The following is a 72,089-nucleotide window of genomic DNA, read 5'->3' as shown; positions in this document are numbered from 1 at the left end:
TGGGAGTCCCTGACAACACTTTTGAACAAGGAAAGCCTTCACATAGGCAAGAGGAGCTCACGAACAATGCAATGAGGGGTAATTTCCAACCATCACAAGGGCCCATGCCATCTATGCGAGTTCAACCATATTTTGACAAAAATTACTCTAACAGTGGTTCATTTTTGGGCAACCACATGGATCAGCTTCAGTTTGGATATATGGGATAGCCACCTAATCATGAAAGAGAGTTGAGAGACAAGATTATTTTCTCAAAATTCAATGGTCAATTGTTATTTCCAACTGAACTCGAAGAGTGGCTTTCCAAGCTTGAGGATTATTTTGACATCTTGCCCCGTAGTGATGACCAAAAGATCCATTTTGCAACCATCCACTTGGAAGGATTTGCACATACATGGTGGAGGTACATTAAAAAAGAAAATTAGCAAGTAGACTTGTGGGAAGCATTCAAGGCACTCATGGTGCAAGTATTTGTCTTATCGGTGGAGAAAGAAAAGCGTGCCCACCAATGGTATGGCCTTGAACAGCGTGGTCTTGCTGTTAGAGAATACACAAATTAGTTCCTCAACCTTACCATGTATGTTGAGTTGATTAGTGATGATGCCAAGTTACACAAGTATGTGTATGGGCTGGATTCCCAACTCTTGGCTGATATTTTAGCTCAAAATCCATCTGATTTTTTCAAAGCTATTGAGTTGGCTAAGAGGTACTCTTGTAAGGATCGTAGGGATGCTTCATTTCAGCATGGACAGCAAAGAGAGGCATCTCAGCTAGTGTTTGGGCAGCAAAGAGGGGAATCTCAGCTAGTGTTTGGGCAGCAACCAAAGAGGACCTATGCAACCATATTTTGGGCAGCAAAGAGGAGCTATAAGGCCGAGACAGTTTGGGGCAAGTTATGGTGGTGGTAATGTGCCATTCAGCACTCCTAAGATCCCCACATACCCCACTTTTAATGCCTCAAGACCACAAAGTAATTTAAGGATAGCAAACAGACCGAGAATGGATAATAGGCAAGGAGACAACAAGAATAAAAATGCTTGAGCCTTTGGCAATCCATTCCCATGGATTTGTATAAAAAAAGAAAGGAAAAATGGCTTTGTTTCAAGTGTGGTGAGAAGTATATAGCTGATCATGCCTCAAAATGTGCTTTTAGAAATGCTAAGGCATGGGTTCACAACATGTTGATACTTGAGGACTCAAAGGAGGACCTTGAGGATGAACATGCTTTTATGATGACTGCTGAAACGGATGATGTTGATGAAGAGTTTGGTCAAGAAGAGTTCTTTGACCCTGCTGACTCTTTTCCTTTTGACCCCGGTGGTCATGTATCATGAGATATGGGTGGAAAGAATGAACCACATGCTAAAATACAAGCTGTCACTATTTATACCATATCTATATATGCTTGGACAGGATCCATAAGCCCTAATACATTGCGTATTAAGGGAAAAATTCATGGCAAGGATGTGTTTATACTTGTAGACAGTGATAGCACTCATAGTTTCATTAATGGAGCAGTCATGGATAGGCTAAAGTGTTTTTCCACTAATTTACAGCATCCATTGAAGGTGCAAGTTGCCAATGGGGATGAAGAAATTAGCACGCAAGTATGCCATGCTGTTCATATTCAACTTGTTGAAAATTTTGGGCAGCAAATGGATTTAATTGCATTGGAAATGGAGCCTATAGATGTTGTCTTGGATTGTGATTAGCTGAAAACTTTGGGCACTATAACCATGGATTTTTCATTGCTGCACATGGAGTTTGTTAGTATGGGACAACTCATTCACTTGCACGAAATTCAAAATAATAGTGAATTTTAGCTCATTACCAGCAAAGAACTCACGAAAGAGTTCAAGAAACGGTCCCAAATCTTTGTACTGTAGTTAAATAAAGAAAATTCAGATCAGTCTACTAAAACAGTAAATAATTCAGCATTGAGAGCTCTTTTAGAAGAGTACAAGGACCTCTTCCAAGTACCTACAACACTACCCCTTAATAGGGCAGTTGATCATCCCATGATTTGGAGCCTCAATCAAAGCCTATGAACAAGCCACCTTACAGATTGTCTAGGTATGAAAGAGAAGAAGTTACCAAACAAGTCAAAGAATTACTCGACATGGGATTCATTGAGCCTAGTTGTTCACCATATGCTTCCCATGTATTATTGGTAAAAAAGAAGGATGGATCTTCACGATGCGCATAGACTACATGGATCTTAATAAGATCACCGTGAAGAACAGGTACCCCATTCTACGCATAGATGACTTGCTAGATGAGCTCAAGGGGGCTAAGTACTTTACAAAGATAGTTTTGAGGTCAAGCTATCACCAGATCCGCATGAGGGCAAGGGATGAGGTCAAAACAACATTTCGGGCTGATTAGGGGCTCTATCATTTCTTGGTTATGCCTTTTGGGTTAACTAATGCACCGGCCACCTTTCAGAGCTTAATGAACAAAATACTTCAACCTTTTCTTTTTAGATTTGTGTTGGTTTTCTTTGATGATATCCTCATCTATAGTAGATCACTAAAGGATCATCTTTGGCATATGAGGCAGGTGTTTGATGTATTGAGGCAACATAGACTCTTTGCCAAGGAGACAAAATGTTCTTTCATGCAGACAGAAGTGGAATACTTGGGGCATATTGTTAATGAAGATGGAATTAGGGCTGATCCTAAGAAAGTGCATTGTATAAAAGACTGGCCCACACCTACAAATACCACTTCACTTAGAGGATTTCTTGGTCTCTCATCATTCTATCGCAGATTCATTAGGCATTATGCCACTATTGCAGCTCCCTTGATGGATAGGTTTAAGAAAGAGGCCTTTTTCTAGGATGCCATAGAAAATAAGAGCTTTAATCAGCTCAGGGAATTGCTTACCTCAGCTCCCATCTTGGTTTGCCTAGATTTTTTGAAAGAATTCACCATTCAATGTGATGCTAGTGGTAGAGGCATAGGGGTTGTATTGTTACAGGAGCATGGAGGCATATTAACATTAGATGTTGGAATTCTTGCTATGAATATTGCTATGTATGCTAAAGGAAAAGGAGTGGTTGTAAACATTAAAATATAGCATAAATGTATTGGATATGGAAATGTATAAAGGTTGAAATTAATGCAATCCAAGGAATTGATTATAGAGTTGTCTCCTTTTAGAGTTGCAAAATTTCATAAAGTGTGTGAAGCATGTCAGTTTGGTAAGCAGACAAGACAACTTTTTTCACATGAGAGAGATGTGAGAAATATACTTGATGTTATTCATGTTGATATTTGGGGGTCTATACAAGATATATCTCTTATTGGCAATAAATATTTTGTTATGTTTGTTGACGATTCTTCAAGAAAGCTATGGGTATATTTTATGAAGGAAAAGAGTGATGTATTTGAGGACTTCAAAACTTTCAGGGCCGTTTTCGAAACAGAAAAAAGGTTGAATGTTAAGTGCTTGAGGATGAATGGAGAGGAAGAGTACCTCTCTAATGAGTTTAATGAATTTTTGAGGTCTTATGGGATAAAAAGATAGTTTTCTTCTTTGCAAATATATCCCACAACAAAAGCTGCAAACTTGCTGAAAATGAGATGACCATGAATGTATATGACCAAGAGATACTGGCCATCCTTCATCCCATTAAGAAATGGCACCACTACTTATATGGTAGCAGATTTAGGGTCAAGAGTAACCATAGGGCCCTCAAGTATTTCCTCTCTCAGTCTAATCTTACCCTCAAACAACGTAGATGGGTAGCTACATTGCAGAACTATGACTTTGATATTACATATACGCAGGGAAAAGACAATATAGTTGTTGATTCATTATCTAGAATGTGGGCTTGTAAAGTTTCGGCCATCATGGAACTTCATAATGATTGGATAGAAGAGCTTCAGGAGGCCTATTTGTTAGATGCTAATTTCAGCCACATTTTCCAGAAATTACAATAAGGGCATGTGGAAGAAAACTCTCCATATCAGCTTAAGAATGGTCTCTTATGGTTTCATGGCAGGATTGCCATCCCATACACTTCTCCATTCAAGCAAAAGATCATGCAAGAGATGCATTCCTCACCTACAACTAGTCATTTGGGCATATTTAAAATGTATGACAAGATTGCTAAAAGCTTTCATTGGAAGGACCTATGGAAGGATATAAAAGATTTTGTCTTGAGCTGCGTGCCATGTCAGAAAAACAAGGACATCACCTTAAAACCAACTGGTTTACTGCAGCCATTGCCTATGCCCGAAGGCAAATGGACACACATTACTATGGACTTCATTACCGACCTACCGATGGTCAAAAAGGGATGGAACAACATCTATGTAGTTGTAGACAGACTCACCAAGGCAACCCATTTCATTCCTACAAAGACCCAATATAATGCTTCTCAAGTAGCCAGCCAATTCATGGAACATGTTTTCAGATTACATGGCTTACCATAGGTCATTGTGCATGACTGGGATGCTAAGTTCATGAGTAACTTTTGGCAGGCAGTTTTCAGCTCTTTGGCCACTTAGTTAGCCTCTTCCACTACTTACCATCCACAGACCGATGGCCAGACAGAGAGGGTTAACAAGTGGTTGGAAACTTACTTGAGTCATTTCTGTTATGATGTGCAACATGATTGGAACTCATGGTTGCATTTGGCCAAGTTTGCCTATAATAACTCTACACACTCTAGCATTGGAGTTTCACCTTTTCAAGCATTGTATGGCTATAAGGTGCCCCTTCCCACGGTTATCTTCAATGATAAAATAAACCCACAAAACAAGGAGGAGTTGGATAGAATGCAGGCCTTACTTCAGCAGTGTAAAGTCAACTTGAAGAAAGCTCGGGATCAAATGAAGCTTTATGCTGATGACAAAAGAAGGGATGAGTTCCAAGAAGGGGATTTGGTGCTTTTGAAGGTGCCTAAGTCCAGATATGCCACCCTTAAGAATGGGTCCAGCAATAAGTTAGCTCACAAGTTCTATGGGCTATACCGAAGTGTCAATAGAGTAGGAGACTTGGCATATCGGTTGGCATTGCCCCCATCTACAAAGATCCATAATATCTTCCATGTTGATATCCCACCCCAGGGGTATGATGCCAGGAGACATATTCCACAGTGGATTCTGTGAGGTTTTTCAATGGATTTCGTAAAACTATATTTATTTTCTGGGGCTCGTACACAAGGTGGATTCCTTATACGAGAAGTTGATAGGGATGGCTGTCCTTTTTGGGCATCAAATTAATTTAATGTGCATGTGGATAATTCCACAGTGAGTGATTTCGCAAAATACATATCAAATTAATGGACGTTTATGAGTTTAGAGTGCGCACTCGAATTAAATTAAGGTTAGAATAGAGTTCCAACATATTTAATTATTTGTAGCTAAAGACTGCTAGGTATTCACTTTTGTTGGGTTTTATCTTATTATTTTCTAACAATTATGAATGCTTCAGTTGATGTGTAGAGCAGGCGATGATGGCATTGGGTAACACCGGGCGATGGCATGAAGTCAAAATGCTTGAAAGATTTACTATTTTTTATGGGCGCATGTCTTATCACTAAAGACGTGGCGCCAATATTTTTTTAGGTGTGCTTATTACTAAAGTGCCTGACAAAACATTTATTATTTTGTATGCATATAGGCATTCAATTTAATATTTCATTATTTGACATTGTATTTGGACACATCTCGACTTTTGGACGCCCAAATGCTTTACTTTATAATTGGGAAAAAGTAAACACAAAAGCTAAAAGCATGTATTTACAAAGTGGATTATTATTGAGTTTTGAGATAAATAAATCTATAAATACATGCCTTGTGAAGCGCTCACACAAGGCATGGGGGGAGATTGCATTCAATTTGTCTTTTTGTCTCATGTCATGCAAACTCACTTTTTCTTTTTATGAAGAATTGTAGAGTTCTTTGTTCTTGGGGACCTTCTGACATTCACTACGCACGCATACAGTACCCAATCTGCGCACCACCTACCCCCTTTTCCAAACCTCTCTTTTTCAATTAAAGCCCCCTTCCCTCCTCTCTCTCTCTCTCTCTCTCTCACGTGCAATCTCTTCTTTTCTCTTTCCCCTCTTTTTAATTAAAAGTCCCTTCTTCCCCCATCTCCTTCTCTCCCTCATTGTAAGACCTAGGCTCTCTCTCTCTCTCTCTCTCTCTCTCTCTCTCTCTCTCTCTCTCTCTCTCTCCTCCCTTTTTAAAATTGAAACCACCTCCCCTCTCTCTCATGTATAATCTCTCTCTTTCTCTTCCCCCTCCATTTTTTATTAGATTCCTCTCCCCTGCCCCCTCTCTCTCATGTATAGGGCCTACGTTCACACACACACACACACACACACACACACACACACACACACACATCTCTCTCTCTCTCTCTCTCTCTCTCTCTCTCTCTCTCTCTCTCTCTCTCTCTCTCAACTCCCTTTTGTAAATTAAAAACCCCTCCCCTCTCTCTCATGTATAATCTCTCCCTTTCTCTTCCCCCTCCCCTTTTAATTAAATTCCTCTCCCCTTATCCCCTCTTTCTCATGTATAGGGCCTAGGTTCTCTCTCTCTCTCTCTCTAACAATTAGATTAAAATTTTTAATTGAAACTTTCCTTTTAATTGAACATCTTTATAGTTTTTTTAAATTTAAAGTTGTTTGGACATGTTTTTTCACACCCTTTGAGAGGGAGATAGAAGTAGGAGAGAGAGAGAGAGAGAGAGAGAGAGAGAGAGAGAGAGAGGGAAAAAGAAGAAAAAATGATAAAAAAATAAGGAAAAAATATGGAGAGAGGGGGGAAAGAGGAAAGAGAATAGTCTTTTTTAAATTAAACTTTTTAAATAATTTTTAGCTTAGAGAGAGGTAGAGAGAAAATATATAATTTGAAAGAGAGAGAAAATAGGGGGAGAGAAAGGGGAAGAGAGAATAGAGAAAATTAGAGAGAGAATAAAAAATATATAGAGAGAAAAGAGAGTAAGGAAAAAAACTTGAAAGAGGAAGAGGAAAATAAAAATAAGGAGAGAGAGAGAGAGAGAGAGAGAGAGAGAGAGAGAGAGAGAAGAAGAAGAAGAAGAGACGAGAGGGAGGGAGGAATAGATAAAAATAAAATTAGAGAGAAAGAGGAAAAGAAAAAAGGAAAAGAGAGAAGAGAGGGGGGAGAAGAAAAGGGGGAGAGAGAGACAGAGACCCAAAAAACCAAGAGAGAGAAAAGAAAAAGAAGAAGGGAGAGAGAATTTGAGCACACAAATAGAAAATTATAGAGAGAGGAAATATAAAATTTAAAAGAAATAAAAAAATGTAAACATAATGAAGCGAGGGAGAAGAAGAAAATAAAGGAAAAAAGAGGAGATGGATAGAGAAGGAAAAGATAGGAGAGAGGAAAGAAGAATCTTACTACTATATTGTTTCGGTTGTAGATTTCGAAAGCTCGAACCTCCAAAGGGCTTCTTGAGCCTACCCCCTTTTCCAAACCTCTCTTTTTTAATTAAAACCCCCTTCCCTCCTCTCTCTCTCTCTCTCTCGCATGTAATCTCTCCTTTTCTCTTCCCCCTCTTTTTAATTAAAATCCCCTTCCTCCCTCTCTCTCTCTCTCTCTCTCTCTCTCTCTCTCTAAAATTATAACCCCCTCCCCTCTCTCTCATGTATAATCTCTCTCTTTCTCTTCCCCCTCCCTTTTTAATTAAATTCCTCTCCCCTCCTCCCTCTCTCTCATGTATAGGGCCTAGTTTCTCTCTCTCAATTAAGTCAAACTTCTTATTAAATCAAAACATTCTCTCTCTCTCTCTCTCTCTCTCTCTATATATATATATATATATGTGTGTGTGTGTGTGTGTGTGTGTGTGTGTGTGTGTGTTAGACTAAACTTTTTAAATTAGACTTTTCTTTTAATTAAATATTTTTAAAAGCTATTTTTAAATTTAAAGCTTTCTAGACATAGTTTTTCACACACTTTGAGAGGGATATAGAAGAAAAAGAAGAGAGAGAGAGAGAGAGAGAGAGAGAGAGAGAGAGAGAGAGAGAGAGAGAAGAAAAATAATGATAAAAAAGGAAGAAGGAAGAGAGACAGAGAGGAAATATACAATTAAATATCTTTATAAATTTTTTTTACTTAGGGAGAGAGAAACAGAGAGGAAATATATAATTTGAAAGAGAGAAAATAGGGGGAGAGAAAGGGGAAGAGAGAATAAAAAATATAGAGAGAGGAAAGAGAGCGAGAGAAAAAAACTTAAAAGAGAAAGAGAGAGGGAAAGAAAAATAAGGGGAGAGAGAGAGAGAGAGAGAGAGAGAGAGAGAGAGAGAGAGAGAGAGAGAGAGGAAAAATGAAAAAATGAAAAGAGTGGAGAGAGGTAGGAGGAGGGGAGAAGAAAACGGGGGAGAGAGATAGAGAGAAGAAAAGAAGAGAGAAAAATAGAAAAAAATAGGATTTGAATACACACACAGAGAAAACTATAGAGAGAGGAAATATAAAATTAAAAAAAAGGAGAGAATGAAAAGAGAGAGAAGAAGGAAAAAAATGAAAAAAAGAGGAGAGAGAGAGAGAGAGAGAGAGAGAGAGAGAGAGAGAGAGAGAGAGAAGAATAAGAATAAGAATAAGAAAGAGGAAGAGATTGAGGAAAAGAAAAAAGACAAAACATTTAATTTGAATATTTTTTTAGAGAGATGGAAGGGAGAAAGAGAGAGAAAGGAGAGAGGGGGGAAGAGAGAAAGAGAGAGAGGATAAAATTTAAAAGAGAGGGAGAGAAGAAAAAAAAGAAAATCGGGAGAAAGGGGAGGAGAGAGAGAGAGAAGAAAAGAAGAGAGAGTGAGAGAGAGGAGAAGAAGAGAGAGAATATGAACATAAAGAGAGAGAATTATATATAGGGAAAAGTTAAAATTTACATACTTTAAGAGAGACTTGGGAGGAAGGGGGGGGGAAGGAAAGTTGAAGCAGAAGAAGAGGAGGAGGAGGAGGAGGGGAGAGAGAGAGAGAGAGAGAGAGAGAGAGAGAGAGAGAGAGAGAGAGAGAGAGAGAGAGAGAGAGAGAGAGAAGAAGAAGAAGAAGAAGAAGAAGAAGAAGAAGAAAAAAAAAGGAAAAAAGAGGAGAGGGAGAGAGGAGAAGAGAGAGAAAATTTGACATAGGGAATTGGGGGGGGGGGGGGGGGGAAGAGAGAAGGTGAAGAAAAAAATTAGAAACAGAGGGAAAAGAGGAGAAGCTGCCGCGAAGCGATCTAACGTTCCATGTGCGTGCACGGAACGCTAGTCCATACAGATGAAGGTGAGAACCTTAATGCTAATGTGTATTGCATGTGTGAGAGTACAACCTAGTTGTTATCCCTTTCACCATATCCAAGCGTATACCTTTGTTCATGTCATGAGGTGGCTATCGTTTAATATGATCCCAACCATTGGTATCCTTCCTTTTTTGTGATATGAGTAGGACTTTGCAAAGGATGCTAGCCATTGAAACTCAGAGGGTATTGTAGTATGCAGAATTCCAAGAAAGAGATGAGGGTTTTAGAATTGGACTAGTTATGAGGAATAAGTATTTTGAGAGGGTCAAGTATAAACAAGTTAGTAGAGGCCATTGGCAAGCTAGAAATGCTTGGCTAGTATGCCCGTGAGCGTCATAATGCCATGTATGCTCCAAGTTGGGCATATGCTCCCATCATCAACTAGTTTTGCGTTTGCGTTGAAAAAATGAAGTCGAGTGTTATGACAGCTGCAGCCAGTCACTCCAACATCTACGCTCGATAAGTGAAGCTGAGAGCTGCACACGGACTGGCCGGGGTATTCAAGAGCATTGAGCTTTGGCTGGAGTGTGCGCCTTCCTGTGTGGGTTGCTGTTGCCATAGCAATAGGAGCTCCAGCTATCCAGTTTTAGCAGATGGTTTGCAAGATTCTTCTAGCAAATCAAAACACCTCGGGGTAGCCGGTGTATCAAGTTGTCACGCCCATCGCGCAATGCATGGATCTGGCCCGCAATTCTCTCGATACAGCAGCACACTCGACCTTCCAGCTTCGACATGCAACTCCTCACGGAATAGAATCAGGCAACAGCATTGATCATGAGAAGGCAATAACGGCAGCAATGCATAGCTGCATTATAGCTCTAAGTTCCAGTCTTGTGAAGTATGCAAGGGCTCATATTGGCGGGAACCAAAAAGTTTGCGGACTGAGCATAGATGATCTGGAGATCTTCCAGCTTAGGCTGATCAATACGCTAATTATGGTATTGAGATTCATCATGAAGTTGGGTTTTCAGTAGTTTACAGCCTATAAAGTACTGCTGAATTATTGAGAACCTAGAATTTCATTATTAAGGTCCACTATACAATAGCTTTAAGGTCCAAAAGTTACTCCTAGCCATTGATAGGAGACTTGGATAATGATATGACTAGTGATAAGCATAGGTTCATGGTTAGAATCCCAAGGAGTTATAGTAAAGCACATATGTTCCCATGTCATGGCATGTAGTGTGCGCAGAAAAAGTTAACCCACCATATGTCTCGTACCATCTTGAGCTTGAAATCTATGTTTGTGGGAGGTGGAACCAAAGGGGATTATCTGCCAACACAAAGGTAGTCCCATGGTACACAAAGGATCACAGGGAAGCAAAGTTTGGTCGTCACATCTAATTTTGCATACTAATTGTCCAATTCAACCAATCCTAATGATTGAGTAGTAGCCAACCAAAGATATACCCCATGTACAATTAGTAAAGCTACCATATGTTCAAGAGTTTAGATTGAGCAACCTCTATTATTCCCATTCTCCTATGAATGCCATGATCCTAGTAGAGTGAGGCTTATGTAGACTTGTATAGCTTTGTCTTAAGTAGTCCTGAATGAAAAGAGCTTAATAGGGATTTGCATCTTTTTGCAAGGATCGAATTTGGTTTTAGATGCGCCAAAAGCTTCTAAATGAAGTCTCCCATCAATGTGTGTGCGTGCGTGCGCATGTGCACATGTATATGTGTTAGGACTTTCAAATTGAGGAGTATTAGGACTCAATAGAGAATAGAGAGATATAACAACAATCAATCTCTCACTCTTTTATCTCTCACATTTCTTTTATTTTCATGAGAAAAAAAGAGAGATAAAAGAGTAAGAGGTAATGACACTCAACATTCACCTCATCTCTACATGAGTCATCTTCTACTTCTTCTTCCTCTCCTATCTCTTCTTCCACATTTACACACACACACACACACACACACACACACACACACACACACACACACACACACACACACACACACACACACACACACACACACACACACACACACACACACACACACACACACACACACACACACACACACACAAATAGATAAAGTGTTAGTAATTTAGATGAGAAAGAGTGAGAGATAATGACACTCAACATTCACCCCCTCTCTAGATGAGTCATCTTCTCCTTTTTCCTCTTACACACACACACACACACACACACAGAGAAAGAGATAAGGTGTTGGTAATTTCCTTAACTCTCCATTGATACATACATATCTTAAAAGTATTGTATGCACTAACTAACTATTTTTCCATCAAAGTTAAAAGTTATACAAAAAGAGCTCTTATAACATTTAAGATTGCGAAATTTAGGCCGGAAAAGAACTAGTATGTATAATACTACAATTCCAAGGTGTTGGAAAGTTTTTATTCTATAATCCTACAACTTGAAGGTATTGACTCCCCACCTTCCCTTGGTGGCCCCCACAATGGAGATTATAAATGTGATTAAAAACTACATAGCGAGAGAGAGAGAGAGAGAGAGAGAGAGAGAGAGAGAGAGAGAGAGAGAGAGAGAGAGAGAGAGAGAGAGAGAGAGAGAGAGAGAGAGAGAGAGAGAGAGAGAGAGAGAGAGAGAGAGAGAGAGAAAAGAGAGTTCTTATAAAATGTTTAGAAAATAGATAGAAGATAGAGAGGCAACACTACTTTTATATGAGAGCCAAAAGTTAAAGGTGTCTCCACATATTCTTTTGATGCGAAATGGGGGGGTGCCAACACCACCCTTTTTTCCCTGAAATTTTTATGGAGAGAGAGAGAGAGTAGTCTTGTCAGAATTTGTAAAAGAACTTTTCAAAAGAGAGAGACCCTTTGAAGACCTAAAAAGGAGGGGTACTAGCACCCCTTTTGCCTAAAATTTTTTCTAGTAACACCTTCATTTTGTAATCCTCATCTTTTGGCCCTCTCCCCCCCCGTTTTGGCCTTAAAAAGTTTATGGTAACACCTTCGTTTTGTAGTCCTCATCTTTTTATTTTGAAGATTGCTTTAAAAATTCATTGCAAGGCCTTCAAACACACACACGCACACACACACACACACACACACTCACACACACACACACACACACACACACACACACACACACACACACACACACACACACACACACACACACACACACACACACACACACACACACACACACACACACACACACACACACACACACACACACACACACACACACACACACACACACACACACACACACACACACACACACACACACACACACACACACACACACACACACACACACACACACACACACACACACACACACACACACACACACACACACACACACACACTCATTATTGTCATAACTTGCTTTGCTTCTCTAGAGTCATTCCTTCTCTATGAGACTTATGCTAGTAATTTTACATAGGATCAAATTCATTCCAAAGGGTAGGTATGTGATATTTAAAAGTAGAAAAACTTAATGATGCATTAAAAAGTAGAAAAAATTTAAGTTTAGAATAATGTTTTGTCTATAATCTTTCAAGAAATTCAAAGATTGTTCTAACCATAAGTTCTTCTAAATACATAGTCTAATGGGCAAATAGAGCATGCGAACTATGAGAGAGAGAGAGAGAGAGAGAGAGAGAGAGAGAGAGAGAGAGAGAGAGAGAGAGAGAGAGAGAGAGAGAGAGAGAGAGAGAGAGAGAGAGAGAGAGAGAGAGAGAGAGAGAGAGAGAGAGAGAGAGAGAGAGAGAGAGAGAGAGAGAGAGAGAGAGAGAGAGAGAGAGATGGTATAGGGAAGAGGAGGAGTTGCAAATAAAGAGAAAAAGAGAGAGATAAGGGAAAAAGTGTCGAGGAGAAAAAAATAAAGGCAAAAAACAACATGGTGGTGGTGGTGGTTGTGGTGACAACAATGGAAAAGGGTGGGTGGAATAAGTGGACTATGTGAAATAAAAATAAGGGGTTACCAAAAAGTTCTCACTCTAAAGCTGACTCCAAAAGCTTGCTTCTTTCATATACTCAAGTATTTGCTCCTAATGTAGTAGTAGTCCTCAACTTTTGGCTTTTTGTTGTGAGTAGATCTTCCATTTTGGATCAATTCCATTATCTTCAATATGATGGATTTGATGACATTTTCTCCAATAACCCTTTTAGAATGGGATTACTATTCATTGAGATTAAGATGGCAAGATAGTTGTACATTAGAGGTTCCTCAATCTATAAGAAATTTCAGAAAAGGCTTTAGACTTGTGAGTTTCTTACTAAGAGCATTTGCAGCTACTTTTTTTTTTCCCAATATTTAATCTCAAAGTCAAATTCTTGGAGTTTTTCAATCAAGATACTTTGCCTCTAAGGTTGGAATGGGTTAATATCCACTTCAGAGTTTGGTGAACAATCATTAGGATAAATATTCTACCAAGCAAGTAATATCACCATAACTTTGTGGCATGGATGAATGTCAACCAATCAACATTATGAATGGCAGAAAAATTTGTATATGATTTGAGCTTATAAGCAGTGTAAGCTATAGGATGTCCTGCACTTGAGCTATAACATACCCTAATATAAGGATGCTAGCATCAATGATGATTTCAAATTCATTTGTGAAGTTGAGCAATTCGAGATGGGTGCAATAGCAAGACATTCATTGGGTTATTGAAAGTATCTGAATTAACATGTAGTCCAACTAATCTAGTCTTATTTCTTGAGATGCTCTATCCAAGGGCTACATTCAAGGCATAATCCTTGATAAAAATGCAATACCATCCTATGATCCCAAAAATCCTCAAATTTCCTTAGTGGCTCAAGGTGATGGCCAATCTAGTACATTCTTGACCTTATCAAGGTCAACTATTATTCTAGCTTCTAAGATGATGAATTTCTAATATTTAATCTTTTTCTAAAACAATGCATACTTGCTCTTTTTAGCATAGATTTTTTGTACTTAAGGAGTCTCTAGAAAATTGAGCATGATCTTGGTTTTCTTTACCTATCTTTGAATATGTCATAATATCATAAAATAATATTATTACACACTTGTTTAGGTAAGGTCTAAAGATATATTTCACCAATTTGAGATAACCAGAGCATTAGGTAGTCCAAAAGACATCACTAGAAACTCATAGTTCCAATGACCTCTTATTGAAACTAAGTTTTTGAGTACCCTCTTTTTTAATCATGATCTCATGATATCCAAACCTTAGATCAATTCTGGAAAATACTTTGGCTCCCTATAACTTGTCCAAGAGTTTATCTATCCCTAATAACATGATACTTTCTTGATGGATCCTTGGTTTAGCACTCTATAAGCAATGCAAATCCAAAAGTATTTATCCTTCTTTCGTTGGAAATGCCTTCTAGTATGGATAACTTGTAGGGTATTTTTGCTACCAACTTAGCTTCAAGAACAAGCTTAATTTTGTAGCTAACTACCTAAGTAGGTGGTGGCTCAATGAACTCTTATTTTGGTTGATCCACCTTGAGTTTGATCAAGTAAACATAAAGTCACTTCCTTAACCCTTTGGTGACTCGACTAGCCTTGGCTAGTTGAATGTTCGATATGTTATATTCACCATGGGATTGAACTAACCAAAGAAGTTCTAGAAGGGGAGTCAGCCACTACCACAACATTAGGGAAATCTGGACTCCAAAAGGGCCTCATAAGGAAATGATTAGAAAATCTTAAACTTGGATTAGTCCCTCAAGTGGGGTCATCATTGCATGCCTTTTTGTCCCTTGGACCCCTTATATTCCTAAGCTTCACCTTACTTTTTGTGGTGGACCCCACAAAAGAAGGAGACCTCCCTTTCTTTTCACCCAAGTAACAAGCCCTTTTATCCTCCAAGATGGGATCCACCACTCTTTCAAAAGTGTCATATCAGCAAGTCAAATTTATTTTTACCCCAAAAATAAAAATTTTATTTTTCACAAAAAATATATTTCTTTATCTCAAAAGGTATCAAATCGTACTGTAAGTTCAAATACTCATTTTGTATATTATATTTTTCTTTAAAATGCATCTATACCAATTTATCTTTTTAAAACTTTGCATATGTGGTGCCTGGGATCCTCTTAAGGCGATTACTTAACCATTTTCATGCCATGTTATTTCTTCCAAGTGCCATATTAGTAGGACAAGCTAATTTTAGCCCCAAATTTTGGCTTTCCCCTTTCCATCCCCCCCGAAAGACAGTCTTTTCCATCTCTAATAGTGCCTAAGCACATTTTATGTTCATCTCAGTATTTTTCATGCTCTATTTTGCCCTCTGATCCTTCTAAACTAATACTATAGCAAAAAAATAAATCCACATAAGTTCTTATCCTACCCTACATTTCCTAATGGAATCGCTTAGGGACATAAGTAACTATAACAGGAAAGTGAATTTGCATGTTTGTGTGGATTAGGAGTATGATATGACAAAGACTCCTTATAGTAAACGTGGCCTAAATGCAGCACTAGCTTCTCAATGTTGTTTAGAGGGAAAGAAAGATATTGATCTCTATTCTAAATCCTCCTTTAAATTTTGTATCTTCATTACTCACTTATGTTGAGAATGGTGAATAGGGTTTATGAGGTTGCTGCAAATGCTTAGGTGACAATATTCACATGCATCAATATTATCCATCCATGTTATGTAATGCATGTCAAACTTTCTTGCAACCATAATGTTCTTTGAATAAATTTCCAAAAGCCTTGCATGACTAGGAAAATAAAGTGCTTAATGTAGAAGAAGAATTGAAGTGATACAAATATAGTTTTGGACATAAGGAATAAGTAATGGCAGAGGAGGTGCAAAGAAAATCATCCATAAAGAGGGAGAATGCATCATTGAAAGCATCTCTCAAGCAAGCGGAGAAGGACAAGAACATTCTAGAAGCAAAGTTACAAACACACAAGCAATCTCCCATGGGCTACAAGGAAAGAAAACATTGACTATTACCAATATTTTCAATATCAATGAGTAGTGGAGCATGAAAGAGATGCATGAAAACATTGAGGTTAATAACATCCCATTACTAGTCTATTTTGATTTACATGATAGGGATATAACCAACAATATATTTTTCTATCCAAGTGAGTGCCCAACAAAGATGAGTTATTGATCCTTAGGATCCAAAAAAAATAAAAAAAACCTATCTAAAAACTGCAATATTCCTTAGGGGTTGTACGTATGCACAAAAAAAAATCCATTTTATAACTATAGTATTCCTTAAGTGTCATACCATGTACTAATGTAGTGGATTATACATGATGTTTTCAATTGTACATATAGCTTCTTGCAACAATAATCAAGCATATTTGACATAAACTCATAATGATATATTCATTTTTTTCTTTTTTGCAACACTATTTTGTTGCAATGACCTACATGTACACTCCCACTTAGTCCCGTTATTTTTACAAAACTTTTAAAATACCTAAACTTATTTGAAACTATTCTACTCAATTGTTGACCTTGCATATCCTACATGAATGTCTTTTCTTATTCAATTACACCCTTAAAAACGTTGAAAACAAGTGAGCACCTCCCAATTCATTTCACAAAATAGTTCCACACTTCTTGTTTTGGTCATGTATGAATGTAAAACAACACTTTCAACATTTCATAGAGGCTATTTTGGCACATCCCCACACATTCAAGTTGAATAAGATCCAACAACCTGATGATTAGATCTTGATATTTCTAAATGGATGCTTGAATTTGTTTTCAAAGTAACAAATTGAACATATTACATGCAATACTATTGCATAGATTTTGACCATTAAAAAATTGCATGATTCAACAACTAAATCATGAAGTTAATTAAGATTCAAGTAATCAAAAGACACAACCAACCAATTTTAGTGGTTCACATGCAAGATGTAAGGAACTTGGTTTTATTGAAATTATTAATATTGTCTAAGTTTCTTTTTCAAGAACTTTTTTAATGATGTTTGAGGCAAAGGTGAGGCTTTGAAGTATGAGCTTCTAAAGGCATTTTTGAAATGCAAACATCTTATTGCGATTTTTAGAAACCCTTATCATCAAGAACTCCACCTTGTTGCGTTAAATGAATTCTTCTAGATGTCCTTAATTTTTTATCCTTAGAAGAATCTCAAATAGCATGTAACATAGCCAAGGATAGTCAACAAGGCTATGAGACCATATATAGTATGATAGCAAATACATTGGCTCATAGCAAAATAAAGCACATGATTTTGCCTTGTCTATTTCGGCTTAAAGCAATAAGACAAGCACAATGTATGACCATTGCTAATTCAATGGGACAATATTTTGTTTAAAAGAGAAAATGAAAGAAGGAACTAAAGTTGGAAAGATAATTTCTCATGAATATGACGAGTTCAACCATATTTTTGTTGGCTTCTTACAATGCACTATGGCTCATTTTTACAAGGTGTAATGCTCAAAAGGTATTGAATTGATATAATATAACATTGAGGATTTAATATAAATACTTATTTCTAATAAGTTTGTAACTATACTTGCCAAAAAGTGTTATTTCGACCGTGAATTTTGTTATCAAGATTTTGATGAATGTTAAATTGTGAAGGGATGCAAGTTGGAGAGAGTGGGTCTTACATTAATGAACTATACCATGACCTATGTGAAAGATAACACTCTTGTTCTTCTAGCTGAACTACCCAAGGAGACCCATAGTGTTCTCTCTTGGATCTTCCAATGCACTCCATATCCAAGTATAATTTCTAGGCAAGCAGATGGCAAGAAGCTCTACATGGAAGGAGTTGGAAAATTCAATGTCAATTAGCACTTGGATTATGATCTTAAGATATTGAAGTGTATGTTCAAGTATGACACTAAGGCATTAGCATTTCTGCCTTATCCATTTTTCATGAAAGCAAATAATTCTTCTAAGAACTTAGATCATCTCACATGGAATGTAGAGCACTAACCTATAATAGAAAAGTGACACCAAATAAGTCATGTCTTGAAAACAATTGAAAATCCATATTTTCTTGATATTGAGAATATCTTTTTTTGCACTTTGCATTGCCTCATGCTTATATTGTTAAGTTATTAAAGTTGCATGTCAATTATTTCTACACAATCCATAGATGCAAATCGGCTATTGAGAAATTTGAGAAGCTATTAAATTCATTAGGTGTACACAGAGGAAAGATTAAGATTTAAAAAGACTAGAAAATGCTAGGCCTAATTTAAAATGTAGCATTGAAAATATCAATGAGTGGGACAAAGGAGAAGAGATTTCTAAGCAACATGACTAGCAAGCATTCAAAGTTAAAATGGGAGCTATGAAAAGATTTGTACAAATGAAGTCTAGATTTAGAAAGAGATCCCAATCTTAAAATGCGCATGCCAAAGTTTTGTATTCTTTTGATAAGTTTGTTTGGATAATGCTAAAATCATCAACAAATCATTTCACTCAAGTTGAGTTCTATAAAGTAGTCAATGATTTTACAAAGCTAATTGTCAATGAATGGGGAGAAACCAACATCACTCACTGCATGATATGCATTTTACTTTACTACTTACATATTCTTTTCTATTTATATACTTGGACAATCAAAATATAATGTCAATAGCCCATACTTTTATAGCACATACTATATGCTCATAGGTCTTATTTTCTAGAGAATTATGGGTCTTTGAAAATATGGAGCACTCAAGGTATAGAGAAGTCCCATTATTGGGCACAAGGTTTCAAGAACACTTGCCATGGAGGTGATTGCATCAACACTTACCTCGTAGGAATGTTCAATCGGTTTTATACATGTACATTCAACTGCTCTATCACACTATATTGGCTAGATCTCTTAGGCAAGAAATTCAATTGTGTAACAAAGAAAGGTGGTGAAACACATATGCAGTGAATACACATGTGTATCATGGTGCATGATAAGAAGAGAAGGGTCAAAATCGAAACACATATGAAACCACATGTGAACAGCCCTTAAACCTTTTTAGTAAGTTTCATATAAATAGAGCTTTTTCTTTAGTTCATTCTTTATTTCAAACTTCTATTGATCTACCTTTCCTTCTCCTCTTCCAATCTACTTCATCGTTTGCAACAAGAAAACCACACACCAACATTCACTACCAAGCCAAGGCAAAGAGCAAGTATTCACCAATGTGCCATGGCTAGGCAACTAATTTCTCCTAACAAGCTAATTCCACCAACGTAACTTCCTCATCTAGCAGTCCTCCCTCCCCTCATCGATCTAAAGGCTCGAATATCCTCCCACAATTAGCCTTGGAGACTTTGAAAAGAGATCATGAACAAGAAGACTCTTTTGAAGATCAAGAAGCAAGCCAACACGAGGAGGATATCGATGAGGCAACCACTTCCATGGATGAGGAAGGTGACAATAATGATGGTGAAGACAACAATACTATCATGGGAAACAATAGTGTTGGAGGTAAAGATACGAAGAAAGAGGACCATGACATTGACAGGCCCCTGGAATGGGATAGATAGCCTAAGACAAGTTGCAAGCATAATTGAAGGATGTACAACAAGTTAAAGGGCCCCATGCGATGCCCCAAGCTACAAACCAAGTGACCTAAAGCACTTCCTTGTACTGCTTCTCAACTAGCCCTCGTTGTTGCTTGACAACCAAACCCAATTAAATAGCCCCAATCTTGGCCCAAACCTCAGTCCCCCACCTCAACCTCCACCAATGCAGGACCGCAACAAGCATGATAAGGTTCACTTAGATTAGTCCCTAGAAAAGGCTAAAGAGAAGAAAGAGTCGTCACTTAATAAGCCTCAAGGAAATACGCAAGTCCTAGAAGAGCACAAAGATGCAGATAAGAAAAGCATCCTTTACTCCTATAGGGACGGAAATTATTTGATCTTATGGATATCAATTTAGCATGCAATGCTAGCACTGAAGGCTATCTAGGAAGCCTCAAAATCTTACCTTGTTACTATTTTTTAATATGTGCATTTATACGCAATTTGTGCCGATTGGGTCATTGTCATGGAGAGAGGCATGCAATTAGCCTAAAGGCAAAGAGGGAGAACAATTTGTGATGCCAACTGCTTAGAATTTTTATAGTGCCCACTACAATGCAATGTGCTTTGTATGCACATGTAATGAAAATCATTTGCTCTTAGTTCAATATTAAATATATCATATTGTATTTCCTTATGATGGTGTAATTGTTAAAATCGAATTTGTTATTAAAAAGTGAAATGTTAATAAAAAATGCTACAATCAAGTAGGACCAACTGTCAATTTTGGAGGCGGCTCAATGTATTCCCATCCAATATGAGTAAAGGTTTTGGATTTCTTAAATGTTTTTCTTGTTTTTGTCATTTAGTGGTCGGGAATTGAGGATGCATACATCTAACCAACAAAATACAGGTGCAATTTTAAAAAACAAAGTAAAGAAAGTTGGTACTTTAGTACCTAGATGAGCTAGCCTTGTCATCTTAGCTGTTCATATGCCACGATGTTTTATCTTTTCTATCTTAACACTAGACTTAGGAATAATGCTACAATCATAAGAATATTTGGCATTATCCTACACTTTCCCTTTGCCCTCTCTGCACCTATCATTGTGCATCTTATGGTACTATGGCCTTATGTGACCCTGTTTCCTAGAATAATGACAAGTAAGAGAGGACTTAGAACCATGGGTACTATGTGATTGCCCATGAGACTTAGACTTGCCCTTATTGGGCTATGAGTCTCTACCACGATTATTATTCATGTTACCACCATGTCTACCTCTATTTATAAGTGCATGAGAAGTGCATGTTGCATCAATATTCCTCCTATTGTAAGCAATGTACTCTCTAAATAAGAGCATTTAAAGCCATCTCCAAGAGGATTAGCACTCATACTAGAATAGAACAAATCCCAAGTCTTAGGTAGTGTGACCAGCAAGAACAAAGACTTTATGTTATCCTCAATTTAAATGCCCTACGAGATAAGCTAGCTAAAAATAGAGTGCAACTCATTCAAATGAGTGGACATGGGATTGTCCTCCTTCATGCTGCAAAGGTCCACAAGCTTCTTCAATCAATCAATTGTGAGGTAGCACTCTACTTGTCATAAAGTTCACATATCTTTTTCTATAAATTATAAGCAGTACATTTAGTCAAATAACATTGGAGTACACTTGTTACACAAAGGCAATATAATGGTGGACTTTCATAGTTTATTAATCTTATCCAAATCATCCCTATCCCAATTTTCTGGCTCTATTCCCTTTTTTTGTAATGGCTTAACTTGTTTCTTTTGCACCAATACTTGCTAAATCTAAGCCTTCAAATAAACTAAAAATATTGCCATTTAACTTTTCTATGTTAAAAATAGCTTTGTCATTTGACGCATTTAAAATACCTGCCATAATGTGTACCAAACAAAATAAATGCATGCTACTATAATAACAGTAAATTAGTCCCAAAACCAAGCCAAAAAGAGTGCAATAGGAGGAAAATTGAGCAAATACACTATTATTCACCACAAGTAGGAAGTACTAGTGTTGAATAAAAGTGTTTACTCTCAAAAAAACTACTCAAAACTAATTTTTAGCATGGCTATCCATAAAACTACAATAAATAAATATATAACTATAGGAAAATATGCAAAGGTGTAAGCTCCCATTGCTAGGGGAATTTGGGTAGCAATTGCAATGTATAAAAACTAGTAGTGTAAAGAGAGAGCATAAACCACCAAATACCAAAGATTGTCAAAGCATCCAAGGTGTTAAGTACATAGATGCATGTGACAATGAATACCAAGCATATATCCACCACTTACAATAGGAGCTATTGGGCTCAAGAGAAAATCAAACAACTATCATCAAAGTCTACAAGCACAATGTATGCATAAACCAACTAAACAAGAGGCTCTTAATGTCTTTTATGAACCAAGCTATGTAAAGAAAATACCAAAGTACTCCCTCTAGAGAAAATTGGGAGTATTCAAAGTAGCAAAGAAAGCTCAATGCATAAAGTTCATAGCTTTTGAGTGCCCAAAATATATTATGCATACATTCAAAAGCATACAATATGTCTTCAAGCTTATAGCCACTACTCAAATGCAAACAATCAAGCTCAAATCCAAGGCTAAAGGCTTACCATAAGCATATCCACGCACAATGATCAATGCCAAGTATCAAAAGAGCCATGTAGTATACCCAAATGGTATGTAGACATTCAATACACAAACATTCAATACATAACCATGTAGTGTATCCAAATAGCATGTAGACATTCAATACATAGACATTCATTGTGAATGCTTAATTTCCAAACTTTGCTATAGCAAAAAATCCTCCAAGTGTTGAGCTATTTGAGATCTAATCAATCCAAGAAGTTTTCCCAACCATCAAACCAACATTTAAGTGTTATAAACTTGCCCATAAGCATTATATAATCCATAGGCATTTAAATACATGTTGTTTAGGTAGTATATAACAGACTTGCCTTGTATTCATAGTCAATGGTAGGCTGAGCTCAATGGCTTTAAATAGCACTCAAGTCCAATATTTCAAATGCCAAAACAATATCTAAGTGGTGGCCAATTACTTGCCCAAGTATTGAGCAAGGAGCTATGAGCTATAGGTGACCTATAAGAGCTAGGACAAAGGTTGTTTACAATGCCACAAATTGTGTGAATTGATGTTGTTGGGCTGGGGGACTACTTCTTGCTTTGTTGGCCACTTAGAGAAGCTTAATGAGTCCATTCAAAGATCTGGATTAAACTTGGAATAAGCTAAGTTGGAAAGGGAGTTGATACTCACTTCAAATCAATGGAGATGGAGCTACCATGGAAGCTTCATAAGTGAAGGTCTCTTTTTTGGGTTGAAGCTAAATTGGTGAAACTCCTTGAATGCCTATTATGATATCAATTGAAAGGTGGAGAAAGAGTGGAAGCATGAGTGGAAGCGAGAGAGAAGCAAGAGCTATGTAGGTTCAAGCAAGAGAGAGCAAGGTGGTACTGTTGGGGGGTAAAGGAGGTGCCTTTACCTAGCTGCCCATGTATTACTACACTAACAATACCCACACTTGCACATTGCAGGCGCGATGGGTGCCCATCAATGTCACTTTATTCTTTATTCTTTCAATGACATTTGAATAAAGGGAAGGCCAATCACACATTATGACTATTGGAGTTCCCATATTGTGTGTGTCTCTCTCTCTTGCTCTTGCTCCTTCCACCATAGCTCTTGCTCCGGCTCATGCTTGCACTTTCATTTGTTTGTTGGCAGCCATTTAGCCACTCCATTAGAGCTTCCTATCAGTCGCGTTCTTCTTGGGCACTTTTTGAGCCTTCTCAAGCAAGTTGGAGTAGTCCCCCCATAGCCCTCATCCTGCTAGTGAAGTATCGCATTATGTGGAACAGACCCTTTTTTTAGCGACAACTCATGTTTTTCACCTCCTACAGCATATCTTCTTCATTGGGCAGCTATACAAATACTTATACACTTGATTTTGATGCTTGGCATTCATCCTTCCACCCTTGGCATTCAATTTGAGTGCTAAGCTTCAATTTTGGATTGTTATAATAGTCCACAGACTGTCATAAAACAAGGCAGCACTTATCTTTGATGTCTACACTCATTGTCATTGGTTGGATAATGCCCGGTTGATGCTTATATATTCGAGGATGCTATGTCATTTCTTAAAGTTGTTTTTGGAATGATTTAACCACTTCATTTACTCTACTTTGGCTGGGGTTTGCTGGTTGGAAATGCAGGGAAACAATCTATTTAATGCTTCTATGTTTAGCTTTGTTGGTCTTATGATGGCCAGTTATGGTGGGGTGATGTCTACATGTATGGGAATGATGTGCCCGTGTTATGGGTTGGACTTGGAGCTAATTTTGGTACTAAAATAGCTTGGTTTGATAGTGTATTCATTGTTGTATATAGGAGGACTAAACCTCTTTTAATAGGGATTTTATATGCCTATAGCTTTTGGCTATGATTTGGGTGTTGTATATGCACTATTGCTGTGTACCATTGATGCTAGTACATTTGTATATCATATGCCCATGATTTGAGATGCCTTTCAGCTTGATTTGAGGGATGATTTACTTAATTTTGACAGTGAATTTATTGTTTTAATAACCAAGGCTAAAGCCTATTTGGTCAGTGTATGCTTTACCTATTGGTCACGAGTGCTTCTCGAGTGACTCATATGACTACATGGATGTATATAAAGGTTGGCACATGTCTTGTATTGCTCCAAAATGCCTTTTGAGCTTTGATCAAACTGCATCCTGGTTAGGATTTGACTGACATTGGTCTACAATGGCATGCTTTGTGACAATTATATGTCTATGGTCTATGCTTGACCCTTCGGTACATGCTTTAATGCATATGTCACAAATGCATGCTGCTTACATTGTCTGTGTTTGATTGCCATTTGGAGCTTCAGTTGGGCATTGATTTGCATACTTTGGAGCTCTTAGATTCTTATTTGGGTTGTGAGAGATTTGACATTGATTGTACATGATGTATTGGATGTCATAGGTGATGCTTGACGGATCCCTTACTCTGGATGCTTCATTGATATACGGTCTTGGCTCCATGATGCCTTATGTATTCACATGCTATCTCTGAGCTTGGTTGCTCAATTGACATCAATATTTTTGACAATGGGAGCTTCATGCTATCTCTGGATATTGCAGAGCTTGTGATTTATGCAGTTGAGCTTCTTGAGTAGATGAGACTGGGATCTCTTACATGTCTATGCTCTTGATAGATACTTGTTTGCATTGGATGATTTTGGGATGATTTGATATGTCTTCTCTTTGAGCATAAACCGACCTTTGTTAGGTCCTATCAGTTAGACTTACACCTAGCTTGGCGCATCTATCAAAACATTGCTCTAGGTGTCCCCAATGCTCATGGATTAGGCTATAGACACAGAAGTCATCGAGATACACCTCAATGAACTCATGCAGATGGTTTCGAAAGGCAGCCATCATTACTCGTTGGAAGGTAGAGAAGCATTGCAGAGCCCAAACAACGTTACTCTGTAAGTATAGGTTCCCCATTATGTTGTGAAGGTTGTTTTGGATTGGTCATCTTTTGCGATTTGGACTTGGTTGTATCCGCTGAATCCATCCAAGAGGGAATAGAGCTCATGGCCTGCCACTGTGTCCAACAGTTGGTCTGTGAAAGGGATAGGGTAATGATCCTTCTTCATCTTGGAATTGAGCTTGCAGAAGTCCACGCATATTCAAAGTTTTCCATTCTTCTTAGGTACTACCACAATGGGAGAAATCCATTCATTGTTAGCCACGAGATAAATAAACTCAGCTTCAAGGAGCTTTAATAATTCAGCCTTCACTAGAGCAGAATAATTGGGATTCATGCACCTCTGTCTTTGCCTCACTGGTTTGGCCATCGGGCTCAAGGTCAATGTGATGTTGACAGACTGTAGGGTCAATCCCCTTTAGTTCTTTGTACAACCAAGCAAGCACGTCTAAGTTCTCCTTTAGTAGGTCTCGTAGGACCACTAGTTCTTCTTTTGGAAGATTTAGACCCACTTTCAGGTGATGTTCAGTACCTTCAGCATCTAGGAACATCAATTGCCTTTCACCTTCCACTTCACGGATAAATGTCCCACAGATTGCTTCTGGGTAAAGATCTGACTCCTTCAAGGGAGTGGTCTCATCTTCTGATGATGCACTAGAACTACTGTTGTCTTTCAATGGAGGCTTAGCTCGCTCTTTGGGAGATTGAAAGGGTATCATTAAGGTTTTTGAAAGGTGAGAAGGATCGAAGCTTGCACGCGAGAGCTATAGCGGGAGAGCAAGAGCAAGAAAGAGAGAGAGACAAGAAATGGGAACTCCAACAGTCACAATGTGTGATTGGGCCTTCCTTTATTCAAACTTCCACTAAAAGAATAAAGAATAAAGTGACGGTGATGGGCGCCCGCCACCTGTAGTGTGCAGTGGCAGTGACTGTCAGTGTAGTAATACACGGGCGGCTAGGCGGAGGCACCTTTACCCCCAACAACCTCCCACTTAAAGGTGAATCTTCCCTAGTGAGGAGTGAAAAGAAAAAAGACAGTACAACATGTACACATGTACAACAGGATGAGGAAAGATGTCACCTCATCCCATACCCATCAACCTCCTGAGGAAGGCAAAGCGCTCTGTAGAGAGGCTTTTTGTGAGCAGATCTGCAGGATTTTGGTCAGTCGAGATCTTAACAAGGTCAACAGATTTGTTCTCAACGACCCCACATACGAAGTGATACCTCACCTCAATGTGTTTCGTCTTCGCATGGAAGACCGGATTCTTGGCTACTTGAATAGCACTCATCGAATTCGAATGCAGTGTAGGGATAGCATCAATACCAAGGTTAGTAACCAAATGATCCAACCAAAAGGCCTCCTTGCAAGCCTCAATGGCTGCAACATACTCGGCCTCTGTAGTAGAAAGGACACCTTGGATATCCAAGAAACAACACCTCCAGCATAGGTGAATACATAGCCAGAAGTGGACTTCCTACTATCTGCATGTCCTGCATAATTAGAGTCAGTGTATCCCACGACTCTTGTATCCTGGCTGCCATAGCATATGCACATATATGCAGTGCCCTTCAGGTACCTCATGATACCCTTCACGGCATCCCAATGCTTCTTGCCAGGTGTAGCCATATAGCGTGCCACAACACCAACTGCAAAGGCAATATCTGGACGAGTGGCTATCATGGCATACATAAGACTACCCACTGCGGATGCATAGGGAATCTTGGCCATCTCAGCCCTCTTCTCATTTGTCTGCAGACAATCAGCCTATGATACCTTCACATAAGAAGGCAATGGACAGCCAATAGACTTTACGTCCTGCATGTGGAAGCGCTCAAGGACTTTATGAATGTACTTCCTCTGTGACAAGTAGAGGAGTCCTTGATGCCCCTCGCGTCTAATGTGCATACCAAGTATGTGAGAGGCCTATCCTAGATCTTTCATCTCAAAGCTCTTCTTGAGCTGAGCCTTAAGAGCATCTAGCTCATCATGAGCTTTCGCTACTATCAACATATCATCCACATAGAGTACCAAAATCATTAAAGAACCGTCACAGGATTTCTTCGTGTAAAGACACAGATCCATAGCACTCTTGCTATAGCCGTGTGACTGCATAAAGGCATCAAACTTATGATACCACTCCCTAGGTGCCTGCTTCAAGCCATAAAGACTTTTCTTCAATTTGCACACTAGGTGCTCCCTGCCAGGTTCAGCAAAGCCCTTAGGCTGCTCCATATAAATCTCATCATGCATGTCCCCATGTAAGAAAGCCGTCTTGACATCCATCTGGTATAAGTCCAAGTCAAGCTGAGCAACTAAAGCCAAGACTAAGCACAAGGTGATCATTTTAACCACAGGAGAAAAGACCTAATCAAAGTCCACACCATGCTCATGCTGAAAACCCTTTGCTACCAATCTATCCTTGTATGTAGACTTGGGGTGTCCAATGGTACTTTTCAGCTTGTACACCCACTTGCATGGCAAAGCCTTCTTGCCCTTAGGCAAGGAAACCAAATCCCAAGTCTCATTCTTATGCAAGGAGTCTATCTCAAACTGCATAGCCCTCTCCGAGGAGTGACTGTCACCCCTGCGCATAGCCTCATCATAAGTGAAAGGCTCTCCTGCATCTATAACCAAGACATCATGCATCGAGGGCTGAAATCTATCAAGTGGACGTATGTCTCTAGCAGACCGTCTCACGGCAGGCTCTGCTGCCTTCCCAGCTGCCTGTCCAACACCCTGACCATGAGCATCTGCTGCAGCTGTAGACTGTCCAACTAGCTATGTGGGAGCTCTCGGCTCCTCTTGAAATATGACCCTACGAATCTCAACAACTTTCTCAGGCTGCCTATGCATCTTGTCTTCATGGAAGACTACATCATGACTTCGGATGACTTTCCACGCCTATGGATCCTAGAGACGGTAACCCATCTCGCCTGCATCCCCATAACCAAGGAAAATGCATTTGACACTCTTAGGATCCAGCTTACTTCTCTTGTCCCTGGACACATGGCAAAATGCCTCACATCCAAAGACACGGAGATGCGCATAAGAGGGAGGTTTTCCAATCCATACCTCCTCTGTAACCTGGAAATCCAAACCACTAGAAGGTGATCTATTTATGATATGCATAGCTGTGTTAATTGCCTCAACCCAAAAGCTCTATGGTAGGCCTGCATGGCTAAGCATACTGCGTACACGCTCCTAGATGGTTCTATTCATCCGCTAAGCCAAACCATTCTAGGGGGGGTGTAGGGGGCGGTCAATTGATGCTTAATACCCCTCTCATCACATAACTGCTCAAAAGTACGTGAGACATACTCACCCCCATTATCTGTCCTTAGGCATTTTAGCCTATACCTAGACTGGTTCTCAACCAATGCAAGCCATCTCTAAAACACAGCCAAGACATCGGATTTCAGCTTAATGGGATAAGCCCAAACTTTTCGTGAAAAATCATCTATGAAAGTAACAAAATACTTTGCACCACCCATAGACTGACAAGGCATGGGCCCACAAACATCCGAATGTACCAATGCCAAGGGCTCACTCATGCATGGCCTGCCAGACTTCTTATGCGTAGACCGAGTCTGCTTGCCATAAAGACAATGCTCACATGAATCAAAACATGCATAATCAAGGGGCGGTAAGTATTGCAAACTAGAAAGCATTTTCATTCCCTTCAAAGACATATGGCCCAAACGGGCATGCCAAAGAGATACATGTGGGATAGAACCCATAGACAAAACATGATCAAGGGAAGAAGCGGATACAATCAAGGGATAGAGGTTGCCAGGCTTGGCATCTCTCGCAATCACAAGTGTGCCACGAGTGATCTTCCATGCAGAGTCTCCGAAAGATACATGATAAGCTGCATCATCAAGCTGTCCAGTTGACATGAGACTGCGTGTCAAAGCACGTACATGACGTACATCCTGCATAACAAAACTGCTGCCAGAAGGAAACTGCAGCCTAACATCACCAATGCCCACAATGTCAAGAAGCCCACAGAACCCGAAACTGTATGGTATGAATGAAACCCCTCTCGGCAAGGTGTCACATGAAAGGACCCACTTGAGTCCAAGAGCCAACACTGTGCATACATAGAGTGTATCTCTATCATCTGCGAAGCACTAGAAGAAGCTGCAAGGATACAATCATCATCAACATCCTTAGGCTGCATAACATTGATCTCTTCAATTTTAACACTGGACTTTGAAGGCACTATGCTGCCATCAGAAGACTTATCATGCACTTTGTCTTTCCCCTTATCTTTGTGCCTTTCATTGCGCAGTTCATGGCATTGTGGCCTAATATGGCCCTTTTTCCCACAATGGTGATAAGTAACATCTGCATTCCTGCCACGGGATTTGCTACGTGACTTCCCATGAGATTTGGACCGAGATTTTTGAGAATCCCGTCTACGGCCACTGCCACTGCCATGCTTTCCATATCCATCATTCCTGCCTCTAACTGTCATATCATGCGACACATGAGAGGCATCCAAATTCTTACGGTTAACCTTTTTCTGCAAAAGAGCACTCTCAACATCAGATAATTTCAAGGTAGCAGCAGAGGCACACAATACAGTGCAGAATACATCCCATGACTCATTAAGGGTACCAAGCAAGAAAAGAGGAGTGACATCCTCTGCAAAAGTGATGTCCTGCGAAGTCAAGTTCTTGAGTATAGCATTGTGGGAGCTTTCGCTCAACCGCCAAGACCCACGGACCGCTTATTGTTTCAAGCATTCCAAGCGAGCTCTCATGGCTATCTCTCACCTAGCCGACGCGCCGTCGATCCTACGAATGCAGTGAACTTACCTTGATGCTTGATCGAGTACCCTCCTCTCTCTCAACACTTCGGTAGCTCCACGATTCTTGATGCTAGCTCAAGCATCCTCAAGCCTCCTCCATCTCCAAGCCTCATCCTCCATAGCCGCGCGCGCAAGAGAAGAGAAGAAAAGAGAAGAGGAGAGGGGGAGAGGAGATGGTGGAGAGCTTCACCCTCTTGATTCCTCACTCTCTCACACACTCACTCCCTCACACTCTCACACTCCCTCTCTCAAGAGCATACACAAGCAAGAAGGAGAGAAGAAGGGAGGAAGAAGAGGACTAGTTTTGCCACACCAAAGAATGAGCTCTTCATTCACTTTTCAACTTTATATACAAAACCCTATTTCCCTTTTGGGCGGTCATTCCCTTTTTCCCTTTTTTACATGGCCGGTCATAGCCCAGGCCCTGTTTTCCATTGTCCTTTTATCTTCCTTGCTTCCTTTTCACTACCCTTCTATATTTACAAATCGCACGGGTGAGAGCCCGGCACTCTTTTACAAGATTTTAGGGTGCGCTTTTTATGCGCCTTTCCCTTTTTGTGGTTGCCTTGGCCTTTAACGGTTGTCCTTGCGCTTTTGGCCTTTTCTCCTTCTTTTCCTTCCGTCGGGTTACCTTTTTCCCGCCTTTGCCCTGCGTCTTTTCCACTTTCTTCCTCTCTCTTCGTGTTGGGGTTAACATTACCCCCCTCCTAGATGAGTGCCAGTCCCATGGCACTTACTGGCGTAGGGAGCAAGTGGTAGTATGCACTGAAGACTTCGGGGGGACAGGGGCTTGGGGTCTGCACTAGTGACCGGTGATGTGGGGGTTGGTTGGGGATGCCGTGTAGGATGATTTTTTCGACTTGTCGGATGCTGGGTGGGTAATTAGCATTGGAGGTTGATGCAGAACGAAGGCCACTTGGGCTGTGGTTGTCAATGCCTGCAATTGAAAACCTGTCAGGTGGTCTCTCCCTAGGGGTAGTGCTAGTCTGTGTATTGTGCACAAGACTTAGTTTGGGAGACAAGTCGAACTCTAAGCAAGCTGAGAGTGTTGTCCTGCACTTGAGGACCCAAACTGTGAATTAGTTCTGTGTAGGTATTATATGAGTGCCGTGTGTATGCATACTTAAATATTATATAGCTAGAAGACTGGGCGGCAGGGGCCGTGTGGAGAAGAATTGTGGTAATGGGGAGATGAAGTACACCTTTGACTCTTGTTTGGAGGCGTCGTTAGGGGTGTGCCATTGTCGTCGGAGCTTGCTTGCTTTTCTTTTCTTTTCTTTTCTTTCTTTCTCTTTTTTTTTTTTTTTGGGTGCCATGGTTACATGGAGGCAGCAGTACAAGGGATAACGGGAGTTCTACTCCTCATTATCCGAATGGTGGGGAAGGGTGGGCGGAGGGCGGGGGGCCTTGTTAAGGAATTTTCGGCTTAGCAAGTAGCCTTTAGTGTGGAGGCGGGTTTTGAGGGTGGTGGTGGAGAGAAAGGGGTGGTTGCACTGTGTGAATTTGCTGTCATTCATGTCTTCCAGCAGTGCACCACAAAAGGATGGCAAAAGAGCAGCACGCATCATGAGACGAGTCATGGTGGTGCTGTCTATGGCATTGGGGTCAAAATAGAGGGGTGGAAGGTGGCGCTCTTGGGGTGCAGGTTCCTGGTGTACTAGGATTCTAATTAACCTAAGGTAGTTACAGGTGGTGATGAATGCTGGGTCAGGGCAGGAAGTGAATTCGTTAAGGAATTTATTTATAGAGCTGTACAAGTCGGGCAGGGTGAAGAGAAGAGCGTTCCTATGGGAAGTGGTATTGGCATTATAAATGACGGGAAAGTCAAACCTGCCATGGATGGACAGGTTAAAATCCACTCCTACCCTTCGAGGATACGGCATAAAGGTGGGGTCGTTCCTTTCCGAAGGGAGGGTGTTGCAAAACGCCATCCACGCCTCCAGGTTGACGTCAAAAATGCGCTGCCTCCAAGTGGGTTGGGAACTATAGCCTTCCACTGTGCGAGGTACTTGGAGAACTTTGTCTTGCCAAAATTCGCGGTCCTCGGCCCCCCAAGCAGTTGGGTGGGCCTCATGCTCTTCTAACCATTTAGCCTTGAGCCGGGCCCCCATGGCGATGACATCCTCCACCAACAACTGAATGGGCAGCACCCTATTCAAGGCGGTGGGAAACTCGAAGCGTAGGTCGAAGGGGTCTCGGCTATACTCCTGCTGCTCCCAGATAATCATTTCAGCGCGGTACTCAGCAGGGGAGTCTTGGGTGCGCAGCGGGAAAGGGGCAGGCTGTTTCAGGGCGGGTCTGGCCTTCAGTTTTCTTCTTGCCTTCTCCACCATTTCCTTCCTTCGGGTGGTGTGGGCCGCTCTTCGTTCGGCAGATGCGTCATGGGGTGGCACTTCGGTTTGTTGGTGTTGAGGGGGTGGCGGGGCATATTCCTCGTCTTGAGGCCCTAGGCCAAGCTCGGGCTCACCCCCTTCCGCTTGCTCCTCCTCCTGTGTTTTCTCCTCAGTGAACCCCAGGTCATCCATCTCCTGTGTTGTCAGTCCTGCTTGTGCCAGATATTTCCTTTGTTCCTCTAGGCTCTGCAGAGGGCCTCCTAGCTGCAGTGGTACGTGCAGGCCTGCCGTGAGGGCCCTGCGCGCAATGGTTAGCTTTCTTTGCAACTGATCATTGGCCTCATCTGTTTCTGAGTGGGTGGTAGGTGTGCTGCTGAGCCATCATAGCAAGTTGGGCTGCCTCTGCCTGGTTTTCAGCCATCACTTTGTCTCCCTCAGCCTTGGCCAGCCGGCGTGCTAAGTCCCGCACTCTCTGCTCGTTATGATTTGACCATTCCTTTGACCGCCTCTCCATGTCTTCCAGGCTTTCCCCCTGTCGAAGGGTCATCGCCATAAATTGTTGTTGCTGGGCTTTGAGCTCCTGGTGCAAGCGGGACTGCTCTCGGTGCTCCTCTACGATCTACTCGTTGAGTTGGTCCCACATCGCCTGCAACCTGCGCACCTGTTCTGCCCTCAATTGATCCAGCTCTGCAACATCTTGTCTAATTTTTTCAAGCTGACTCTGCGCCTCCAAGTTGTTTGCAGATAGCTGGTCATTTTTGCGCTGAAGGTGGGCATTTGTCTCCCTCTCTCGGGTGAGACGCTCCATTAGGATTTTCCTTCGTCCCTCCCAGGTAGCGTCGCGCTCCTTTAGGGTTTTCAGCTCCTCCGCCTCCTTGGTGCTGGCCTCCTCCCTAAGCACGGCAATTTCCTTTTGATATTCTGTTATTTGCCTTACTCTGTCCAGTTGGAGGGCAGCTTGCGATTCGCGCTCCACTGCCAGCTCTTCCACCGCCACCCTCCTTTCTTGCCTGGCTGTTTGCAACTGCGCGAGCAGCTCCTTTACATAGTCATCATAGTGGCCTGTTGGAGGTGGAGAGTGGGGCATGATCGTAGTGGTGGCAATCTCCTCCACTTTTTGTCTTTTCTCTTCTGGCCCTGGCTCCAGCTCGACCGTCGCTGCCCTTTTGGCCCCTGAGACTAGGGTGGCCCCGGCTGCTTCCCTTGCCAACTCTCTTTCCACCAAGAATTGTAGCCAGGTGACTACATTGCTTTCATCGACCTTTGGGGTGTGCATCAGGGCGGCTGTGGCAAGGGGCGTCACCTTGAGGGGAGTGGCTTGCATGGTTGGTGCGAGGAGAGGGGAGATGGGTCTGACCGGGTCTTTTCCTTTCCCTTCTGTAGGAGGCGGCGGCACAGGTTCCGGCGTACCAGTGCTAGGGCCGGGTGCTTCAGATTGGTATGATCTGCCCGCTCCTTCCATATCTTTCCTCCGCTGTTCCTCGATAGAGCGACGCGTCGCCAGCTCCAATTCTTCTTCTTCTCTCCTCCTCAACTCTTCCTCAGCCCTCTTTCTTCTCTCCTCCTCTTCTCTTACTGACTCTCTTCGGGCCCATTCGAGCTCCTCCCTCTCTTTTCTCCTTCGCTCCTCCTCTCTCTTTCCGTGTAGGGCTTTGGTCCGTTGCTCCGCTTTCCTTTCTGGTGCAGCCTGGCGTTCTCCCTCCTCGTCGGTGTCCGTCTCTGTTTCATCGACTGTTCCTCCGCCTGGGGCTGGGACTGTGACGGCGATTCGCCACCTTTTCCGCCATCTCCCTATTTGTCCTCTCTCGCACATCCCTGCCCTATTGCCTCGTGGAGGATCGCAGTGAGGGAACCTCCAAAACCTATGGTGGAGGCCTTGGAGGATGAGGCCTTGCGGGTTGATCGAGGTGAGGGGGATTCTCCTACTACGGCCCTTCCTCCTGTTGCCAGGGCCTTTGCTGAGGCCTCAATCGTCCTTCTCACGAACCTGTTGAGGTTCACCTCATCCAGTGCCTGAGCCGCGATGCTTTCGAGTAAAGGCACATTTATCTTAGACATGATGCTATTGTACCGTTGACTCGAAAATAGGGTGTGCATCATTTTTGCCTGCAGCTGAATCTCTGGATCAGGGATGTCTGCCAAGTTGACTCCGTCATTGGTGTGGACTTTCACTTTGTCCATTCCCAACATGGCGTAGACGTCCCTTTTCGACTTCTTCTCCACCTTGTTCGGAAGCCCCAGTGCTCTTTCTATCAGTTCAGGGGTCAGTTCAACCTGCACCTGTTTGGTGGCTTCCGCGTCCCGCACTGTGATGGTGCCCCTGTTTTTGTTGAAGGTGCGTAGGAACTCGGCGCACAGGTTATAGTCTATCCTCTGGCCCACTGCTTCCAGATACCGTTGTAAGTGGCATTGCTCCATGATCCGTCGTACCGCTGGTTCCTCAATAACCACATCCTCCAAGTTGAATATGTGGCGGAACTTCAGCTGATTGAATGCTCTGATTTCCACCGTGAGGTCGTACCGCACCTATTCCTCCTCCGAGAAAGGGAGTTTGCCAGCTTTGTCTTGACCTGCCATGGTCGCCACCTGTACATTCAGTCAATTCACTTCTTAGCATTTTTGGCAACCAATTCGTAGGACGACCATAGCAGATTTTATCATTTATAACCATGATTCTTTCCTTTCAAACTTCTATCGTCTATTTCTGCATGGCATTTTAATTTGGAGCCTTTTCATGCTTGGTTCACTTTTTAGTTTTAACTTTCATGCTTGGTTTGCTTTCTAGATTTACTGCCCCATACTGCCCCCTCCCCCTTGTGGAAAAGAAAAATCCGTCCCAGGATTGGGGGGTGTGGGTCCAAGGCGTTCAGGTTGTTTTGTGGAGGAGCCAATCGTAGAAGTTGGGGTTATATTCGAGGTGTGCAGAGTAGTCCAGGTCACAGGGTCGGATGCCTACGTGGGTGATGTATGTGAGGACATCGGTGAGGAAATCTCCAGAGTTGACCCGACTTGCGATGTGGAGCTCTTCTTCTGTCAGGATGCGATCGAGATAGGGGTGTCCTAAGATATGATCATCCATGGTCCGACCTCGAAGAGTGGTTAACACTCGATACGAGGTGGGCGCGATGTATGTGGGATCATACTCGGCTGTCTTGATGGCTCGGCGTTGTTCGGCGTTGGTCATTATGCGGCATCCTTCCACTGCCCATTTTAATCGAAGAGTGTACCACTGCTTTAAGAAGGGAGATTCGGTGTCCGCGAGGTGGGACAACCTTGTTGTTTCTTGGCTAGTGAGGCCGGACGTCGTACGCGGGTCAAACGATGGGATGAGGCGTTGCTTAATGGCTTGCTCTTGGAGACCTCGCGAGCGAGTAGCTCAGCGGCAGAGCATGAAGCTTGTGCGAAGGTGAATTCAAAAGTCTCCCAAGAGCAAGGCATGGTGTGCACGTCCGTTGCAAGGGGTTCCGCTAACAGTCCCAAGTCTAGGCGGTCATAGCTGAGGGCCAGTGCCACAAAGGTGGCGTCGAGCTGTTTGATGCAGTCCACAACGTCATCCCCCGTGTCCTCGACGAGGTCAGCGGCCAGCGTTAGGAATGACTTCCGTTCATAGGAAGGCTTAAGGCCGGCGGGTGGTTGAGGCTTGCTGGGGCTAGAGGCTCTGTCGATACAGAGCTGCAGCTGGGGGCCTGTTTGAGTCAGCAACTCGGGCGTTGGTCGAATGGATGGGTCGGGTTTGATCTTAGGGGCCATGCTATTGCGGTCAGCAGGGTTGCTGGGTTTCGGGCCGGGTCGGTTGGGTGACACCTCCGGTGGTGGTGGCCAGTGCTTGGGCCGTTGGGCGTGTGTGACGCCGGTGGGGTGACTCGTAAAGGAGTCGGATGACTGGGGTGGGCTCTGTGATTCGTGGTCTTGAAGTGTCAGAGGACAAGGCCTTGCGATTGACGTAGGAGCAGGGCCCGTGTCAGTTGGGACTTTGGGGACCCACAGCAAGGCATTCCCCTCATAGTAGCCTTGTGCATGCAGCTGGATTTTAGGGACCCATATTTGTTTAACCACGCGGGGCTTGTGATGATGGCGTTTTGGTCTTCTAGGTTTAGGTTTGTAGGTGTTCCACGAACCCGCGCGTCTAGTTCTAGGCTGATCTCGAGACTTCTTCAGCACCCATTGCAAGCGAGTCTGTTGGGGTTTTGCCTTAGGTTTGGCGGGTCGCGGTGCATGGGGATCTGGGTGTAGTAAATATGCACGGCCCTCCTCCGTAGTCCTAGGTGCGGCTATTTTTATCGGTGGCCCGTTGAGCGATGCTGGGGTTACGAGGCGCTGGCTGAAAGTCGTGACAATAGCCACATTCCCGATTGTTAGGTGGATGCGTTGTGACTCATAATTAACATTGCAACGGGTCTGCTTTTTAAATGTTCGCCCAAGCAATGTCTCTGTGCCTGCCTCCCTGGCATCGGGTAGGACATAGAACAGCATGGGAATAGTTTCAGTCTCGATAGAAACGGTAACCCTGCATGGGCCGAGGATCGGGTAGGATTGGGCCCCATATGGGTTCAATCTGGTTGTTGTGGGATGAAGCGTTGGTGCGCCAAGTTGGGTCCAATGCTCATGCGTCAAAATGTTAAAATCTGCCCCCTCGTCAATCAGGGCGTTGAAGGAGCACGTTTGCTTGGCCGTGACCGTGATGCGGAGGTAGGCGGGTTCTACAGGCTTCTCCTCATTCTCGCCGATTTTCGTAAGTGTGGCTACTCGTATTTTAACGTGCGTTTCCACCATTGGTTGTTCATGCAGTGGGTGAGTGGGCGGATAGTACTTTTTGATTCGACTGCCGTTAAAGAAGCCCATTCCCTCTCCATCCAGTGTTTCCAGCTCGACATTACCAGTTCGGCTGATTGTGCGTAGCTTAAAGGGCCCGAGACCTCTGAATTTCATCTTCTGTTTGTGTCCTTTAACTGAATAGAGGAGCACTAGGTCTCTCGGCTCAAACTCTCGTTGCTTGACGTGTTTATCAAACCAGCTTTTGCGTCTAGCTTTCTCACAGATAAGCGCATGGGTGGCTAGGAGACGCACCTCTGATAGGCATTCTAGCTTGACTAAGCATTGCGTCCATGCCTCCCTCCCCTCCCATCGTTCTTGGAGTGCTATCCACAGGCTAGGGACGAAGAATTCTAATGGAAGAATAGCTTCGGTCCCATAGGTTAGTCTAAAAGGCATTTGTCTGACGGCCGTCTTATAAGCTGTTTGGTAGGCCCACAAGGCTGCCATCAACTTGTTATCCCAGTCACTTCGTGAGGCCGAAACTACTTTGGTCAGGACAATGATGAGAATTTTGTTGGTTGACTCAGCCTGGCCGTTAGCCTGAGGGTAGTATGGTGAGGATTTGCGATGGATGATGAGGAAGGTGGATAGGAGATGGGCTATCACTTTGTTGAAGAAGTGCGTTCCTTGGTCGCTAGCCAATTCGATGGGGCAACCAAAACACGAGATTACTTGTTCCCATAAAAACTTGGCAGTCGTCCTAGCATCGTTTTTCCGTGTGGCCCTCACCTCCGCCCATTTGGTGAGGTAGTCCGTGGCCACCATGATGTATCTAGCCTGTGACTATTGTGTCGTGGGGCTGATGGGTCCTATGAAGTCAATTCTCCACTTTTCGAAAGGTTGGCACGCGATGACCGGGGTTAACTCCATCTGATCTTTACGGACCGGGACCCTTGTCCGTTGGCACTCGCCGCAATGTTTGACAAATTGTGAGGCATCAAGGAAGAGCGTGGGCCACCATAGCTGGGACTGCAACACCTTTCGTGCTGTAGTATCCCCGCTAAAGTGTCCTCCTGCAATACCATTGTGCGCCTCTAAGAGCACATTGTGCATCTCATGCTCACATACGCATCTACATAGCAGACCGTCTTGCCCCAGCCTATAGAGCTGGCCTGCAATCAACTGATAGGGCTGGATCTTTAGGATTAATCGCCTAAGCCGTGCCCGTTCTATTGGTCGTTCGGGCAGCCCATGCTCGAGTACTTGGACTATGTAGTCTGCCCAGTATGGTGTCAGGTCGGCCCTGAATAGGTCTTTTTCACCGGATATGCGGAATAAGTGGCTGTCTGGTAATTCGTCCACTATGCCTTGTCCAGCAGCTTCTCCTGTGGGTACTTGGGACAGATGGTCAGCCATGTAGTGTTGTTTTCCCTTCCGTACTACCACTGAGAAGTCGAATTCCAGGAGCAGGAGAAGCCATCGGGCTATATGTCCTGTAGCACAAGGTTTGTTGACTAGATAGAGCAGTGCTTGATGGTCTACAAAGAAGGTGAAGGGGGTGGCTAGCAGGTAATGCCGGAACTTCTTCACGGTGAATACCATGGCTAATCCCTCCCTTTCCGTTGTCGAATAATTCATCTCTGTTTCAGTGAACTGCCTGCTCCCAAAACTCACTGGGTAATCTAAGTTATGCTCACCAGGTTGGCACAGCACTGCCCCTACGGCGAACTTAGAGGCGTCGATGTGTACATGGAATGACATGGTCCAATCTGGGGGTCGTAGGATAGGTGCCGTTGTTAGGGCTTTTTTCAGTTCCTCGTAGGCTCGTTGGCAGGCTTCGGTCCACTCGAAGGCAATTAGCAACTTGTACAATGGCCTAGCGATCAGCGCGTAGTTCAGTACAAACTGCTGGTAGTATCCTGTGTGACCTAAGAAGCATTGAACTCCCCTATAATTACTTGGGGATGGGAGGTCCGCGATAACCTTGACCTTTGAGAAGTCCGTGGCAATGCCGTTCTTGGATACCACGTGTCCCAAAATGCAGCCGTGCTTTACCCAAAACTGACATTTCAGGGGGTTGAGAGAGAGACGATACAAACGACACCGTTCGAAGACCGCGCAGAGTTTTTCGAGATGTTGGTTCTAGGCCGAATGGACACACAGGTCATCGACGAAGACCTCTAACTCCTTGCGAAGCATGTCCTTGAATATGGTGCACATGAGGCGTTGGAAGGTGGTGGGGGCATTGGTTAGCCCGAATGGCATGACCACATAGGCAAAGACGCCCCACTCAGTGGCAAAGACTGTCTTGTGCCTATCCGCAGGGTGCACTTGCACCTGATTGTATCCCGAGAAGCCATCCAGGAAACTGTAGGCTTCCTTACCTGCCACCCTCTCAAGCATGTGCTCGGTGTACGGTAAGGGGTAGTTGTCTCTCTTTGTCGCTGCGTTTACTTTCTTGTAATTGACGCACACTCGAATCTTGCCGTTTTTCTTCACCACAATGACTATGGGTGATACCCAGTCCGTGTGCTCAATTTCATAAATGAATCCGGCTCGCATCAACTTGTCAATTTCCTCCTTGACAGCATGGGCGTGCTTTGGATTCATGGGGTATGGTCGCTGCTTGACCGGCGTTGCATCCATTGTCATGGGTATGTTGTGAGTCACAACACTCGGATCTACCCCTCGTAGCTCATCTAAAGACCAAGCAAACACATCCCGGTACTCCCGCAAAAGAGTGATGAGGCTGGATTCTTCCTCCGTGGTCAGGTCCTCGGCAATGAACACTGGTCGGGGTGTTTCTCGTCCCAGGGCTAGGTTTATCTCCTTGACCTTGGCTGGCCCTTCGATGGGTTCACGGGTTTGCCCCTGGCGCTTGGCACTTAGCATAACTACCACCCTGTCCCCTCTTTTGAATTTCGAAAAGCGCTTAGGGAGGTCTTGTGGCTTCCTTTGCTCTCCGATCGCACATCGTTGGGACACTCTGCTTCATTTTGCCGTAATCGTCGGCACTCAGGTGGATGGGTAAGTCTCCCCGAGTGCGTCTGGTCATGGGTGGCCTAGGGATTTCTGGGTCATCCTCTGAAGTAACTTCAGATTCAGAGTCGAATTCCCCATTTTCACTAGGGGAGGTGGTCTCCCCTGGCGGCCGCAGTTCGGATGGCGACTCGGTTCTAAGCATGGCTACTGTTTTTGGTTGGGTCAGGCCGGCCTGCTTAAAATCCACAGCTCCCATCTGTTCCAACCAAGCACGATCGCATTTCGCACACATGACTCCTTGGTCCAGTCTAAGGGCCGGCCTCGGCTGCGGTTTTGCATCTGCTCGGATTTTCTCAATCTCTCGCCCTTCGGTGTCATATTCTACGGTGTCCATCTCACCCTCACTTCCTTCATCGAAGGGTTGGCAATCTTCGTATTCGTCGCCGGAATCCGCCTCGCTGGACTGCTCATCGTTCCCCAAGGGCTGCTCTGCCTCATTTTGTTGGTCGTGGACCAATGCCCAGTTGTATCTGAGATTTAGTTCGTGCACTCTGGTCCACTTCCATTCGGGTTCTTCCAAGAGGTCTTGGAGCGGCTTGAGATTTGGCGGCTGTGTTGCGTGCCAGTCGGTCCGTTAGGTGCCCCAGTATTCCCTGGAGTTCTTTCCTGTTGGTTGGCACTTGGGAGGCGACATAGGCCCGTCGTGGAGGTTTGCTGCCATCATGTAGACAGGTGCAGGCTGTGTTTCTCTTGGCTTGCCAACTGTTTTGATAGCCTGCTCATATGCTTCATGATCTGAGAATGACAGATCAAGTGTAGCGAGAATGTGCATCCAATCCCGCTCGTCCTCTGGGCAGGGGATATACTTTGTCAAGGACCCATAGGGTTCCTTGCTCTGGGTGGTTCCCTTGAGTAGAGTAGAGATGGCATCCAGGTTGACTGGTGAGGTCTTCCAAGTGTCCATCTCTATTCTCACAGCGTCAGTTCGGTTGCCCAGGAAGATCAGGCTGTTACCCCAGTCTTCGATAACTCTGGCATTGCGCATCCAGGGTCGACCCAATAAGATATCATAGTCCACTCCCTTCATGACGATGAAGTTGACAGAGAACTGGACTCCTGCAATCTTCACTGGCCAATTCTTCAAGACCCCGAATGGTCTCACTCGCATGCCATTTGCTAGCGTGACGTTAAACCGAGCAGCTTCGACAGGTGGGTTTCCCCACTTTTGTAGCACTGCATGGTTAAGCACACTGACCCCAGCTCCCGTGTCTACAATCCCCTTTCTCGTTGCGTCCCCCAGGGCTAGGACTGGCAGGACTGCGTGCATTTCCGAGCCCTCCCAGAAGGCGTTGACGTGCAAGATTTAGGGTCTGAGTGTAGCATCAAACTTGGTAAGTGCGTTTCTGTATCCTGGTCTTGAGCATTTGCCGGAGCTTGCTTGTGTGGTCTTTCGACCCACTGTTTGAGGTCCTGCCATAGGGTAGAGTGCTGCCGGAGCAACTCTCCCAGTCCAAACGTTACAGGTGTGGTCACTATTGTGGTTAGGAGATTGCTAAACACTTGTCCTTCCCTTTGTTCAGACTGTCCGGGCCAATGTCCACGGCTGTCCTGTGGTTTTGTTACGTCTAGGCTTGGCCTTGTCGGCACTGCTTGTGGCGTAGCAGCCTCGGCAGACTTAGGTTGGGGTAGCGATAACGGCGCACTCATGCTGGAGAGGTCCTCAATCTCATCCTCCATGATGGGCTCGACATCCTTGAGGTGCTGTTGAGCCTCCCTCACCCATTCCTTCACCTTTTCTATGGCTTCCAATTGCCACCTGGGGTGTGGGTATTCCCCTACCTTAGCGCTTTCCTGTTGGGCAGTTCTAGGGGCTGAAGTCTCTGCCTCTGCGTCTGAGACTTTCTTTCTGTGGGGTAAGGTCGTAATGCTGTCGGTCTTTAGTGCGACCTTAGCCTCTGACCTCTTCTTTTTCTGCCTACGGCTTTTCTTTCCTACTGAGGTAGCGTCGAGATTGCTAGGTCCTGGCAGAGAGACGCCGGCCTGCTTCGTTTGTGCTCGGGTCATCACTCGTAGGGGGATAGGTGTGGCCTCCCCATCGGGGTTTTCAACACCAAACAGTCCCAGCGGGACAGATGGCAAATTAGCTGTACCAGAAGGCGGCTTCCGTTTTGGGCAATCTATGAAAAGATGAGTGATTCCGCACTCTGCACACCTTTGGTCAGCTTTGTCCCTACTTTGCTGCTCTCTTTCTGGGCAGCGTGATGAGACGTGACCGGGATGTCCACATGTCCAACAAGTGATTGGATCCTGTGGGCTGCCCTCCCAGGCCTCTACCCTGTCCTCGTCCTAGTGCCATCACTGGTACTGGTTGGTAATCCATGAGGATTGCATTGCCCTCGTCGTCATGCGAGACGTAAGGGTATATGTAGGTTTCTTCGTCACTGGGCTCCTCTATGTAGTGCACAGGAGCATCGCTCGGTGGGTGGGTCACATAGGGACCAAGCGGTCTAGGTATACCGGTAGGATTTATGTCCAGCCTAGGAACCGCTGGCTTCGTGTCGTTAGGTGCTGGTAGGGCAAGAGGAGCTCCCCTTCCGTAGAATGGCTGTGGCCTGTTAGTCGGGTAGAGCTGGCCGTAGGGCTGCGTGTACAGTAGTCTTCGTGGTAGTCTGCAGTGTGCGGCATCATGGCCGAACCTTCCGCAGTTAGCGTAGGGTCTTGACCTAGGGTCTTGACATTCTGCTGGCAGGTGGTTTCCTCCGCAGTACACGCACTGGACGTGCGGACGCGTAGGTCGCCTTAACATGTCTTGTATTTTGGCCAGTTCTGTCTTGACCTCGTCCAAGCCGTGGTCCGTCTCGGCGGCCTTCCCCTTATCGTGGGACGATGTGTTGGATCGCTCGCTAGAGGTTGGCGTTCGTTCTAAACTCCGTGGGTTGATTTCTTTTGGGTTCGAGCTCCTGGAGCTCCGCTCCCTCAGCTGGTCATCGACCCTAATGGCTTCCCTAAAAAACCCTAGCCACTACGTCCCTTTGCAAGCTTGAGTTGCCTGCTAGTGCTTTGTACAATTCTTCATCCCGAATCTCGCTGATGAACACGGTTGACACTGCCCTGTTAGTCGGTCTTTCGCCCAAGGGGATTCTCTTAAGGAGGCTTCTCACATGGGTCACATAGTCGCGGATGCCCTCCTTCTCCTTCTGCTTGACGTTCATCAGACGCACTAGCATGTTGTCAGAGTATCCGGGCTCGGCAAACCTCTTGACAAAAAGGTCCTTGAGGTTATTGAAGTTGGCTCGTTCTATAGCATCTAGGCTCGTATACCACGTCCTACCCTTATCGCTTAAGCAAAGTCCGAATGCTTGCGAACGTTGGGCCTGGTCGTTGAGGCCATTGGCTTCGCAGACCTGCTCGAACTGCTCGACAAAGCTGTACGGGTCGTCCGGTGGCTGGTACTTGTCGAGTTGCTTAGCGACGATAGGTATTTTGGCTTGGCTCTTTGAACCCTGGGTTGCCCCTAGCCCTGCAAGTAGCGAGGTTGCTAGCGCAGCGGGACTTTGTTCCACCGCGGTGTTATCGAGCAACCGTTTCATGAGCAGCTCGCCCAGCGTCAGGTCTTCCTCGAGTGCTCTTTCCTGGTCCGTTCGGTTTCGGCCAGCCAAGTTCAACACTCACTGCATCTCATGCAGCTCCATGCTTTGCCTTAGGCTCCTGGCTTGTTGGTCCCTATTATAGTCTGCTATGCCCTACAATGCCTTGCGGGCTAGCCTCCTCTCCTCCTCTAGGTCCGCAATGATTGCCTCCGCCGTCCTGCCATGGTGTTTGTACCTGGCATGCGCATCGTAACTGCTCACCATTTGCTGTATGGCTTCTGGAAATGCGCTAACATCTAGCTCCCCTGCAAACCGATGATCTGAGCCTCCCTCTGTCATGGTGAAATTCTCATGCCTGGTTGTAAGTCAGATCCTTGTCGTTGTCGCTCCTTGCTTGATCCTGCCCTGCGCTCTGTGCGTTTGTTACGCTTGGGTTTTCTCCTAGTGGTGGGTTTTTTTGGCAATTTATCTGAGTGAGTTTTTTTTAATTTTTTGAATGCAGTGCTCAACTTAGGGTCACTCGTGAGTGTGTTGTCCCTCGTGCACTCGTGCTCAATCAGGCTTTCGACTTTCCTAAGTGTTCTTCAAGTGCGGAAATTCAATCAGAGTGATGTGAGTGCTTCCCCCGCGTCTTACTCACTCTTGCTCGTTTTGGGCCTGACAGGCTTTGCTACTCTAGTCCTGGCCGCCTTATGGGTCACAGGGTCCTATGCTGCTTCCTGTTGCTCACGTGGGGGTGGGCCATTGGGGGAGTGCCCCAGTGTGTCCCTGGATGGGTCAGGTTTTGTTTTGGTTTGACTCTGGGAATCGGACGTCCGATTTACCAGTGGTCCGATTGTGGGGATCGGACTAGGTATGTTAGGGCGAAGTGGGGGTCTTAGGGTCCATGTGTCTGATTCTCAAGAATCGGACGGGCGAGTGTGCGAGGAATCGGTCCGATTCTAGGAGGTCCGATCCTAGGAGGTCCGATTCTAGGAGGTTCGATCGGACCGGTCGATCCAATTCTTTCTGGTCCGATTATGGATGGGTCCGATTCTAGGGATCGGACCGGACATGGTCCGACTGGTGACGTGTATTACTCCATCCGATCGGGCCGGGGGGGTCCGAGTCAGAGCATCCGAGTGGTCCGAGTGGTTGAGTCGGACAAGTTCATCCGAGTGTCCGATTCTAAAAAGGGGACGGTCGGTTCGAGTGCCACGTGGCACGTCCGATTGGACCAGTTAGTCCGAGTCTAGTGATTGATCGGGTTGTTCCAATCGGACGGTTGTCCGAGTGTCCGATTCTGGAAATCGGACACTGGGTCGGCCGTCCGATTCCGCCGGTCCGATGGGTTACACACACCGATTTGCTCGATTTTCACTAGGTGTATTATCCTATTGGTCGTGCGATTACCCCGCGACAGAGCTGAAGTGGGGCGGACAAGATCGATTACCTGAAGTCGCCGAATGCGATGACCTCCTAGCTCCAGTCGATCGGACAGCTGCCCAGCTCGCTCACTCTCTCACTCTCTGTCTCTCTCGCTCTCCGTTGGTTGGAAACGGGGTCCTCTTGCCCTCCCAGAGTTTATACCCCGCTAGTTCTGCCCTACACACTACAGGTTCCTTCCCTGGCGTTTCCTATACCGTTACCTTGCATCTACTCCATTTTTTTCCCTTTGTTCCTGTGGTTTTCCCCATGTTTCACAGCAGCAGCCCTATGCCTTTTCATGTGTGATTTCCTACTGCTAATCTATCCTAAACACATCTTGAATCGAAAGCAAGACACTGAACTAATTTCTCCATGTTTTCCAGTCATTAATAACCAGATTGTTCCAAAACACTTACCTGTTCTGAAGATCAAAAACACCAGACTTCCTACCTATCTCAAGCTCCGTTTCAGGGTGAATGCCCTACTTCGATGCTCGATATGGGGCGAGCGAGTGCTCGAGCTTGAATCCATTGGTCCCAGCAACGGAACCAAAATGTGGGAGCTTTCGCTCAACCGCCAAGACCCACGGACCGCTTATTGTTTCAAGCGTTCCAAGGGAGCTCTCATGGCTATCTCTCACCTAGCCGACGCTCCGTCGATCCTACGAATGCAGTGAACTTACCTTGATGCTTGATCGAGTACCCTCCTCTCTCTCACACTTCGGTAGCTCCACGATTCTTGATGCTAGCTCAAGCATCCTCAAGCCTCCTCCATCTCCAAGCCTCATCCTCCATAGCCGCACGCACAAGAGAAGAGAAGAAAAGAGAAGAGGAGAAGGGGAGAGGAGATGGTGGAGAGCTTCACCCTCTTGATTCCTCACTCTCTCACACACTCACTCCCTCACACTCTCACACTCCCTCTCTCAAGAGCATACACAAGCAAGAAGGAGAGAAGAAGGGAGGAAGAAGAAGACTAGTTTTGCCACACCAAAGAATGAGCTATTCATTCACTTTTCAACTTTATATACAAAACCCTACTTCCCTTTTGGGCGGTCATTCCCTTTTTCCCTTTTTTACATGGCCGGTCATAGCCCAGGCCCTGTTTTCCATTGTCCTTTTATCTTCCTTGCTTCCTTTTCACTACCCTTCTATATTTACAAATCGCATGGGTGAGAGCCCGGCACTCTTTTACAAGATTTTAGGGTGCGCTTTTTATGCGCCTTTCCCTTTTTGTGGTTGCCTTGGCCTTTAACGGTTGTCCTTGCGCTTTTGGCCTTTTCTCCTTCTTTTCCTTCCGTCGGGTTACCTTTTTCCCTCCTTTGCCTTGCGTCTTTTCCACTTTCTTCTGCTCTCTTCATGTTGGGGTTAACAAGCATGGAACTAGCTCAAGTGAGCAGACATAGTCACATTCTCCTTCATGCATAGATCCATAAGCTGCTTCAGCCAGTACATCTGACTCGCTGGACTTTTCTTGTCATAGAGATTCTTGATTTTATCCCACAACTGCCATGCACTCTGTTCCTCCTCAAATACATTGTAATGAACCTGTTCTCTGAGAGATAATACAATAGTGGACTTGCATAACTCATCAAGCTCAAGCCATTCCTCATCTGGCATAGTTGCAGGCGGCTGCCCGCTCAACCTCAATGGTTTGATCTGCGATTTTTGCACCAACACCTGCCAAATCTGGCTCTTCCAATAAGAGTAATTCGTACCATCAAGCTTAGTGATGTTGAAAATAACATGATCAGTGGACGAACTTGCCATAATGCAGGCTGGAAGACTACAAAAGTTCAAAACTGCTTACTGTTTACTGCAGAAAATGACAAAAAAAATCACCAAAATCGAGAAAAAATGGAGAGAAAAGTGTAACCAAAGTTGCTGCCCACCAAGTACTAGTGAAAGTACATCATTTCAAAATATTTCAGCATGAAAAATCCATGTCAGTTCGGAGTTATATGCTTGATGTAATACATGACAGCAGGGTACTGTGAGAGTCAATTGTTGACCAAATCATTGCACCAAGTCAATAAATGACAGCCAAGACATGAGCAGCCATAAACGGGCATAAATCAACACCAAATAGTCATCAAGACCCTGAGCAAACACCCAAACATGTCACCAAAGCATCTGTCAGTGAGTAGGCATACCCCCTGGACAGTAGGGCAAAGTATACATAACACTGGCAAGACCTGACACCAGTAGGTGTATGCTCACAAGAGTGCAAAGCCCAAGCTCAAGTCAAAAGCAACTCCAAGATATCACTGCATGAACCATGCAACATTTAAGTGAAAGAGATCCCAAAGTCTCAAGTATCTGCAAAATGCTCAAATAGCATAAACCTCCTCCTCAATGTCGGTCAAGCATACAAGATGCTCCCATTAGCACAAAAGGCGGATAAACAAGCTCAATAGCTCAATCAAACCAAGTCAAAGTAGCAAAGACAGGTAACCAAGACAATACTTCAATAGCATCCCAAGAGCATGACGGCTACAAAGCAACTGTAGGTAGCATCCATGGGCAAGACATACATCCCAATAAAGATCTCTGACAACCAAAATGACATCCAATACAAAATTTCGAAAGAAAATGAGAATCCAAGACAAGTCTTCAGAGAGCACTAAAGCTCAACAAGTACATGGTACACTATGCCAAGACAAATGCATCAAGCCATAGGCGTTAGGTAAGCATGTACCCAAAGAGCATATAACTGCCAAAGCACTAACCACTGTCAAGCATAGACTGATGTCAATAAGTGCGGGCTGAAATAAGATCAAGCTTCCAAAAGCATCTGGATCCAATGACAAGCTCGAAGTCGTCCCTTGATGATCAATACATCATAGCATAACCCAAGACATACACCCATAACCAATAGGCATATGTCAAAGCATGAAAGATAGCTTCAGCCCAAGAGTATTCAACATGCATTTATATTATAAACTCTGTATTTCTAGCCCCACAATCAGGCCAAAATCATAGCATGACATGTAGCTTCAATCCCCCAATCAATCGGGATGCAATAGGCATCAAACCGGTTATGTAGTCATGCCCAAACAAGCATAGGGATAAACTGTGAATGTAGCACTAGCATCAAATGTTTGTAGACTATTTATAATAGTCCTTATAAAAGATTTGCTTATGACATGATTCATGGATCAATCCAAAGGATACCACAATCATTCTGTCAAACAAAAAGGGATCTTCTGCTTCTGAGGCTTCAAGAACGTTAGGAACGTCTTCCTCATCTCTGCCTGCTGTGAGTAGGATAGATCCTTCTAGATCCCTGTCATAATCTTCATCTACATTATCACTTTCGTCATCTTCAAGTTCTGTTTCTACATTTGTGGGTGTTCTGTAAGAGAAGAACAAGCTCTCTGTTGTGTCCTCTGCTTCTACTCTTGCTTCTGTCTCTGCCTCTACTTTTGTCTCTGTCTCTGACTCTGTGACTGCCTTGTAACAGGGAGAACAATACATCCATGCTTCTATTTTGCTGCCAGAGGGTGATTTCAGAAGTCAATTTGGGTTTAGGCAGAAGGTATTCTCCCATGGACAGATACTTTGCTTCCTTCAGTACTTGGCTTACAATGCCTCTATTTTTTTGTGAAAGATATGCTTGACAGCCTCTTCATCTCCTGATGTACCATCTATTATTTCATTGGAGGAGTCTGTAATGACTTCGATGGATGTGGATCCATTGCCTTTTTGCGATCCATATAACTTCAATACTACTTTGTTGGGACCTTTGCCTAGGGTTAGGGTTCCTTTGAACTAGTCCATCCTTGCTCTTACTTCAAAAAGCCAAGGTCTTCCCAACAGCAGAGGGTATGAGGTCTCGTAGGAATTCAGTTTGACCACCAAATATGTCAGCCAATAGTCTCTTCCTGCAAGGGTTGTTTTTACATATGGGAGGATGTCCAACGGTTTGATTCTGCTTTGGTCTGCCAATTTGATAAGCCAATGTGTAGGTTGCATTCCTTGCAAACCTAGATCCTTCATTGTCACATCCGTCATTATGTTTACTGATGAGCCTCCATCAATCAATGCATCGCAATAAAGCATTCTTCTATCCATACGCCAATCTCTGGGGTTCGAGGATCTAGGAAGGTGTTAGCCACATCTACTTCCTTCACAGGTTCTGAGGCTCTATTGGACTTGGTCACCACGGAAGGAACAATTCTTAGGCCTCTTCTTCTTACCAAGATGCTTTTAAATATTTTTCGACAACTAGGAGACAACATCGATAACAGTCAAAAGGTTAAGTTTGGTTTAAAAGTGTCTAGGTCTTTGACCAAAGCATACTTTTTGATAGGATCCATAGGCTTTTCCAATTGATTGGGAGATGGGGCCACACCCACTTTTATCTTCCCTTTTTCTTCTAGGAGTGGAAACATCTGCACTTCTTCTTCATGAGGAGGTACTTATGCATCCTCTATTTCGTGGATCTCTAGTCGTGTCTCTGCAACTGTCTTTGTAGCTCTATGTGGCTCTATAGTACTCTATACCACATTGTTCTGGATTGCATTGTTTTTCTTTTCCCGAGGAAGGTTGAACTTCACAGTCTTGGCAGAAGGAACGTTCTCTTTTGGAACTACGGATTCTCCTTTCTTTGTTCGTGTTATTGCAGCCACTTCCAATTCCACCAAATTGGAAGAAGGTTATAGGGTCTTCTGTTGAGTATCAGAAGTAGATTTCACAGGGACTGGACTTGGACAATCTTTTGCAATGTGGCCTTCTCCTTTGCATTGAATGCAAAAGGGCTTGTAATCCACAGATCTTCTAGGGTTTGGACAATTCGATGAGATATGACACTTTTCTCCACATCTATAACATTCCACCTCTGATCTCTGACCACCGCCAGCAGACTGTCGTCCTCTGTAACTTTGAGAGGGAAACTTTCTTGGATTGAAATTAGGACCAAACTCCCTAGGCTTTGGTCCAATGTCATGTGTTGCCATTTTGGATTCCAACAAATTGAATCTTGTGTCTTCATCTTTCTTTCTTCTTTCGTGCATCTCTTTCGAAGAGCAGATATCCTCTGTATGGTTCTTCCTCAAACAGTATGAATAGAAAGCTCCAGGAATGGTTGGTTTTTGGGTACATTCAGTGGCTAAATGTCCCTCTTGATGGCACTTTCCACACCATGTATTAGAACACATCACATCTCTCCCACCTCCTGCAAGAGTGGATATATTGGTAGTATTCACCTTTAGCATCTGTACCTGCTCTGTAATCACATCCTTAAGCTCTTTCTTAATATTTCTAACTGAGTTGGATAGATAGTCCTTCAAATTTTCACCTCCTGGAGTACTTGACATAGGTTTTTGGGAAGCTTCTGTAATTATTACATACACGAGTTGGGTTGATCCAGGAGGTCCTCCGTTCTAGTTCTAATTCAAAGCTCCTATTGGGACTTGGGGTTGTCGATTCTAGTGGGTAGGATTCCACTGTTGTTGAATCACCATTGGAGGAACTGTTTGAGACCACTACTATTGTGGTTGAACCATCATTTGAGGCATTGTCATCTGCGATCACTGTGGATTAGGTGCATTGTACTGTGGCACTGTTTGCATCTGGGGTAGGGGTAGGGAACTGTCCCTGGGACTGCATTTGGTGGGTATACCATTCCTAGCATGGGAGGAGGTAAGACTCCTTTTCCTGAGGTCATTGACAACCTTGCTTCAACTTCGTCATACAGTCTTGCACCTTCCACTACTGTAGCTTGCAGATTGACTGGTCTTCTCAATTCTACAAACTTGCGAACTTCTGGTTGTAGGCCTCTGAGGAACACTCCTTTTTGGATGCCTTCATCCAAATGATGGTTGGTCCATCTTTTCAGGATGGACTCCATTCACGAGACATAAGCTTCTACTCTTTCTCTAGAGGATTGACTTAGGTTAATGAACTCCTCTCGTATCCGCTCTTCAAAACTTTCATGCTTGAATTTAGTAAGGAAGGCCAACTTCCATGTGCCAAAATTTCATGTTGCTTGTCTCTCATACCACTGAAACGCCATGCCCTTGACAGTGGTGGGGAATATTGCTAACCAATGCTCGGGGGTTCTTGCATTGTTAGCCACACATGCTACCATAAACTCTGCCACATGAAGATCAGGGTCTTCATTGTACTCTCCCTTAAAAATTGGCAATGGGACTACATTTGATGGCCTGCCATCAATATTTTCAAGATAAATTTGACTAGGAAGGGGACCTTGAGTCGCCATGGGAACTTCTATAAAGAGTGCTTTTAAGGCATCAAATGAAGCTTCTACTGCAAGCTCATTCTCGGCCTTGATTCTTGCCTTGTCTCTTCTCACATACCTCTGGAATCATTCTAGTGCTTGCCTCTTGATTGCGTCATTCATCAGGGGGTTGGCTCCACAACCAGTTGGTCTATACTCAAAAGAATAGAATCAAAGGGGCTTCAGTCTCTAGAGGACTCTCTGGCCAACATCTCTTCTACTTCCTTTTTCTCTGTCTCTAAATTTAGCTTTCAAACCATTACAAAGGGGAAGATATTCTGTTGTGAAAGTATCAAAACTCGTTATTCTGAGGATCATTGTTGTGCCATCATCATAATAATGCCATCTTCTGATGGTTTCAATAGTGTATGTTGTAAAGAACACTCTATCTACCAACTTCTAGTGGGTTGCTAATTGGACAAACAGGAGATTGTCAAAACACCAAGCATCCCACATGTCCTGCTATTGAGCATCCATGAACAAATTCCAACTCTTTTCTTTCTTATTTTCGTGAACCTCCATTGACCATGACTCCTAAAGCTTCTTCACGATCTCCCACTTGATGATGTTTGGAAACTTCTCAGTGAATGCCAAATCTTCCATGGATGGTCATTCTCTCTGTTTCTGCACTTCAGTTTGTTCCCAAACAATTTGCCACCAAGATGCACGTCTCTGTTGCTTCAACAGAAATAGGAAATAGTCCACCACATAGAGCCTGCATCATGATGGTAATATGTTTTTTCCATTGTGGGATAAACTTCTTGTAGAAAGTGGCTTTGGCAATAATCTCCAACTCTTCCGTGGAAGAAGGAACTTTGCAAACATCCAATTAAATCTCCTCTTCTTGGCAATGCTATTTCTTTCATTTTCAACCTCTTCTGATGTTTGTTGATGGCAAGTTTCCCTGGCTGCCCATAAAAAACATGGAGCCCCAAGAGAGACACCAAGGAAAAGGGGTTTCTACTACAAGAAAATATATCTTGTAACATCAACAAGCTTTTGTTTCATTCTTTAAAGAACCACAACAAGAAAAAGAACAAATCTTCACGCATCATCATAGTAGATATCTCCCACGGATTTGATAGAATCAACCATAATCTTCAACATCTTCATAGAATCCATCAAAACTAACAAGAACACAAAAGAATACACCATTTTTGAATGAAATAATCACATAGTATTCATCTTCATTGTCTTCATAGTTCTCTCTCTCAATCTCTCATAGAAGGATACATTGTTTTGATAGAATTGGCTATCTCTGACTCTCTCTCTCTCTCTCTCTCTCTCTCTCTCTCTCTCTCTCTCTTTCTCTCTCTCTCTCTCTCAATCAATCAATAGTACATCATCTCCTTACTCTACAATACTCAATAATGACTAACATAGCTTCCATAGGCTAAAACCAACATGAATTGTTTGCTATAAATTGAGAATAACCAATAGTCAGTATGTGTTTCATTCCATCAAGAGTCGAGTACATCCTCTGAATAGCACTATTGTAGCCCCTCATTATAGTACTGCTTAATGAAAATCCAAGTCTTTGAATTCCCTTGCATTTGGAGCCAAGGGAAACCCTCAAAGCATATCCGGATTTCTATGATGATTAACACAAACAATAAGAAATTGGACTACTTTCCTCCCATCCTTGCTTCTGTCTCTTGCATAAGCAAAACCATCATCAAGCACCTTTGTTTCCATACGCACTCCTGTAATATAGGGCTGTCCCAAAATCACCGCATATGAGGAATTATCTTGCACAAAGAAGTGTTGTTCTTCTTGTACATCACCAATCATCACTTTTACATTAGGACATGCAGTATAGAGCTCCCTTGAAGAATTATTTTCAGCCCTCATATGCCAACCATGATCAGTGTCCACAGACCATGCACCATTCCCAGAGCCAACAACCAAGTTGAAGTCACCAATCGCATCCTTTGCTCCTGATAAGGACGATTACGGCACATCGTTGCGATTGGGATTATCGACTTACAAAGGCCCTCTAGGCATAGAGAACCTCTTACAAGGTTGCGACAGGACAAACCGCTTTCTAGTTGGTGCATGGCACAAAAGCCATCTTCCCTGTTGAGTTGGAGTTACCCTCTTTGCGAGTGGCAGTAACAGAACACCTCGAAGATGATGAGTCTCTCCAGCGCTACCTGCTATATTTGGAATCTTTGGATGAGATTCGGTGGATGGCCCTACAATGCATGGAAACTACTCAAGCACAACACAAGGCCTATCATGACAGTTTCATTAAGCACAAGGAGTTTAAGGAGGGCGATCTTGTCCTGGCCTATGACGCGATTTGGGAAGTTTCCTAGCAAGCTTCAACAATGATGGATGGGTCCTTATAAGGTACTTGCTGTTAATCCGAATGGCTCAGTCCAAGTCCAGACAGTTGATGCCTTTGTTGATCCCTTTCTGATCAATGGCTATCGCCTAAAGAAGTACTTCCCTCCTTGGGGATCCTGAAAATCACAGTCGACCCACCCTTTCCATTTTGGGTGTCGCACTACCCTTCTCTTTGTGCTCCTAATAGCCCTTATGATAGTCGTTATGAGGCGGTCTCGTTCTGATAGCCCCTCCCAGACACATCCCATCCTTATTCTGTTCTCCTTTCATCTAATCCAAGAGAGGTGGCGAGGATGGTTTTGAGACATGGCGCCCCTACCATTCGATGTTTCAAAGATGGTCAAAAGAAAAAAGAAAGAAAGAAAGAAATATATATATATATATATATATATATATATCGATCATGGGAGAAAAGGACTTCGGTTCCTATCATGTTGACATATTCTTTGAGAAAAGGTGGAAACAGCCTTGGGAGTAGAAAAAACAAGAAAAGAGAGAGAGAAAAAAAACAAACTGTTATGGGAGAAAAGGAAGCAATTCCTTGTCATAGCAAGCCTCGTTCCAAGAAAAGGTGGTAAACACCCTTGGATGGGAAGCTAATTGTGGAAAAGGTGGCAACACCCCGCATTCTAGAACAGTTGAATCACTAGCCGAACCTTTTTAGATGAAACTTTCTAGAGCCACCTCCCTTGGGTGCGCTGTATCAACCATCTCATTCGAAGGACTGATTTCCTACAACAGACTACATTTTCCAAAGACGACATGCTCTACAGATAAAATCAAGTACCAGATTTGTTGGCTACCTCCTTGGGTATGCCTCTTTATCGGCACCTTGTTGACAACCAACCAGCGATCTTCATCGACACACAATTGAGTGATGTGAGCATTCATCCTAACCGGATGGGGATGTGAGCACGGGTTGCCCTCCTATATCTATCAAATGAGTGCGAGACACAGGGTGGGGTGAGTGACCAGTCCTTTCCCTTCAATTCAAATGAGAGGTGCGATGTGTAAATGGAGTGTTGTACGCACGGGTTGGGCCTCTCAATGCACAAAGCACTATATGTTTCGATACACTACACTATAAGGTTCCCTAGCCTTCCTTCTTGCAATGTATGCCGCTGGCAGTACAGGGCGAGCTGCACAGTTGCATCGTCAAATGCACACAAGGCATACAACCTTTGCACAAGTGACTGTGAGGCTAACATCAATGGGTTTTAGGAATGGGTTGCCCTCTTGTATCTATCAACAGAGTGTTAGTCAGAGGGGGGTTGAGCATGACTAGTGTTTCCTAAGTCAATTATTGAGAGGTGAGGATTGAGGGATGTTACGACAATTGGAGTCATATACATTCTCGTTTCCCTATATACACACGGGATGGGTCTCTACCACCATCACAAGCCACGTCACCCTGTTCTGTACAGTACACTACAAGGCTCTTTGACCTTCCTTCTCGCACCGTATGCCGACACCGGGTGGAACGCACGAATGTACCATCAATTGTGCACACTGGCATACTCCCTCTAAATCATTTTCCCCTTGATCGGGAGTGAGTTATGGGATTTCATGCTTATTCATTGAGTGATGGGCGTCATGGGTCGAGTGACTATTCTATCATCCTCTGAGCTGAGAGGTCTATTCTCCGTCATCGACACTTGAATCGACAGACTTTACCGATAAAGCTACCTCCTTGGGGTGTTGTTGCACGGTCCCTGCCATGCTAGATGTATTCTGTGGCGAGCCCTGATACCTCCTGTCGATGGCTCCGATCTTCCTACATCAACAATGACGGTTCCCTTCAACCATCTACGAAATGGGCCAAGTGTTCCTAACCCTACCTTTTTGTTTGCAAGTGCATGTTATGTCTTAAGTGTGGAGACATGTCCTTGCGCGTCTAATGTGTATACCCCCTGCATATGTTATTAACCAATCATGTGTGTCTATCATGTACTAGTTTTGCCCTGATGGGATCCCTTGCCCACCCAATCACCCTCGTACACCCTATCATCGAGGCCGTCTTCCTTGCTGTTGCTTTTATTGCATAATTTTTTCCATTTTCTATGTGCACATACCCTACATTCACCAAACTCCCAATCCAACCTTATAGCCCTGTTCGTCCTTTAAATTGACACACTTTTTCTTTTTAAATCCCCTTGTTTTGGCTTACTATTTTTCATTATTAAATTTTGAAGCTTTTCCCACACAATTGGATGTATTTCCATGCGAATGCGCCCTTATCACTTCGGAACAACGATCTGACATACCACCCGTTTCCTACGCCTTTCCCTGGACATTTTTCCTTCCACTCACCTATTATTCCGTTGTACGGTTTGTTGTTATTAAATTTTGTGGGTTTTCATGTCTTTTTCATACGTATTTTTGCCCTTTTTCCATAGGAATATGCCCTATTCTCCTCGGTATCCAATTCTAACTAGATAACTTGTCTGTCCACTCTTCTTGCACATTTTTTCATTTTTCTCTGCCCTGTTTCAACCTCTGGATTTTTTGTTATTAATTTTATTGGTGTTTTCATGCTCTCTCTTATTGTTTTTTCTATGTGAACACCTTCTAACCCCATTAGTACTGAGTTCTAATGTAACATTCTTGAAGCTCATTTGTGTCCTGACATTTTTCCTTTCTATTTCTCTTCGTTCTGGTGCCCGGATCTTCTTATATCAATTTCTCCATCCCGTTTCGGGGGTGATTTTTTGGTTTTTTCCATGTGAGTGGGTCTTATCTTCGTCGGAACTCTGTTCTAACTTGATGTGCCTGTCTAATGTGCCTTTTCACTCATTTTTCCTTCTTCCCTCACTTCATTTTGGCTATCAGATTTTCCGATATTAATTCCCGTATGCGTTTTTGGGCCCGATTTTTGCATTTTTACCATGTGAATGCCCTAAATTGTTCTCGGACACACCATTGAACTTTTTTGCTATCTTCCCCTCGGCTTTCTATATATTTTTTCTTTTTACAGCATTTCGTTTTGGTGCACGGTTTGGGTTTTATGAATTTTTCGTTCGTTTGCACTTGTTGTGCCTCTCGTGTCGTGCGTGATCGCCTGCTTTTTTTCAATTTTAATCATGATGTTGCATCTGTCGCGTCCTCCGGCACCCGCATCGCTGTCCCGGTCCCCCGTTGCTTCCCATCACTACAAATTTTTTTACCTCGCCTTGTACAAGCACACGGGACAGGGAACGGCCCCCCATTTTTTTTCTTTTTTCTTTTTATTTATTTAAAAATCATTTTTTAAAAACCCAGCCCTCCCCGACGGTTTTCCCCCCTCCCCTTCTCCCCTCTTTCTCTCTTTCTTTTTTTCTCTCTCTCCCTCTTTCTCTCTTCGCAACTCCATCTCTTCCTCTTCCCTCCATCTCCTCTTTCCTCCATCTTCTCCCCCCTCCTCCTCCACCACTTCCTCCCTCCTCCTCCATCCCTCCCTCCTCCCTTTTGCCCCCTCCCTCCTCCACTTCTCCTTTGTCCTCCCTCTCCTCCTCTCTTACTCCTTCCCTCCCTCCTTGCCCTCCTCCTCACCCCTCCACTCGTTCTCCGGCAGCCTGCCCCACTGGGTTCCCCTCCTGCGCCACTGGTGGCCTCTTGCCTAGTCGTCACCGCCAGGGCCCTCGCCGCCGTGTTGCCTAGTTCGCCCACCACCTGCAAGTATCACCCCCCTACCCACAACCCCCTGCCTGCCATCCTCCTACTACCCCCCTCCCTGCCCTCGCGTCCCCCCTAATTACCACTAACCCCCCCTACCCACCCATCCTCCTACTAGCCCCCCTACCCTCCCCCCCCCCTTCCTTGCCGGCCCATTCCCCCCCAATTACCACTAACCCCCCCACCCTAACTACACCTAATCCCACCCCCCATTATACTAACCCCCACCCCATTCCCACCCCCCCCCCCCCCCCCCATACCCTCTTCCCACTAACCCCCTTACCTAAACCCTTAAACCCCCCCAACCGGCTTAACCGCATCCCCCACTAAACGTGTTCACGTGTTTTCGAGTGCGCATGTTCGCGTGGTGGCGCGTGCATGGCTTCGTGGCTAGTCCGTGAAGTTTTTCGAGCGGGTGTTCACCCTCATTCGTGGGTGTACGCAACTGTTGTTCACATGCAGTCAAATACCCCAATTTTCATTAAAAACTGTAAAAAACCCTAAAAAACGCATAAAAACTTTAAAAAACCTAAAAATTCATTAAAAATTACGAAAAATAGCTAAAAATTCCTTTGATCAACTAAACAATTTTGATATTATTTTTCAAATGTAAAATTTCAAAAATAAATTGCACAAATTCAAAATTCATTTAAAATATATTAAAAATTGGTAAAAACTTGTTAAAAAATAAATAAAAATATAACATTATTAAAAATTCAAAAAATTCCATCCATCTTTTACTTTGATTTTTTATTTTTTTCAAAGGTAAACATGCTTTACAAAATTGTCAAAATTTTATTTTTGGGTAAATTTTTTGAAAAAAAAATGTTAAATGCCAAACATAAATGGAAAAATATTGGAAAAATCTAGCCACCTTGCTGAAATTTGTTGATTCAGTTTTCATTCATGTTGGATGGTTAAAACATCATACTTAAAAATTGAAACCTTTTTTATATGTCCAATCTAACATTTTTTGAAAAAAAAATCCAATCTTCCATATACTTTTAAATTGGATTCACACCTAAACATTTTAACTTGGGGGATTTCTTTATTACACACAACAAATTCAAAATAAAACAAAAGTCAACACACAACCGAAACACTAACCCCAACCAAATTAAATACACCCATCCTAATATTGTCGGTACAAGTATTGTCTTGCTAAAAATCTAACAAAACACCACATGTTTCTTGATTTTTTTAAAATGAGGTGTTGGTTTGGTTTTTTATTAACTTATCATATTCAAATCTTTTTCAGTTATTGAATTTTCTCTTTTGAGACTCATTTGCATTGTGGGATTGATACGTGCGCATTGAGTATCCTTGCCCACGCACACACTCTCAGGTACTTCTTTTCCCCTTCTCGTTTATTTTTTCCCCTGCCCCAAAATCCACCTATTAATTCCTAAAATGAACCCTAATCACCACCATAGCACGCGCATCGCGCTCAACACACCTTCTTTTTAATTAAATAAAAATCAACCGATGGTTCACTTTGCATGCGCTACGTGCGCTTCAAAGGCACCTTTATTTTAAATAAAATGAATTAGCCATCACAAAAATGCACGCACTGAAAAAGAAGAGTGCTTTAGACACATTAAATTCTTAATTCATGAATCTGCATTTAGAGACCCAGTTTGGGTATCGAAGTCCGAGATTTGTTAAAAGCACCATTCCACCTTAATAAATTGTAAATAACAATTTAAAAATGAGCCGCTATTTTCTTTTCTAAGGTTTATAACCTAATAAAATTTCACCTTTTTTTAATAATTTATTAAAATAAACCCTTTACTAAAATAGTTCCCCTCATTGCACTTTCTTTTTTCTTTTTTTCAATAAACACGCTTCGTGGGATGGGCACGTGTAGTCTTCAGAATGGTCTTTCTTGTTGATGGTCAATGATGTTCTGGTTATGTTGTGTGTTGTTATTAATTTGGTTTATTTATACAATTAAGTGTACGGTCTGAATTTATTTTTCATTTTATCTGTTTGATACGGGGATTCAAGGTGCATGTCTGTTGCATAGCATGAAGCTTTTGGTCGCATTTATCTAGAGATCATGTCAATTTTTATCTAGGATGTGCCTTGCTTGGGGATAGTCGATCAAGTCTCGTTTTAAAAACTTGGTTGATATCTTATCTTTGATCTTTTCTGCTGGTTTTGCAAGCATCTCTTTTGTTTGTGAGTTATGTTGTGTGTTTCCTATTTGAATGGCACCCCGTACGCCTCGTCCTGTTTAGTAGGGATTATTCTTCCCTACTGACTTTTGAGCCTATTGCGAAAGCTGACCTTGCATATTTTGTGGATGCTCCTCTCCCTCTAATTCCAGACAATCCAGCCCGTTGTGATGAGTTTCTTACGTCACACAGTAAGAAATTGGGCTTGGTTCGTGGTACTTCCATGGTCCTAGCACCTAGAGGGTTAGGGAAGGCTTTGTCCCTTCCCTACAAAGGGAAACCCTTTGTCACAACCAGACAGTTATTCCTAAATGAAGAGATCCTCAAGCTGTTATAGAAGTAGACTAAAGAGATCTTCGATGTCAAGAAGGTGATTAACACTTCAGGAGTGTCTTCCTCAATGATCATTGATCCTCTATGGAAGATAGTCTACCAATTTCTCGAGCACAAGTTCATGCCTGCCAAGGCACCATCTCACTACTTGTCCAAGGAGGTTTTCACAGCTTCCAGGATGGTTTTAAGAGGGGTTGCCATTGACTGGAGCACTTACCTTCTTACAAAGATGGACCATCATTTTGTCAAGGTGACTAGAGGAAATGTTATCAATGTAACCTTTGGTTCATAATTATATGCTTTTGTGACATATTCAGGCCTTAAGAAGGGTGTTTTACCTCCTCCTCCACCTGATTCAGTCCCTCCCCCTCCACCTTCAAAAGATTTGGAACCCATTGACACAGAGGATACTGACTTCCCTCCTCCACTGGTCATTCAACGGAAGCGCTTGAAGCGTGTAGTAGAGACAATTCCACCAGTCATTCCTTTAATGTCAGTTCTTGCCACCTCTGGAAGTGAACTCCCTACCTACCTCACATGCAATAACTTATTCAAGGCACATCGAGAGGGTTCTTTTGATATATCAGTTCCTTCGATGAACCACTTATTAGTGATAGGGGATGCCATCCCTTTCCTTTGTAAAGACATCCAGAGTTCTATTGAACTCTTAGTGACAGCTTGTGCTCAACAGTTATATTCTTCTTTCTATGAAGAATTGAGGCAATCCAAAGACCAGATGAATAAGGAAATCACAGAGCTAGCCTTTACCAAAGACACTCTTTCTTCCGATCTGTTTAAGCAGATGGAGCAGCAGACCAAAATGATTGAGACCCAGAGAGAGAAGAAATATCTTCTTTGAAAAATTAGTTAGCAGAAGCTCAGTCAGAGGTCACTTGGGTTTCTAAAGAGAAAGAGAAAATATCCAAAGAAGCTCAAGATTTCAAGACTCTTTTGGATACGAAACTGTTAGACTTGCAGATTGCTCACAGTAAAGTGGAATCCCAAGCCTTCCAAACTAAACATTGAAGGACCAACTGGTGCAGACACGATCCATTCCCCCAAGTCCCAGTGTCCCCATGATTCCTTCTATGTCTCAGCAGGACTTGGTTGCTCTTCAACGGAATGCCACTTTATGTCCTTTATTTTGGGCCAAGGTTGAGAGATATTGCAATCTAGAATGGATATCTTATGGAATACTTTTGAGCAGTTTATGGAGTTTATTCCTCCTGCCCCCTCTTTCTTTGTTCATTATCAACAATAGAAGTTAGACCTCTCTTGGTATGTTGGAGATGTAGTCTTGCAAGTAGTACTCTATGTACACCAGTTGGAGCTTAAGATTGATGAAATGTTTCAAAAGTATTCTTCTAGAGTAGCTAATTGTCTAGAGGATTCTTGGCATCCTATGCTGGATTTTGTGATCTTAAATCAAAGTCAGTTAAAGGCTTCGTCTCATGTGCAAATGTCAATCAACTGAGGGTGGATCTATTATTCCATCTTTCCAAGAAACCTCCTTTTGATCCTTTATTTTTTTAGGCCTATGCTAGACGTTCTACCTTAGGACCATCAGTTCCATCCTTGATGTACTATCAACACATGGCTCATAGGTATGACACTTATATGTCTCTTTTCCAGAATACCCCACATGTCATTTTACCCCTTCTATTTCAACCTAAAGATGCACCCCATATTCCTATTTTTACACAATGTCCTTTAATCATTGATCGGGTATTTTCTCCCCTTCTTCCTTGTTCTCCCCCATCTTCTCATTTCTTGTCCACGTTCCCACCACATTTTCATACTCCCTTCCTTTATGATACTTCTAAATTGCCAGATTCTCCTACCTTATCTTATTCTTCTTTTTATGATTTCACTTATCCCTCTCTTCATCCTTTATCCCTTATTCCATTCCCATCTCTTTCATATTTTATTCAGACTCCCCCTCAATTGGTTATAGAATATGAAGCCTTTGATTAGACAATCTTGAGAAGGAGAAGCTGGAGTACTGGAGATTCTTTGATGGGACCCCAAATTAACTGACCTGTGATTCCAGGAGAATGGAAGACTACAAATCAAGACTTTCACAACTATTTATTTTGCTCAACTGCATTATCAACCTTTGGATCCATTAGTGAGACATATTGCCCATTTTTCATGGTATCTAGCCTTTATGAACCATCACTCTCATGGTGATCAAAAGCAAGTGCCAAAGTTATGTTTGGATGTCAATATTGATGTGGATACTCATCAGTTGGATGTGCTTTATTTTCATGCTTTATGCTTGCCAAGAATATTTGTTATCCTACTAAAGAGAATGTGTTTTTCACAATTCTTGCAAAATCCTCCAAAAACCTTTGTGGATGAATCTTTATCCCTAGAAAGATTTAAAAATCATCAATCCTTTAAAAGAGATCATCTTCATTGATTCGTTATCCTTTGTAACTTTGATGCTTGATCAGAATACATCTATCTACCTTTTTCCTTCCAAAGAGGTACTATTCAGATATTTTTTGTGTAAGTGGTATGAGTTGTGGTATGTGTATATTGTTTATCTTTGTTGAATGGAGCTAAATTTGAAGCTCGATTGATGAAGACGATATTGGATTAAAAGCTAGCAGAAGATGATGCCGATTTAAAGAAAACTCTTATATACTTTGTGAGTTTGTGTTGCTATCAATTTTTTTTAAAAATGGACATGATATCCAAAAGGGTGTTTTCCTTTCGTTGTAGTATTATCAGATATATAGGTCACTTGTTGGGGTAGTGATTGAATGATTTTATGAAGTGCTGTTGAAGACAAAATATCACATTGAAATCTTTACTGAACTCATATTCTTGTTTTCCTTAGGTCACGAGGACGCTTCCTTTCTAAGTGTGGGGATATGTTGAGAGCAGAAAAAGATGAGATTTTTGACTAATTTTTGTTATTTTTGGTGGACTAAATGATTGATTTGGTATGATTTTTTATTGATTTTATAATGATTTGGATAGGTTTGGATTGATTTTGATAGCTCATGATATTTTTTAATGAAGATATATTGATGTGATAGGTTCTAATGATGTTTTGATAGCTTCTGTATGATCTTGTTTGAGCCTATTAAGCTTCTATTTTCTTCTGTTTTGCTCTATTTTGTTTAAGTGAGATTGGGATATTGAATGATGAATTTTGAGGTTGTATGATACCTTATTGAGTGATTTATGATGGGTTTATTTGATTTTAGTTGGCCTGAATGTTTGTTATTTAGTTGTGTTGTTGAACCTCTATAGACCTTCTGTAGAGCCTCGGTTCTTGCTCTATTTCTATTTCTGTTTTGTTTTGTAGATATTCTGTAAGTGTTTTGTGGAATGTATGTGTGACTTTGGAAAAGTTTTTTAACTTTTGGAAAGGATGAATCTGAGTTCAAAAGAGCTTTAAAAAATGGAAGAAGTAGCTATTGAAGACTGAAGTGAAGTGATAGTGATGAGCTATGAAGAGTCACTATAGTGGCTCTGGTGCCCTTTCATACCTGCCATGCCTCTTGGAAGGGACATCCATGACCAAGAGAGGATTATTGTGAGTCATTATTGAGTATTGTAGTAAGGAGATAATGTACTATTGATTGAGAGAGAGAGAGAGAGAGAGAGAGAGAGAGAGAGAGAGAGAGAGAGAGAGAGAGAGAGAGAGAGAGAGAGAGAGAGAGAGAGAGAGAGAGAGAGAGAGCCAATTCTATCAAAAAAATGTATCCTTCTATGAGACATTGAGAGAGAGAACTATGAAGACAATGAAGATGAATACTATGTAATTATTTCCATTCAAAAATGGTGTATTCTTTTGTGTTCTTATTAGTTTTGATGGATTCTATGAAGATGTTGAAGATTATGGTTGATTCTATCAAATCCGTGGGAGATATCTACTATGATGCTATGTGAAGATTTGTTCTTTTCCTTGTTGTGGTTTTCTAAAGAATGAAACAAAAGCTTGTTGATGTTACAAGATAGATTTTCTTGCAGTAGAAACCCCTTTTCCTTGGTGTCTCTCTTGGGCTCCATTTGTGGAAATAAAATCATGTGTGCTTCCATCATTATGTAAAATAATCTTTTCTTGACCATGCACAAAACATTTCATTGTTAATAATGAATGAGGATTTGGCATACCTGGTAAAGTATCTGAAGCATCTCCGATATCATCATCATCTTCAGTGAAGTCTAGCATATCTTCATAGTCTTCGTCTCCAATTGCTCCCAAGTAATTGATTTGAACATCTTGCTTGGATTGACAATTCACTATTAAGTATCCAAGCTGATGACACTTGCAGCAAACCATAGGTTTTGCTTTGGAGACATTATTGGTGAGGGCTGAAAGTTTGGGTATATTGGGGTTTGGTTGGAGAGAAGACTTAGGGTTTGAATTAGCAGTTGATGGTAAAGTAGGAGGTCGAGTCCAAGGTTTATGGAAAGAAGAAGGAACAAAGCAATTTTGATTGAATCTTTGGAAGTTAGAATTGAATTACTTTGAACAAAGTTACCATTAATAAAAAATTATTGCGATTGCTTTTCTTGTCCACGAATTTTATCCTCTGTATCATGTGCTAAAGAAATTGCATTCTCCAAAGTCTTTGGCTTGAATATATTCACTTTCGCATAGAAGTGACCAAGCAAACCACTCATATACTTACGCTTGTGGGTCACCTTAGGAACATCTTCATGCATTCGAAGTTGAAGTAAGGCACTCCAGAAATGCTCAATATATTGCGGGATGGATTCACGATCTCTTTGTTGTAGAAGATCCCACTGTTTGATAGCTTTGTCATGGAATTGAGGTGGAAGGAAATTCTGTAAAAAAATCTTTTGAAAGGCTTCCCAAGTAGAGGGAAAATCAACACTCTTGCGGACAACAGTCCACCATAATGATGCTCTATCTGCTAGATGGTTAGTAATGCATTTAAGTTTCTCTTTTTTAGCATATTGCTCTTCATAAAAATAGTAATCAAACTGATTGATGAAAGCAAGAACAATTTTTCCATCATGTTGCCCATTAAAAGTACGGAATTTGAAATTTCTTTTACTTATCTTTTTGCATTGAGTGTTGCATCAATCATATGTCGAATAACATCTTCAGGTGATGCTCTGTCTTGATCGACAGTGGATTGTTAAAGTGTAGCAAGTTGTGCTTGCAAATTTTGATGTGCCCTTCGCTCTTCTTGAAGTTGCATCATGATTAGGTCCAATTTTTTCTCCATAGTCGACTTTGGCAAATCACCTTCTCCCATTAAATCATCCATCTGATGATCGAATGTCCTGCAAAAATCTCAAACAATCTCACACACTCGAAATCTCATTAAAAGGATGAGCGTAGCTCAAATTTGGGTTTACAAGGCTTGTTTTTTATAAAAAATATGGCTTTTGCTTTTACGATCTTGCATTTCTTGGGTACGGCAATTGATAACGGTCTTCTTCCAAGAGAAAAAGTCTTCCACATAGACTATGTGTGACAACCTGCTTGCTATGAATTAGCTTTGCCAAGTTGCAGGTGGGAAAAGAGACTTGCTGGAGTTTTGAAACTGGTTTGGGAGTTACCACTATGTGAACACCCGCTATGGAGGAGAGTAGTAATTGAATTTGAAGCCATAGTGTAACCTTAGTACTTTAAGCTTTTAAAAAGCTTAAGAAATTTTGGAATTCATTGCATGGCGGCAGGAAGTTTTTGTTGATGTCGACATCATTCAGTTCATGCTGTCGCCGTAGGTCATTGAATTGTGGGGATTAAGCCTTTCTTAAGCTTTTTAAGCTTATGAAGGTAAACTTCACAAACTTCTTCTCTGCTTCTCTGTAACAAAAAATGACATATAAAGGATCTTCAGAAGTAGTCCTCCTCCTTCTAGGAGAGGTCCTTCGCAATCTAAGAGCACAGCAGGGGGTTCTTCACTGCCAGGAATAGGCATGTATTGTTGGTTCATCGCGAGACAGCATGTAGAGCCCGTTCATTCCAGGAGCTTCACCTTCACGTGAGATGGTAATCGATTGGAAGCTCTTGATTAGCTTTGTTCCCATACCACTGGTGTACAGATTGGGTGCTGTATGCGCGTGCAGTGAATGCCAAACGGTCCCCAAGAACAAAGAACTCTACAATTCTTCATAAAAAGCAAAAGAGAGTTTGCACGATATGAGACAAAAAGACAAATTGGGTGCAATCTCCCCCCATGCCTTGTGTGAGCGCTTCATAAGGCATGTATTTATAGATTTATTTATCTCAAAGATCAATAATAGCCCACTTTACAAATAGCATGCTTTTGGCTTTTGTGTTTGCTTTTGCCCAATTATAAAGTAAAACTATGGAGGCGATCAGACCCACGGACTGCTTATTGTTTCAAGTGTTCCAAGTCAAGCACTAATGGCTACCTCTCACATAGCCAATGCGCTATCCATCTCTACGGGTGTAGTGAGCTTACCTCCATGCCCGATCGAGTTACCTCCTCTCTCAAGCACTCCGGTAGCTCCATGATCCAAGTGCAAGATTCAAGCAAGCTCCATCCTCAAGCTCCATGCTCCAAGCTCCACTACTGCGAGCAAGAGAAGAGAAGAGAAGAAGAGAGGAGAAGATGGAGAGCTTCTCCTCCACGGTCCCTCACCCTCACACACTCACTCCCTCACACTCTCACACTCCCTCTCTCAAGCACAAACTCAAGCAAGCAAGCAAGAAGAAGAAGAAGAAGAAGAAGAAGAGAGCTACTTTTGGCCACACACAAGAATGAGCTTCTCATTCACTTTTCAACTTTATATACAAAACCCTAAATCCCTTTTGGGTGGTCATCCCCCTTATCCCCTTTTTTATATGGTCGGCCATGGCCTAGGTCCTTTTTCCCATTGTCCTCCTATCTTCCTAGTTTCCTTCCTACCGCCCATCTACCTTTACGAATTGCACGGGTGGGAGACTGCCACTCTTAAATTAAATCATGATGCGCCTTGCGTTCTTTTACAAAAGTATTGATTTGTACTTTTTCTTGTGCGCCTTTCTCCTTGATTTAGGACTTTTCTACACTTCTTGTGTTTCCAAATTCTTCTTTGGTGCGCCTTCATCTTCCATTTCACTTTTGCCTTGGCCTTGTCTTCTGCTTTAGATTTTCCGAATTTTCCACCTTGTTCATTTGAGGGTTAACATTACTCCCCTCCTAGATGAGTGCTAGCCCCATGGAACTCACCATCGTAGGTAGCAGGCTTTGGCATGCACCAAAGACGTGGGTGGAAGGGACATATATGGTTTGCATTGGAGGATTTTTTGTGGTGGTGCGGATGAAGGTCGTTGGGGGCATGTTGCTGGTCTAGGTGGCTGGTGGTAGGGTTGTTGGAGTTGGTGATAGTGTTGTCCTTGTTAGGAATTGCATTGATGGCTGGCACAAGTGTTGTTGTTTGGGAATTCTGCACATGACGATTCTTTGGTGGGCTTGCATGATGATAAAGGACAAGAGGTAAGAGTGGAGCGTTGATGAAGAGCTTACGGTACTTTTGGTGGAGTTATCGATACCTGCAATTGAAAACCTCTCATATGTGGTCTCTCCCTGGGGGTAGTCCTAGTCTTCTTATTGTGCACAAGACATAGTTTGATGAGTTTGGGAGACATGTCGATGAACTCTAGGCAAGCCGAGAGTAATGTTCTGCACTTGAGGACCCAAACTGTGTATAGATTGTGGTACAGATATTATGTGAGTGCACGTGGATACTTAGATATTACGTAGGTAGAAAACTGTTGGTCTGGTACCTTATAGCAATGTGTGGATGAAGCAAAGTTGTCAATGTTGAGGAGAAGTACACATGAAGGTGTATGAGATATCATTTGCACTGTGGCCTCACAATATAACATAATTGAACTCATTGACATCTTAACTTGTGGTAGTGGGTAGCTACTTGTCTTGCTCGACAAGTACGGTGTACTTTCCATGGTCGTTTGTGCATTGCTTACCATGATCGATTGCAATGGTATGGACGTGGAGTGGAAAAAAGGAATTCTGCAAGTGGGTTAGGGTGACAGGTCTAACCATAGGCAAGACAAGCTCCCTAGGTATGTCTTGCCTTGATGTGCCCTGAACAATTGTCGGGGATGTGAAAAGGGCTAGGAGACTAGGGATGGAGCCAGCCGACCAAGGTCACTGGATGCACCTAATTTGAGGACCCCTAGGTGTTGTGCTGTGATTGTGAGTGATTTTTCCTTTTTCTTTCGTTGTTTATTTCTTTCTTTCCTTTTATTGTCCTTTCTTTTTTTTTTCTCTTTTTCTTTTTTCTTCTTCTTCTCTCTCTCTCTCTCTCTCTCTGTCTCTCTGTCTCTCTCTCTCTCTCTCTTTGTGGGAAATAAACCATTGCAATACATTGAGGCCATTAGCCTTTCATTTGGACTAGGAAATATAGAGAGTCAAAGGTTGTGAAAATGGATGTTACAATGATGATTGTGTTACTAGCCTCGTTGTTGGGGGAACAGTTGTGAGGATAGGGAGATACACTGAGATTTTGCAAAACCTCTTTGTGATATGCGATATCGGTACAATTGAGGTAACAATTACCGTGAGCCAAATGTAGAGTCTGACCCAGAAAGAAAGAGTAGCCAATGACTATGCTTTGGGCTGTGCTCAAATGCAATGTGGGTGTTCTGCAAGGGTGCTTTTCTCTTCTGGAAGTGAGGCTTCCGTCATGGCTCTTTGTGAGATTGGTGGTCTAGAGGTGACTTGGACATTGAACTCTTTCGTACAAAGACCTGTGTCATCCTGCATCCACTTGACACTTCGTGAGAGTATATGCAAGCCACATGCATCAACTTTAATGAACAAATGCAATGCAAAAAGACATTACTTTATCTAAATCCTATGGTGTTGACTACGATGCATATCACTAGCGCTCGTTAACAACATGACATGTATTAGTAGTAGGTAAGGAAAGTTTGTACAGTCGGGGACCCTGCCTCTTTAACCACAAAAAGTTATGGCAAGATGGCATTTGGTAAGAAGCTTATACAACATAGGGATTGTTCTATTTGTATGAGGCAGGGTGAGTTCGAGTGATCAGACGACTAGGATTGTGCTGGCGGTGGGCTCCTGTCAGGGCTAGGCAAGGAAGACATCGTCTGGGACCCAAATGGTGTAGTCCCTGGCCGCCGCAGTATCAAGAATGCTCTGGAATAACTCAGCAAATTGCTTCTTGTTTCTAGCCGCCTTTTCCTCTTTCAAGCACCTGGTACATGCCTGAGCGTTTGGGGAGAGCTTGCACAACAGGGGTCACTACCCCCCGAGCGTTCCCTTGTACATTCCTCTTCCTAGCCTGGGGAGTTTGCAGCCTGCATCTCGGACGTTCTCCCTTTGGACCTCATTTCGCGGTATACCTCTTCAGGGTAGGTACGTAGTGCTTTGGTGGAGGAGCTTGTGCAGTATGCTCCCTCCGATGGCGGAGAGCTTCCTTGCAGGCCAGCTGCATTGTGTGCTCCGTGACGGCTACTGTGGGGGAACCTACAAATCTGAACCAAGGGTTAGGCCCTGAGGAAAAATAGAATTATTTGCATGAAAGGGATTAAATAGTGGATTATCAAGCACATATGATGAGGAGGGGTGAGGCGAGGCATGCAGTGGTCATTCTAGAGGGACGGACCCTATGATGATGTTCGCCCTGTCTTGACTGCAGGGCGTATTCTAGCCAGCATCAGATCTTTGCTCACTCCCAGTTGCATGGACTGGTTGTGATGGAATGGGGCAGGGCTCATCCTTGGAATGATGGATCGAAAACAGGGGAAAGCCTATAGAAGGGGACGATGCCATGTGTACACCCTTAGAGCTGTTGGTCAGAGCTTGCCATGGCGGCCATGAGGACTGCATGCCCTCCACCTGGAGGTGGGAATGGTCACACAACTTCTAGACATGTGGTGAGGGGAGGACCTTAAGAGCTCATCCCATCAAACCCAACTTTTTTCCTTGCGCTTGACTATCATTGCTTGTGTGTGTTGGCATTATCTATACATAGTTACAAAATTCATTGTTTATTTATGTACATATTTATGGACCAATGTCACTTCATGAGGATAAGAACCAATTGTAGAACTCAGGATTGTACTAGAGTGTGGCACACGCATCCAGTACTCATGGTAGCTTACTCAATAACAATAGATATTTTGCAACATTGAGTAGCATGGTACCTTGTCAAAGTCTACTCGCAACATGTAGCTCCTCCTCAGTGAGAATATTATCAACCAAAGAGTTTTCTTGGCTAGTTCCAGCTAAGTACATACATCGAATGACAGTCAGTACTCGAAGGAAAGTTGGCACCACATAGGTTGGGTCAATTTGAGACCACCATTTGGCCAATTGCTCCTTTGAGACCGTCTAGGCTCCTAGTTTGGCCATTGTAATACGGTTTTCAAACCAACGTTTTTCAAATTGACTTGGACCCTCTGATTGTCGCTTTAGTTGCTCTATTACTAAGAGATTTGGTTGTTGGCAAAGCGCTTCATTGAATGTCACAGCTAGGCATTGTTCATCAGTCTCCTCGTCAAAGATGAGTTGCATGTGCTTATGTAGGAGCTTGTCATAGTGGTCATTAAGATATTCCTGCTCTTCCTAGGATAGAGGAAATGGCAAGTATTCCTCAAGCTAATCCTTAGGGAATGTACCCATGTCTGCAAGGACGTAGACACGTGTGAATAATTTGAGTTTAGCATCCAACTCAGTCAATCACTCAGTGACACTTCTATGTTCTATGAAGACCTGCTCGGTTGCTATCTCATGCAAGGTTCTAAGAGTTTCTCTAGGCTTTAACATAGCTGTGAGGTTGGGCCTAGATGAGAAAGATTGGTCAATGCTAGGATTTCCTATATCCTTAGGGTTTTCATGTTTTCGCTGAGGCTTTGTTGCTATTTCTCCATGGTTCTCCTCAGATGTCACTAGTGTAGTTTTGTCACCCTATTGTGACAGTGTTGCATCCACTTTTGATTGGTCAATGCAAGTTTTGTTGTTGGTGGATTAAGTGTTGCAATCAACTGTTGATGGTAATGGCTGCTTTGACTTCTCAGAACACATGGATGCATCTGAGGTTTTATCGCTGCTAGGAGAGATGATGATGGGTTCATTGGTGGGTGGACTTGACATTTTATTCCTCGGCTCTTCAGTGCTCTTGGTCTTGATCTTCTTGGCATCTTCCTCCACTTGCAATTGCCATTGTTGTTTTCATTTTTTTCTTCTTTTTTTCTTAGGTAATTGAGGTGTATCCCTTGAAGACTCGAGACCCTGAACTAGGTCAGCCGTTGATGTGCTTGGTTGGGCATCAACATTCTCTTTCTCTAGTGTGTCCTCATGGGACATAGTTGCTGCCTGTCGCAGCCTCGTGAGGTTGTGAGGGTACAACTGCCACTCCTCTTGGGGAATCTAGCTCCTTAGTCAATTCTCCTTTGTTTAGCTCCTCCTTCGATTCCTGATTGAAACCAGTAGCTGCTAGTTCAGTGGACTAGCTATTGTTGGTGGATTGTGGTGGCAATTCCTTAGGCAAATTAGAAGTGGTCATGTCTTTTGTTGCCCTTTGAGCATTCACTTGTGTAGACCAAGCATCAGTTGAGCTAATCACAGTCGATTGCACAAGCATATCCTTATGCTGAGAGCTAAGGGTGGTGTCATGTCCCACCTCTTGGACATTTGGAAGCTTAGATGGAGATAGAGATCGGGACTGAACAGTTGCACTTGGCGACTGCTGTTGTGCTTCCTGTGTCTATTTAGGGAAAGAGGGTGTAGGAGATTTGGGACTCCTAGGTAGACTTGACACTGGCCAAAAGATTTGCTCATGGCTATTAGACGGCTCTACCATTTGCTTTATTGAGCAATTAGCCTTATCATGAGCAATGTTGCGCCTATGATGCTTGTTATCCTCTTGGGAAATCAAAGGCTCCTTGGGCACTAGTGGCTTTTGTGTATACCTGACGGTTACATCTAATATCTACTTGTTAAGCATGCTAGGCTAAGGATCTATCTTACAAGCAATCATGTTTGGTTTCTTGATTTCAATCGTGAGGGGCTCAGTCACTCCATCGATGTTGATTCGAGACTTGGATTTTCATTTAGATTTCCTCATGCGCTTCCTCAGTTTTGATACGATCTGGCCTTTAGCTGATAGAGGTGGTTTAGCAAGGGGCTTTGGCACCCAAATCCATTGGTTACATGTGTAATACCCTTGAGCACGTAGCAACGCTTTGGATATCCATTGCAGCATTGTGCTAGCTCTCAATTGATGCCTTCATCTATAAGGCTTGGGCTTCTTTTGTGGCCTT

Source organism: Lygodium microphyllum, chromosome 23 (genome assembly GCF_053477565.2).
Source record: "Lygodium microphyllum isolate KBCC chromosome 23, Lygodium_microphyllum_v1.1.10, whole genome shotgun sequence".
NCBI lineage: Eukaryota > Viridiplantae > Streptophyta > Polypodiopsida > Schizaeales > Lygodiaceae > Lygodium > Lygodium microphyllum.
Note: the sequence above shows the minus strand (reverse complement) of the source record.